Source organism: Hordeum vulgare, chromosome 3H (assembly GCF_904849725.1).
Source record: "Hordeum vulgare subsp. vulgare chromosome 3H, MorexV3_pseudomolecules_assembly, whole genome shotgun sequence".
In the NCBI taxonomy this organism is placed as follows: Eukaryota; Viridiplantae; Streptophyta; class Magnoliopsida; order Poales; family Poaceae; genus Hordeum; species Hordeum vulgare.
This window is the reverse complement of record NC_058520.1, coordinates 390,790,364-390,862,452: the sequence shown is the minus strand read 5'-3', so window position 1 is coordinate 390,862,452 and position 72,089 is coordinate 390,790,364. Positions and strand designations below refer to the sequence as shown.

The 72,089-nt window shown below is 44.4% G+C and overlaps 1 protein-coding gene across 1 annotated transcript; it reads left to right on the top strand.

Annotated features, from left to right (window-relative positions):
* The first annotated feature begins 32,142 nt into the window (after positions 1-32,142).
* On the top strand, positions 32,143-50,296 carry LOC123443954 (dual-specificity RNA methyltransferase RlmN). The gene is made up of 8 exons (XM_045120529.1): positions 32,143-32,383; positions 32,480-32,582; positions 48,108-48,205; positions 48,283-48,413; positions 48,512-48,620; positions 49,113-49,304; positions 49,390-49,526; positions 49,885-50,296. Exons 1-8 carry the CDS (start codon positions 32,210-32,212, stop codon positions 50,159-50,161), a joined length of 1,221 nt encoding a protein of 406 aa, XP_044976464.1. The 5' UTR covers positions 32,143-32,209; the 3' UTR covers positions 50,162-50,296.
* The last annotated feature ends 21,793 nt before the right edge of the window (positions 50,297-72,089 follow it).

The following is a 72,089-nucleotide window of genomic DNA, read 5'->3' as shown; positions in this document are numbered from 1 at the left end:
TGATTTACGTCGCGGTGGAAAGTAAAATAGGAAGCAGCCCCAAGAGTGGTAAAGTTGGTGATATCACGACCTAACGTGGCAGGGGGCTCTAAAGAGATGCGGCAAGCTTCACCTTCAAGCTGGGCAGGAGGCGGTTGTGGCATGTAGGAGGCCCGGCAAGATCCGAGCTTGGACCTTCGAGCGACGGGTTGAGGAAGTTCCTCGGCGGCAATCTCCTCCTCGAAGTCGGGGTCAGCATCATCAGACGGTGATGGAGACGGCAACTGCCGGGGTGGAGGACGTCGGGCAGCCCGTTTGAAGGGACGGTGTGACTCATCCGATTCCGACCCCGTGTTCATAGGGATGCGAGAGGATGAGGCGGCCACGGTCTTCCGAGCGGTGTGCTTGGTCTTGCCCATGGAGCCCTACGCGGATGAAGAATCCCCAAATGAGGAACGAACAAGGAAAGACAAGGGATAAATCAAATCCACGCGAGAAAGGACGAAGGAGCAACCTGAGAGGGATCCCGTAAAGGGTACAGACGGAGGAGAAGGGGATCCGCGGAGGAGATCGGTCGATCTCGAGGAGGGCGGCGTTGGGGAGGAGCTCCTCGAGCTGCTCCCGGGGCTGGCGGCGGCGGCTGGGGGAAGTGGGGCGCAGGGGATTAGGGTAAAAGACCCAGCCCCGCGCCCATCTTTATATAGGGTCCCCGAGGCGTCGGACGTCCGAGAGGTGTCGGACGGCCGGTGGATGATCTCGCGCCGGACGTCCGAGAGGCGTCGGACGTCTGGAAGGTTTTCTGGCGCCGGACGTCCGGAGTGAGCCGGATGTCCGAGATAGAGAGGGGGGCAGTTCTGGTAATTTTGTTGTGATGATGATGACTTTCATGGTATATATATATATAACAAACTATGAGCACTGGTTTTTCTAGAAGCATTACATGCATGAAATGATCTGTGCGTACGTTGTAAGCTTAAAAACACATAGAATTACGACGCACTCCCCCTAAATAGATACGCACATCAAGACACAACCATAATGTGAGTGTATGTGTGCAAGATTTCAAGATATGTTTGTTGGAATTATGCCCTAGAGGCAATAATAAATATAGTTATTATTATAATTCCTGTATCAAGATAATCGTTTATTATCCATGCTATAATTGTATTGAATGAAGACTCATTTACATGTGTGGATACATAGACAAAACACCGTCCCTAGCAAGCCTCTAGTTGGCTAGCCAGTTGATCAAAGATAGTCAGTGTCTTCTGATTATGAACAAGGTGTTGTTGCTTGATAACTGGATCACGTCATTAGGAGAATCACGTGATGGACTAGACCCAAAATAATAGACGTAGCATGTTGATCGTGTCATTTTGTTGCTACTGTTTTCTGCGTGTCAAGTATTTATTCCTATGACCATGAGATCATATAACTCACTGACACCGGAGGAATGCTTTGTGTGTATCAAACGTCGCAACGTAACTGGGTGACTATAAAGATGCTCTACAGGTATCTCCAAAGGTGTTAGTTGAGTTAGTATGGATCAATACTGGGATTTGTCACTCTGTGTGACGGAGAGGTATCTCGGGGCCCACTCGGTAATACAACATCACACACAAGCCTTGCAAGCAATGTAACTTAGTGTAAGTTGCGGGATCTTGTATTACGGAACGAGTAAAGAGACTTGCCGGTAAACGAGATTGAAATAGGTATACGGATACTGACGATAGAATCTCGGGCAAGTAACATACCGAAGGACAAAGGGAATGACATACGGGATTATATGAATCCTTGGCGCTGAGGTTCAAACGATAAGATCTTCGTAGAATATGTAGGATCCAATATGGGCATCCAGGTCCCGCTATTGGATATTGACCGAGGAGTCTCTCGGGTCATGTCTACATAGTTCTCGAACCCGTAGGGTCTGCACACTTAAGGTTTGACGTTGTTTTATGCGTATTTGAGTTATATGGTTGGTTACCGAATGTTGTTCGGAGTCCCGGATGAGATCACGGACGTCACGAGGGTTTCCGGAATGGTCCAGAAACGAAGATTGATATATAGGATGACCTCATTTGATTACCGGAAGGTTTTCGGAGTTACCGGGAATGTACCGGGAATGACGAATGGGTTCCGGGAGTTCACCGGGGGGGCAACCCACCCCGAGGAAGCCCATAGGCAATAAAGGTGGCGCACCAGCCCTTAGTGGGCTGGTGGGACAGCCCAAAAGGGCCCTATGCCCCATAGAGATAAAAATCAAAGAGAAAGAAAAAAAAAAGGGAGGTGGGAAGGAAGGGAAGGACTCCCACCCACCAAACCAAGTCCAACTCGGTTTGGGGGGGAGCCTTCCCCCCTTGGCTCGGCCGACCCCCTTGGGGCTCCAAGGCAAGGTCCCCTCCCTCCCACCTATATATACGGAGGTTTTAGGGCTGATTTGAGACGACTTTCCCACGGCAGCCCGACCACATACCTCCACGGTTTTTCCTCTAGATCGCATTTCTGCGGAGCTCGGGCGGAGCCCTGCTGAGACAAGGTCATCACCAACCTCCGGAGCGCCGTCACGCTGCCGGAGAACTCTTCTACCTCTCCATCTCTCTTGCTGGATCAAGAAGGCCGAGATCATCGTCGAGTTGTACGTGTGCTGAACACGGAGGTGCCGTCCGTTCGGTACTAGATCGTGGGACTGATCGCGGCATTGTTCGCGGGGCGGATCGAGGGACGTGAGGACGTTCCACTACATCAACCGCGTTCACTAACGCTTCTGCTGTACGATCTACAAGGGTACGTAGATCACTCATCCCCTCTCGTAGATGGACATCACCATGATAGGTCTTCGTGCGCGTAGGAAATTTTTTGTTTCCCATGCGACGTTCCCCAGCAGTGGCATCATGAGCTAGGTTCATGTGTAGATGTCTTCTCGAGTAGAACACAAAAGTTTTTGTGGGCGGTGATGTGCGTTTTGCTGCCCTCCTTAGTCTTTTCTTGATTCCGCGGTATTGTTGGATTGAAGCGGCTTGGACCGACATTACTCGTACGCTTACGAGAGACTGGTTTCATCGTTACGAGTAACTCCGTTGCTCAAAGATGACTCGCAAGTGTCAGTTTCTCCAACTTTAGTTGAATCGGATTTGACCTAGGAGGTCCTTGGATGAGGTTAAATAGCAACTCATATATCTCCGTTGTGGTGTTTGCGTAAGTAAGATGCGATCCTACTAGATACCCTTGGTCACCACGTAAAACTTGCAACAACAAAATTAGAGGACGTCTAACTTGTTTTTGCAGGGTATGCTTGTGATGTGATATGGCCAACGATGTGATGTGATATATTGGATGTATGAGATGATCATGTTGTAATAGAAATATCGACTTGCACGTCGATGGTACGGCAACCGGCAGGAGCCATAGGGTTGTCTTTATACTAACGTTTGTGCTTGCAGATGCGTTTACTATTTTGCTAGGATGTAGCTTTAGTAGTAATAGCATGAGTAGCACGACAACCCTGATGGCAACACGTTGATGGAGATCATGGCGTGGCGCCGGTGACAAGAAGAACGTGTCGGTGCTTTGGTGATGAAGATCAAGAAGCATGTGATGATGGCCATATCATGTCACTTATGAATTGCATGTGATGTTAATCCTTTTATGCACCTTATTTTGCTTAGAACGACGGTAGCATTATGAGGTGATCTCTCACTAAAATTTCAAGACGAAATTGTGTTCTCCCCGACTGTGCACCGTTGCTACAGTTCGTCGTTTTGAGACACCACGTGATGATCGGGTGTGATAGACTCAACGTTCACATACAACGGGTGCAAAACAGTTGCGCACGCGGAACACTCGGGTTAAGCTTGACGAGCCTAGCATGTGCAGACATGGCCTCGGAACACATGAGACCGAAAGGTCGATCATGAATCATATAGATGATATGATTAGCATAGGGATGCTTACCACTGAAACTATACTCAACTCACGTGATGATCGGACTTGAGCTAGTGTAAGTGGATCATGAACCACTCAAATGACTAGAGAGATGTTGTTTTTGAGTGGGAGTTTAGCGAATAATTTGATTAAGTTAAACTCTAATTATCTTGAACATAGTCTAAGTCCACTTTGAATATATTTGTGTTGTAGATCATGGCTCACGCGACAGTCATCCTGAATTTTAAATACGTTCCTAGAGAAAGCTAAGTTGAAAGATGATGGAAGCAACTTTGTAGACTGGGCTCGTAATCTTAAGCTAATCTTACAAGCTGGGAAGAAGGATTATGTCCTTAATGCTGCATTAGGAGATGAACCACCCGCTACGGCTGATAAGGATGTTAAGAATGCTTGGTCAGCACGTAAGGAGGACTACTCAATAGTTCAATGTGCAGTCTTGTATGGCTTAGAACCGAGACTTCAACGTCGATTTGAGCGTCATGGAGCATTTGAGATGTTCCGGGAGTTGAAGTTTATCTTTCAGAAGAACGCCCGGATCGAGAGGTATGAGACCTCCGATAAATTCTATGCTTGCAAGATGGAGGAAAACTCATCTGTCAGTGAACATGTGCTCAAAATGTCTGGGTACTCAAACCGTCTAGCTGAGCACGGGATTGAACTCCCGCAAGAAGCTATCACTGACAGAATCCTTCAATCACTGCCGCCAAGCTATAAAGGCTTTGTGTTGAACTACAACATGCAAGGGATGAACAAGTCTCCCGGCGAGTTGTTTGCGATGCTGAAAGTCGCAGAGTCTGAACTCCGTAAAGAGCATCAAGTGTTGATGGTGAATAAGACCACTAGTTTCAAGAGAAACGACAAAGGCAAGAAGGGCAATTCGAAGAAGAGCGGCAAGCCTGTTGCCAATCCGATGAAGAAACCCAAAGCTGGACCTAAGCCTGAAACGAAGTGTTACTATTGCAAGGGTATGGGTCACTGGAAGCGCAATTGCCCCAAGTATCTGGCAGATAAGAAGGCGGCCAAAGAAAAATCAGGTATATTTGATATACATGTTATTGATGTGTACTTAACCGGCTCTCGTAGTAGTGCCTGGGTATTCGATACCGGTTCTGTTGCTCATATTTGCAACTCGAAATAGGAACTGCGGAATAGACGAAGGCTGGCAAAAGATGAAGTGACGATGCGCGTAGGAAATGGTTCCAAGGTTGATGCAATCGCCGTCGGCACAGTGTCACTTCAGTTACCATCAGGATTAGTGATGAACTTAAATCATTGTTATTTAGTGCCTGCGTTGAGCATGAACCTTATATCTGGATCTTGTTTATTGCGAGACGGTTACTCTTTTAAGTCAGAGAATAATGGTTGTTCTATTTCTATGAGTAACATCTTTTATGGTCATGCACCGAATGTGAGAGGATTGTTCATATTGAATCTTGATAGCGATATGCATATACATAACATTGAGACCAAAAGGGTTAGAGTTAACAATGATAGCGCCATATTTTTGTGGCACTGCCGCTTAGGTCATATTGGTGTAAAGCGCATGAAGAAACTCCATGTTGATGGACTTTTGGAGTCACTTGACTTTGATTCACTTGACACGTGCGAACCATGCCTCATGAGCAAGATGACTAAGACTCCGTTCTCAGGAACAATGGGGCGTGCAAGTGACTTTTTGAAATCATACATACCGATGTGTGTGGTCCGATGAGTGTGGAGGCACGCGGCGGATATCGTTATTTTCTCACCTTCACTGACGATTTAAGTAGATATGGTTATGTCTACTTAGTGAAGCACAAGTCTGAAACATTTGAAAAGTTCAAGCAATTTTAGAGTGAAGTGGAAAATCATCGTAACAAGAAGATCAAGTTCCTACGGTCTGATTGTGGGGGTGAATATCTGAGTTTCGAGTTTGGTACTCACTTAAGACAATGTGGAATTGTTTCACAGTTAACACCGCCTCGAACACCACAGCGTAATGGTGTGTCCGAACGTCGTAATCGTACTTTATTAGAGATGGTGAAATCTATGATGTCTCTTACCGATTTGCCGTTATCATTTTGGGGTTATGCATTAGAAACAACTGCATTCACTTTAAATAGGGCACCATCAAAATCCGTTGAGACGACACCATATGAACTGTGATATGGCAAAAGGCCAAAGTTGTCGTTTCTTAAGGTTTGGGGATGTGATGCTTATGTCAAAAAGCTTCAGCCTGAAAAGCTGGAACCCAAAGCGGAAAAGTGCGTCTTCATAGGTTACCCAAAAGAGAGAGTTGGGTACACCTTCTATCTCAAATCCGAGGGCAAAGTGTTTGTTGCTAAAAACGGAGCTTTTCTCGAGAAGGAGTTTCTCTCGAGAGAATTGAGTGGGAGGAAGATAGAACTTGACGAGGTTGTCGAACCTCTCATCCCTCTGGATGGTGGCGCAGGGCAAGGGGAAACCTCTGTCATCGCGACGCCGGTTGAGGAGGAAGTTAATGATGATGATCATGAAACTCCAGTTCAAGTTTCTGTCGAACCACGCAGGTCGACGAGACCACGTGCTGCTCCAAAGTGGTACGGTAATCCCGTCTTATCAATCAAGTTGTTAGACAACAATGAACCTGCGAATTATGAAGAAGCAATGGTGGGCCCAGATTCTAACAAATGGCTGGAAGCCATGAAGTCCGAGATAGGATCCATGTATGAGAACAAATTGTGGACTTTGGAGGTACTACCTGAGGGCCGCAAGGCCATTTAGAACAAATGGATCTTTAAGAGGAAGACGGACGCTGACGGTAATGTGACCGTTTATAAAGCTTGACTTGTGGCAAATGGTTTTTCACAAGTTTAAGGAGTTGACTACGATGAGACTTTCTCACCCGTAGCGATGCTTAAGTCCGTCAGAATCATGTTAGCAATAGCTGCATTTTTCGATTATGAAATCTGGCAGATGGATGTCAAAACGGCGTTCCTTAACGGTTTCCTTAAGGAAGAATTGTATATGATACAACCCAAAGGTTTTGTCGATCCTAAGAATGCTTACAAGGTGTGCAAGCTCCAGCGGTCCATTTATGGACTGGTGCAAGCATCTCGGAGTTGGAACAAACACTTTGATGAGGTGATCAAAGCATTTGGGTTTATACAAGTGGTTGGAGAATCTTGTATTTGCAAGAAAGTGAGTGGGAGCTCTGTGGCGTTTCTAATATTATATGTGGATGACATATTGCTGATTGGAAACAACATAGAGTTTTTAGAGAGCATAAAAGGTTACTTGAATAAAAGTTTCTCTATGAAGGACCTAGGAGAAGCTGCTTACATTCTAGGCATTAAGATCTATAGGGATAGATCAAAACGCCTGATAGGACTTTCACAAAGCACATACCTTGATAAAGTTTTGAAGAGATTCAAAATGGAACAGTACAAGAAAGGGTTCTTGCCAGTTTTACAAGGTACAAGATTGAGTAAGACTCAGTGCCCAGCAACTGATGAAGATAGAGAGCATATGCGCTCCGTCCCCTATGCTTCAGCCGTAGGTTCTATCATGTATGCAATGGTGTGCACTAGACCGGATGTTAGCTTGGCCATAAGTATGGCAGGTAGGTTCCAGAGTAATCCAGGAGTGGATCACTGGATAGCGGTCAAGAATATCCTGAAGTACCTGAAAAGGACTAAGGAGATGTTTCTCGTGTATGGAGGTGACGAAGAGCTCGCCATAAAAGGTTACGTCGATGCAAGCTTTGACACAGATCCGGACGACTCTAAGTCGCAAACCGGATACGTATTTATTCTTAATGGGGGTGCGGTAAGCTGGTGCAGTTCCAAGCAAAGCGTAGTAGCAGATTCTACATGTGAAGCGGAGTACATGGCTGCCTCGGAGGCGGCTAAGGAGGGTGTCTGGATGAAGCAATTCATGACGGATCTTGGAGTGGTGCCAAGCGCACTGAATCCAATAACCTTGTTCTGTGACAACACGGGTGCCATTGCCTTAGCAAAGGAACCGCGGTTTCACAAGAAGACCAGACACATCAAACGACGCTTCAACCTCATCCGCGACTACGTCGAGGGAGAGGACGTAAATATATGCAAAGTGCACACGGATCTGAATGTAGCAGACCCGCTGACTAAACCTCTTCCATGGCCAAAGCATGATCAACACCAGAACTGTATGGGTGTTAGATTTATTACAATGTAATTCACATGATGATGTGAGGGCTAGATTATTGACTCTAGTGCAAGTGGGAGACTATTGGAATTATGCCCTAGAGGCAATAATAAATATAGTTATTATTATAATTCCTGTATCAAGATAATCGTTTATTATCCATGCTATAAGTGTATTGAATGAAGACTCATTTACATGTGTGGATACATAGACAAAACACCGTCCCTAGCAAGCCTCTAGTTGGCTAGCCAGTTGATCACAGATAGTCAGTGTCTTCTGATTATGAACAAGGTGTTGTTGCTTGATAACTGGATCACGTCATTAGGAGAATCACGTGATGGACTAGACCCAAAATAATAGACGTAGCATGTTGATCGTGTCATTTTGTTGCTACTGTTTTCTGCGTGTCAAGTATTTATTCCTATGACCATGAGATCATATAACTCACTGACACCGGAGGAATGCTTTGTGTGTATCAAACGTCGCAACGTAACTGGGTGACTATAAAGATGCTCTACAGGTATCTCCGAAGGTGTTAGTTGAGTTAGTATGGATCAATACTGGGATTTGTCACTCCGTGTGACGGAGAGGTATCTCGGGGCCCACTCGGTAATACAACATCACACACAAGCCTTGCAAGCAATGTAACTTAGTGTAAGTTGCGGGATCTTGTATTACGGAACAAGTAAAGAGACTTGCCGGTAAACGAGATTGAAATAGGTATACGGATACTGACGATCGAATCTCGGGCAAGTAACATACCGAAGGACAAAGGGAATGACATACGGGATTATATGAATCCTTGGCACTAAGGTTCAAACGATAAGATCTTCGTAGAATATGTAGGATCCAATATGGGCATCTAGGTCCCGCTATTGGATATTGACCGAGGAGTCTCTCGGGTCATGTCTACATAGTTCTCGAACCCGCAGGGTCTGCACACTTAAGGTTCGACGTTGTTTTATGCGTATTTGAGTTATATGGTTGGTTACCGAATGTTGTTCGGAGTCCCGTATGAGATCACGGACGTCACGAGGGTTTCCGGAATGGTCCGGAAACGAAGATTGATATATAGGATGACCTCATTTGATTACCGGAAGGTTTTCGGAGTTACCGGGAATGTACCGGGAATGACGAATGGGTTCCGGGAGTTCACCGGGGGGGCAACCCACCCCGGGGAAGCCCATAGGCCATAAGGGTGGCGCACCAGCCCTTAGTGGGCTGGTGGGACAGCCCAAAAGGGCCCTATGCGCCATAGAGATAAAAATCAATGAGAAAGAAGAAAAAAGGGGAGGTGGGAAGGAAGGGAAGGACTCCCACCCACCAAACCAAGTCCAACTCGGTTTGGGGGGAGCCTTCCCCCCTTGGCTCGGCCGACCCCCTTGGGGCTCCTTGAGCCCCAAGGCAAGGTCCCTCCCTCCCACCTATATATACGGAGGTTTTAGGGCTGATTTGGGACGACTTTCCCACGGCAGCCCGACCACATACCTCCACGGTTTTTCCTCTAGATCGCGTTTCTGCAGAGCTCGGGCGGAGCCCTGCTGAGACAAGGTCTTCACCAACCTCCGGAGCGCCGTCACGCTGCCGGAGAACTCTTCTACCTCTCCATCTCTCTTGCTGGATCAAGAAGGCCGAGATCATCGTCGAGCTGTACGTGTGCTGAACGCGGAGGTGTCGTCCGTTCGGTACTAGATCGTGGGACTGATCGCGGGATTGTTCGCGGGGCGGATCGAGGGACGTGAGGACGTTCCACTACATCAACCGCGTTCACTAACGCTTCTGCTGTACGATCTACAAGGGTACGTAGATCACTCATCCCCTCTCGTAGATGGACATCACCATGATAGGTCTTCCTGCGCGTAGGAAATTTTTTGTTTCCCATGCGACGTTCCCCAACAATGTTGTCAAGCTCCAAGATACCAAGTTCATGCCTAAGTTGACACAACCTAGCTACGCTAAGTGGCTTGGTGAAAATGTCGGCTAACTGCATGTCGGTACCCACATGGGTAATATCAATGTCACCCTTTTGCACATGGTCTCTCAAGAAATGATACCTAATATCAATATGTTTTGTGCGAGGGTGATCAATGGGGTTTACGGAGATCTTTATGGCACTTTCATTATCACAGAGAAGAGGAACGTGTCGATACATGATACCATAATCCTTCAGTGTTTGCCTCATCCATAGCAATTGAGTAGCACAGCTTGCGGCTGCAATATATTCGGCCTCGGCCGTGGAGAGAGAAACACAGTTCTGCTTCTTCGAGGACCAACTTACCAACGAGCGTCCAAGAAACTGACATGCACCGGAAGTGGATTTCCGTCCCGCTTTATCACCGGCCCAATCCGCATCAGAATACCCAATAAGATCAAACTTTGCATCCTTAGGGTACCATAAGCCTAACTTTGGGGTGTGAACAAGGTATCTAAGAATGTGCTTAACCGCCATGTGATGGCTTTCCATAGGGGAAGCTTGAAATCTAGCACATATTCCTACACTTAACATGATGTCCGGTCTAGATGCGCAAAGGTAAAGCAGCAAACCAATCATGGAGCGATAAGTAGATGGGTCAAAAGGAATACCGTTTGAGTCTTCATTTAGAACTACATCGGTGGCCATGGGTGTCTTCATTGGTTTAGCATTTGTCATATCAAATTTCTCAAGAATGTCCTTGAGATACTTAGTTTGAGACAAGAAAATCCCTTCTTGAAATTGTTGTATTTGAAAACCAAGAAAGAACTTCAAGTCCGTGTTGAGTGACATCTCAAAGGTCTTGGTCATGGAGGCCGCAAATTTCTTGCACAAATGGATGTTAGGAGAACCAAAAATGATGTCATCTACATAGATTTGGCATAAGATCAAATCACCATTTTCCCTCTTAGTAAAAAGAGTGGGATCGATCACCCCCACCACAAAGCCATCATCGAGTAGTAACTTCTTAAGATGATCGTACCAAGCACGGGGTGCTTGTTTAAGACCATAAAGTGCCTTGTGAAGTTTATATACATGGTCTTTGTGATGAGGGTCAACAAACCCAGGTGGTTGTGATACATATACTTCTTCTTGTAGAGGACCATTAAGAAAAGCACTTTTCACATCCATTTGATGCAAGGTAAAACCATTGAAAGCAGCATAGGCCAATAAAATGCGAATGGACTCAAGACGAGCAACAGGGGCGAAAGTTTCACCAAAGTCCAAACCTTCAACTTGGGAGTACCCCTGTGCTACTAACCTTGCCTTGTTGCATAGAACAATCATGTTCTCATCTTCCTTGTTCTTGAAGATCCATTTAGTTCCAATAACATTATGTTCTTCAGTTGGTCGTTCTACCAATGACCATACTTCATTGCGTGTGAAACTGTTTAGCTCTTCTTGCATAGCAAGTAGCCAGTCGTTGTCACATAGTGCATCCTGAACCCTGTGTGGCATGGTACTAGAGATAAACGAAAAGTGAGCACAAAAGTTTGTTAATTGTTTACGAGTCACTCTACCTTCCGATACGCCTGTGAGGATTTGATCAATATCAACACGACCGGCCACACGTGGCATGATGGAGGTCAAGGTTTCACGAGGTTCTACTTCGTTTCCATCATCAATGTCCTCAACATATTGGATCATTTATGTGCGGAGGAAGATATTCCTCTTCGCGTTGCACCTGTTGAGGTTCATCATCAAGCATGTCCATACTTGGGTCTATCTCTTGAGGATCAACTTGTTCTTGAGTGTCATCTCCTACTTGATCCTCAACAACTGGCATGATGGGTGTGCTAGTATCTTGTGGAGGTACGGGCAGTGAACCGTCTTGAGGATGCGAGATGTTCTCATCATCTTCATCATCATCATGGGGCCTTTGTTCCATAGGCAAAAGTGCACCTACACCCATGTTTAAGATATCTTGTGGGGAGTCTTCTTCACCTGCATCATTTAGATCAACTTGCTCCCCATGGGAGCGGTTAAATTCATCAAACGTCACGTCATAGGTTTCTATAACACATCCAGTGGATTTGTTGTAGACTCTGTAGGCGTGAGAGTTTGATCCATAGCCAACAAAAATCCCCTCAGTTGTTTTGGATTGAAATTTTCCTAACCGTTCCCGTTTGTTGAGGATGAAGCATTTGCATCCAAACACACGAAAGTACTTAACATTGGGCTTGTTCCCAGTTAGGAGCTCATACGGAGTTTTCTCCAATATTGATCGGAGGAAGAGCCGGTTTGGTGCATGACATGCTGTGTTGACGGCCTCAGCCCAAAAGCTATGTGGTGACTTGTATTCATCTAACATGGACCTTGCCATTTCCACAAGTGTCCGGTTCTTCCTTTCTGCCACACCATTTTGTTGGGGAGTGTAGGGTGCGGAGTACTGATGTTCAATCCCCTCATCACTCAGAAATTCTTCTAGGGTGTAGTTCTTGAACTCAGAGCCATTATCACTTCTTACTGCCTTAATGTGCTTGTCAAACTTCCGCTGGGCTTGTTTGGCAAAATCAATGAAAGTGGCCTTTGTCTCGTCCTTGGACTTGAGAAAGAACACCCATGTATATCTTGAGTAATCATCAACAATGACTAGGCCATACTTTTTCCCTCCAAGACTTGCCCATGAAGGAGGCCCGAATAGATCCACATGAAGGAGCTCTAACGGCCTCGAAGTGGATACAACATTCTTGGGTGGATGTCTTGATTGATGTTGATTCCCAGCTATGCATGCACTACACACACGATCTTTCTTAAAAGATACATTTGTTAGTCCAAAGATGTGATTACCGTTTAAGAGATTTTGAAGATTTTTCATGCCAACATGGGCGAGCCGGCGATGCCACAGCCATCCCATGTCGGCCTTGGCCATTAGACAAGTTGTATGGAAAGTGCTCTCTTTCGAGAAATCAACCGTGTAAAGGTTGCCATCCAACTCTCCAACAAAAGCCACTTCAAGAGTGTCTCTCTTAAAGACTTTCACATCCGTTAGTCCAAATAGTGTGTCATAATCGACGGAAGCCAATTGGCAAACTGAAAGTAAATGATATTGAGGAGATTGAACAAGCATGACATTTGCAATAGACATGTCATTAGTGATTGCCACCTTGCCCAACCCAATTACCTGCCCTTTCGACCCTCCACCAAATACAATGCTCATGTATGGTCGAATGGCTTGCATGAAGTCATAGAGCAAGTTACTATCTCCGGTCATATGATTGGTGCATCCACTGTCGATCACCCATTTTGCTCCATCGGAGAAAATAGCCTGTAAAGAATTAAGACTTGGTTTGAGGTACCCATTTTGTCATGGGGCCTTTCACATTAGTTACAAGAGTCTTAGGGACCCAAATAGCATAGAATCGAAATGCATTACGGGACCAGCGAATTTAGCATAGACCTCTCCTTCCTTTGATTTGCGTAGTACATAGGATGGTGGCATGAATTCGGTTGTCTTGTTGTGAGCAGACGGACCCCTAGTGGCCGATCCACTCACAACCTTACCTTTCTCCGTGTGTCCCTCTGGTACAAATATTTCCTTAAGAGGAGTGGTACACTTCAGAGGAGATGCACTTTTCTTGGCAGTACTTGGGTTGAACCCAAGCCCTTCCTTTGCGACACCTCCATTGTGTCGACTTAAGATCTCATTGAGAGTCTTTTGTCCTTGTGCACATGTCATGAGACCTCTGTCTAGCTGTGCCCTTAATGAACAGTTTTCCTCACGGATAGATGTCAGTTCACTACTAGGGTTAGTAGTGCAGGTATCAACATTGATAATAGGTGAGGAGTAGGCCTTAGCTAGAGTGTCAAGATAAGTGACCTTAAGTGCCTCAAAGCTCTTTGTAAGAGCAGTGAGTTTTTCCTCCTTGTCTTTGAGAGACAAGGATAGATGCTCACGGTCCTTAGAAAGAGAAGCATGAGAGTTCACAAGTCGGTCTTTATCATTTAGTAATTCTCTGCACACATTTTCAGCCTTTTTCAAGGAGGCAAGATCATTAGCATGTTTATCAAGGTTTTCACCTACTTTTGAACATAATGCATCATTTTGTGCTTCCTCATAAAGGACTTTCTGCTCAAGGAGTTCATTTCTCTCCTTCTCCTCAGTGACGAGGGTTTCGAGTTCCTTGATGGTATTGGTGTGCTTACTCACCATTTCCATAAGTATACGAAACATAGTGAGCTTCTTTCCTTTGAGAGAGCCCATAAATTTGTTCATTTTAGCAAACATGGGATGATCTAAATCGTTATCCTCATAATGATCTTCGCATCAAGATACTCATCAGAAGGGGTAGAAGCTAGACTGAAGGAGTTTAGCCGTGGGGTTACCTTAACCTTATCATGGGAGCTTTGGTCTTCCCCATCTCCCATGGCAGTCTTTGCCATCAGACACTTGTGAGCGTTGCCCTTGTAGTCCTTCATATAGTTGTAGTGAACAACATCACCACTTTTGTTGACTAGCCTCAAAGTACTCTGTGGATCTTGAGCTACTCCGGCAACTCCACCAACATCTTCTGGATCTGATTCTTCTTGAGCAACCATTGCTCTTCCATCTGTCCTTTTGGACTTGGAGTTCATGGGGTTCGGTAACTTCTTCTTTACGAAGGTCTTTGGAAACCTTGGTTTGTCTTCTCTCTTCTCATAAGGGCAGTCGTTGGAGAAGTGGTTGGTTTCCTCACAGTTGTAGCATTTTCTTACCTTCTTCTTTGGAAATCTTCCCTTGAACTTCCCTGCACTGAACTTCTTCACAAAGAGGGCAATGTCCTCAAAAGATCGGCTTTCATTAGAGTCAACATCATCACCATCTTGACAGTCATCATCACCTTCTTCTTCTTCACTTTCTTCTTCGTCATACTCATGCTTGGCTTTCAAAGCAAGGTTGATCTTTGATGTTGAAGTGCCATGCATGGCTAGGTGCTTTATTGCATTTGCCTTTGACTCTTCAAATAGTTGGAAAGTGGATATGATGTCATCCGGAGTCATTTCTTTGAAGGCATGATGCTGTCTCATGTCCCATACCATTTGATGGTGATATGGAGCAAGAGCGTGAAGTCACTTGTCCACAAGAAATCTCTTGGTCAAATTGAAACCATCTTGCGTCTTGTGACAGTCACATGACTCAATGTCTGCGGCGCGAGTCATGAGCCGTTCTAGTAGTTGCTTGGGAGATTCACCCTTTTCCATACAGAAATTCTGTAATTGCCCCTTGGCAATTTCATATTGAGCAAGCCGAAGAGTGGAGGTACCGGTCTTGGTCCTTATGATGCTATCCCACAATTCCTTGGCACTTGTGATGTGAATGTAAGGTCTTCGTTGCTTGTCATTCATCCCCTTTCTTATGCACATGATTGCAGTGTCATTGAGATGCTTGTCATAAGTTTCTCTAGGCGTGAGGCATCTTGGATCAACAGGATTGTACCCATGCTCGAGGATGTCCAGCATCTCATCATTGGCGTACCTAAGATGATCCTGCATACCAACTCTCCACAAAGCAAAATCGGAGTTATCATCAAGCAAGGGAGGTTTTCCTCCAGGATTGTACTTAGGTTTCTCAATTTGAGACTTAGCATAAAGCCATGGAACACTGGTTTGGTTCCTCTCTGGAGGAGGTTGGCCAAATGAAGTACCGTGCACGTGGGGCCCTGAGGCCCACGGGGACGTGGTTGTCCCCGTGGTTAGTGCTGCTAGTCTCATTTGGATCATGGACTCAAGAGAAGCATCATGCTCCTCTTTTTGCTTGGCAAGGGCCCGTTCCAGGTCCTCAGAGGTGAAAGACTTGACTTTCGCTGAAGTCCCGTCCCTCTGCACTGGAGCTACTGTAGCTGGATCCATGTCCATCTCGCTCTAGGGCGGTTAAGCCACACAAATAGAGCACGAGGCTCTGATACCAATTGAAAAGGATCGAGATGGACCTAGAGGGGGGTGAATAGGTACAAATCCAAATTTTAACAATTACTTAGCAATTTTAGGCTAAAGTGCGGAATATAAGTGTAAGCCTAATAATTGCTATGACAAAGAGTAAGCTTATTAGGAGTGAAGCAAGGCAAGCGGTAAACAATAAGCAAATACAAGTATGTAATAAGGATTAACACAAGTAGAGAGTTAGGGTTAGAAATAACCGAAACTCCGAGAGTGACAAGGATGTATCCCGATGTTCACTTCCTTGGAGGGAAGCTACGTCACCGTTAGAGGGGCGGATGTTACCACGAAGGCACACCAACGCCACGAAGGCTCACCCTATTCTCCCTTTGAGATAACTCCACGAAGGCGTTTCTCAACCACTAGTGGTAAGCCTTGAGGTGGCTTCCAAACCTTCACAAACTTTCCGGGGGATATCACAATGGTTTGATTCCTCTCCGAAGACTCCTACCGCCTAGGAGTCTCCAACCTCCAAGAGTAACAAGATCACGGGGATTGCTCAAAACTTGCTCAAATCACAAATCACTTTGGTGGGAAGGAGGAGAGGGAGACAATCTTTCTTTTGATTGGAACAACACTCTAAAGGACTCACAAATGCTCTTGGGATCTAGGATTTTGTGTAGACAAGAGTGAGTGAGAGGAAAGGTGTTCTTGGATGTATCTTGGCTGTGTTGAACACCCTTTCACGAGGTGGGAGAAGAGTATATATAGTGTGGAGTGAAATCCAGCCGTTGGAGGTGCAATAAGTCACACAGGGTCCAGACGTCCGAAACTTGTCGGACGTCCGGGCGTGCGCGAGGAGCCGGACGTCCGGAGGGAGTCGGACGTCCGAGGCATGTAGGCACGACTGGGGCTCAACTGAATTTATCAGCGGTCAAACGTCTGACAGGGGTCGGACGTCCGAGGCCTGTAGGTGAGCCTGAACCTATTCGAATACATCAGCAGCCGGACGTCCGGAAGTGGCCCGGAAGTCCGTATTATACAACACAATTTGTTCTGGTGGTGGCTTCCGGATTTCCGACGGGGGTCGGACATCCGGAGCTCGGACGTCCGGAGGATGCCGGATGTCCGAGATATAGTGCACACAAACTACTGGTGTTGGCCTCCGGATTTCCGGAGCTTGGCCGGATGTCCGGCCCTCGGACGTCCGGAGGGAGCCGGATTTCCGAGTTATAGTGTGTACAAACTACTGGTGTTGGCCTCCGGATTTCCGGAGCTTGGCCGGATGTCCGGCCCTCAGACGTCCGGAGGGAGCCGGATTTCCGAGTTATAGTGTGTACAAACTACTGGTGTCTGGCTGCGGATTTCCGAAGCCAACCGGACGTCCGGCCCTCGGACGTCCGGAGGGAGCCGGATGTCCGAGGAGATTGGACATATGTTGAATTGTAGAGAGTGGATGTTATGTGATGTTTGATATGATTGTAGAGATGTGGTATGAGCAAGTTGCTCGCAAAGCCTGTGATCCCCTCTTAATAGTGCGGGATCCCTATACTCAATATCAGTAAACTCAAAAGACTATTCTACAGCATCTCTTCTTAATCCCGAGTCTTCTCGAAATATAACTCACCAATCTTTTCAGGTAGCCTTTGGCACAGAAATCTTAATCTACTAAAGTACTTGCCGTCCTGAGATACACTCAACAAATAGGATTAGTTTCCTATGTATGTGTTTTCATTAACACCAAAAGACAATCAGGGCCATAGCATGCACTTTCACAAGTGACAATAAATTTCAGCACAGTATATAAATGTTTCCTTACCAATTTCCACTTACCAAAGGCGCTTCACTCCCCGGCAACGGCGCCTGAAAAGAGTCTTGATGACCCACAAGTATAGGGGATCAATCGTAGTCCTTTCGATAAGTAAGAGTGTCGAACCCAACGAGGAGCGAAAGGCTCTGATAAACGGTTTTCAGCAAGGTAATAACTGCAAGCACTGAAAGTAGCGGTAACAAGTGATGGTGTAGTGAGGTGAAACGTAGCAAGTGAAAAGTAACAAGTAACAAGTAGTAGAAACAGTGCAGCAAGGTGGCCCAATCCCTTTTGTAGCAAGGGACAAGCCTGAACAAAGTCTTATAGGAGGAAAAACGCTCCCGAGGACACACGGGAATTTCTGTCATGCTAGTTTCATCATGTTCATGTGATTCGCGTTCGTTACTCTGATAGTTTGATATGTGGGTGGACCGACGCTTGGGTACTGCCCTTACTTGGACAAGCATCCCACTTATGATTAACCCCTCTCACAAGCATCCACAACTACGAAAGAAGAATTAAGACAACGTCTAACCATAGCATTAAACTAGTGGATCCAAATCAGCCCCTTACGAAGCAACGCATAGACTGGGGTTTAAGCTTCTGTCACTCCAGCAACCCATCATCTACTTACTACTCCCCAATGCCTTCCTCTAGGCCCAAGTATGGTGAAGTGTTATGTAGTCAACGTTCACATAACACCACTAGAGGAAAAGACAACATACATCATATCAAAATACCGAACGAATACCAAATTCACATGACTATTATTAGCATGACTTATCCCATGTCCCCATGAACAAAAGTAACTACTCACAAAGCATAAGCATAATCATGATCAGAGACGTAATGAATAGCATCAAGGATCTGAACATAAACTCTTCCACCAAGTAATCCAACTAGCATCAACTACAAAGAGTAATGAACACTACTAGCAACCTTACAAGTACCAATCGGAGTTGCGAGACGGAGATTGGTTACAAGAGATGAACTAGGGATTGGAGAGGAGATGGTGCTAATGAAGATGTTGATGAAGATGCCTCCCCTCCGACGAGAGGAGTGTTGGTGATGACGATGGCGACGATTTCCCCCTCCGGGAGGGAAGTTTCCCTAGCAGGATCGTCCTGCCGGAGCTCTAGATTGGATCTGCTCAAGTTCCGCCTCGTGGCGGCGGCGAAACCACGAAAAAGCTCCCTATTGATTTTTTTCTGGAACGAAACCCTTCATATAGCAAAAGAGGGGGGCCAGTGGGCCGTCAGGGAGCCCACAAGGCCTGTAGCTGCCACCAGGGGATGGCGGCTACCAGGCTTGTGGGGCCCTGGTAGCTCCCCTTTGGTACTTCTTTTGCCCATTATTTTTTATATATTCCCAAAAATTTCCACATAAATTTTCACGGCATTTGGAGCTGTGCAGAATAGAGGACTCAGATTTGCTCCTTTTCCAGTCCAGAATTCCAGCTGCCTGAATTCTCCCTCTTCAAATAAACCTTGCAAAATAAGAGAGAAAAGGCATAAAGATGGTACCACAAAGTAATATAACAGCCCATAAAGCGATAAATATCAACATGAAAGCATGATGCAAAATGGACGTATCAATAGCCAAGTAGTAGCAACATCAATCTAGAACATAATGGATACTAGGGATCAATCCCCGTCAAAAACTAACTCGATTACATGATAGATCTCATCCAACTCATCACCGTCCAGCAAGCCTACGATGAGATTACTCACGAACGATGAAGAGCATCATGGAATTTTCAATGGAGGAAGGTTGATGATGACGATGGGGACGATTTCCCCTCTCCGGAGCCCAAAACGGACTCCAGATCTGCCCTCCAGATGAAGAACAGGAGGTGGCGGCACCTCCGTATCGTAAAACGCGATGAAACCTTCTCTCTGATTTTTTTTTCCGGGCAAGATGGAAGATATAGATCTGAGTTTGGGGGCGGTGGTGCCACGTGGGCCCCACAAGCCCTCACGGCGCGGCCTAGGTGGGTGGCCGCGGCCTGTGGGCTTGTGGCCCACTAGCACGCCCCCTCCGGTGGATCTTTGCGCAGGTATTTTTCTTTTATTCCAGAAAAATTCTCCGTAAATTTTCAGGACATTCCGAGAACTTTTATTTCTGCACAAAAACAACACCATGGCAATTCTGCTGAAAACAACGTTAGTTCGGGTTAGTTCCATTCAAATCATGCAAATTAGAGTCCAAAACAAGGGCAAAAGAGTTCGGAAAAGTAGATATGACGGAGACGTATCAACTCCCCCAAGCTTAAAGCCTTGCTTGTCCACAAGCAATTCAGTTGACAAACTAAAAGAGACAAAAGAAAAACTTTGACGAACTCTGTTTGATCTTGTTGTTGCAACTATGTCTAACTCATATCCAGAGTTTCAGCAAGATCACAAGCAAACCACATAAGCAAATGACATCTAGGTCTCACGGTAAACTCATATCAATGGCATAATCAACTAGCGAGCAAATAATAATAAGCCGCAAATGTCAACACTTCAATCAAAACAACATGAAGCAATACGAATAGATGGTATCTCGCTAGCTCTTTCTGAGACCGCAAAACATAAATGCAGAGCACCTTCAAAGACCAAGGGCTGACTAAACATTGTAATTCATGGCAAAGAAGATCCAGTCACAGTCATACTCAACACAGTTAAAAGCAAAGCATAAAAATGACAGAGGTGCTCTCTAATTGGTGCTTTTGTAAGAGGAGGATGACTCAACAGGAACATAAATAGACAGGCCCTTCGCAGAGGGAAGCATTGATTTGCAGAGGTGCCAGAGCTCAAGCTTTGAAAACAGAGATAATAATTTTGGGTGGCATGCTTTCATTGTCAACGCAATGACTAAGAGTTCTCAACATCTTCCATGCTACACATTCTATAGGCAGTTCCCAAACAGAAAAGTAAAGTTTTGACACCCCCACCACCAATCAATCACACTCCACGGCTAGCCAAATCCTCGGGTACCGTCCATACCAACATCAATCCTGTGGGAGTTTTGTTTGTAATTATCTTTTCGATTTGAGCATGGAACTGGGAATTCCAATTACCGGCCCCTTTCTCGTGAATGATAGTGAATAAACACATATCAAGGATAACACGCCTAGCATGGAAGATACCAATAGCCCCCTGTCACCACATGAGCGGTTCGGGCATGCAAAACAGATTATTTCTTGAAGATTTAGAGAGTGGCACATGCAAATTTACTTGGAACGGCAGGTAGATACCGCACATAGGTAGGTATGGTGGACTCATATGGGACAACTTTGGGTTTATGGAAGTGGATGCACAAGTAGTATTCCCGCTTAGTACAAGTGAAGGCTAGCAAAAGACTGGGAAGCGACCAACTAGAGAGCGACAACAGTCATCAAAATGCACTAAGATTAACTAACATTGAGTGCAAGCATGAGTAGGACATAAATCACCATGAACATGAACATCATAGAGGCTATGTTGATTTTGTTTCAACTACATGCGTGAACATGCGCCAAGTCAAGCCACTTGAAACATTCAAAGGAGGATACCATCCTATCATACTACATCATAGTCATCTCAACATTCATGTGGGCAACCAAGACAAACCATTATAAGCTCCTAGCTAAGTAAGCATGACATAAGCAACTATGATCTCTAAGTTGTCATTGCAAACATGTTTCTCTCACAACAAAGCTGAACTAGGAACAGTGAGCTAGTCATATTTACAAAAACAAAATAGATCGAGTTCATACCAACTTTTCCAGGCTCAGTCGCTTCATCATATATCGTCATTATTGCCTTTCACTTGCACGACCGAATGACATGAACAATAATAAGCGTGCTCGTGCATTGGACTAAAGCTGGAATCTGTAGGCAAACACAAAGGAGAAGACAAAGTAATATGCCTCTTTGAAAGCTAAACAGGTATGCATGCAAGAGCCACTAAACATTGTAACCATGGTCTTCTACCTTGACCCAAAGAAAAAAAGAAAACTATCTACACGGGAAAGCTCCCATCAAGCAAAAGAAGAAAAGAAAATCTTTTTGGTTTTTCTCAAACTAGACAGACACACGAAAAGAAAACGAGAAAAAGAAAATAAACTAGCATGGATGATACAGTGGCAAAGTGTGAACACCGGCTAACAAAGTGAAAGCATAAGCAAGAATGTAAAGTCGGTGAAAACACGTACTCCCCAAAGCTTAGGCTTTTGGACTAAGTTGGTCTACTCCCAAGGAGGGAAATAACCAGCTCCGGGGTACTCCGGAGTGGACTGAGGATGACACTGATGTGTGAGCTCCTCTTGCTCCCACTGATAAACTGGCGTGTGGTACTCAACTGGCGGCTCGGGCACGGGCACCTGTGGTTGGGCTAGGCCCCAATATGCGTAGATGTCCGAGGGCATAATAATGTACCTGCCTGCATGAAGATTGAACAAAGAAGGAGCAGGCAAAGTAATAGTCTCATGAGTACCCTGGCTAAACACCAGGTTATAAATCATCCTTCTATTTGTATCTCTATCAAGAAAGTCATGGTGAACCATGCTATCGTAATCTAGACATCTCTCGTGAAGAAGAATCTCTTCTTCCTCCTCCAATCTAATAAGTATCTCAAAGTGTCTAGCAAGACGAGTAGCATAGGTACCTCCATAGACAACACCCGTAGAACGGTTCAGGTTCAACCGTTGAGCTACTATAGCACCCAAGCTATAAGTTTTATTGTTATAAAGGGCTTCGCGCAAGACCGCAAGATCTGGGGAACTAAGTGACCCAGCTTTCCCACGGCCAATCAAACATTTTCCCACAAATAGTGAGAAGTACCGAAGCACGGGAAAATGTATGCTAGCAGCTCTAGCGCAAGACACTCCTCTCTCCTCTCCTACAACAATTGTATTGATGAAAGCTTCCAAGTCCCGTGGACGAGGTTCATGAATATCCCCAACATAAGGTAATTTGCAAACATTGCAAAAATCCTGGAGTGACATGCGCTGGGGGATATCATAAAGTTTAAACTCAACCATAGGAGGATTCTTCCTCGGATAGAAGTTAAAGCTTTGTATGAAGATATTAGTGATGAGGAGGTATTGCAGACACTTATCTTCGACGAAGGCGGTAAGGCCTGCGTTATCCACCAAGTGATAAAAGTCCTCATAAATTCCAGCGGCGCGTAAGAACATGTTGCTTGGCCACTCGCACGCTCGAACTTCTATGACTCGAGGGACCAAATACTTGAGGTTCTTCTCACTCCCATCATCCTTGGGGTCACGGCTTGACGAGCCTCTTAAGAACCTCCTCATCTTTTCCTTTTCTTATCTCTGAAAATTTCTGAATTTTTTAGTGATTCTAAGGAAAAGTGAACAAGGCTCAACTAAACCCGTAGCAACTACTCCCACAAGTTCCTAGAGGCCATATTACGCATCAAAACTACTTGGGACCAGCTAAAATGAGCATGCAAAGCTTAAGAACATGGTCACCAAGGCAGCAAAAAACGCGGAGTATAAGGCACTAGAGCAAAAACTAATTGGACCAATGGAGGAGTCACTTACCAAGGAGTAATTTCCCCAAAACAGTTCGGAGAACGGTGATTTGAGCAAAGAGATCGAAAATCCCAGCAAGAGGAGCAAGAACACGGGTTTGAGCTGCGAAACGATTTTTTTCTGGAGGTAGGAGAACCAGATGAGAGCAAGAATGAGTGGAGGGGGTGCTTGTGGGCCCCACAAGCCCGTGTGGCGCGGCCAGGGGGTGCCCGCGCCATCAGGGCTTGTGGCCCACTGGTGCAGCCACCAGACAAACTCTTCGTCTCAGAATTTTTCAAAAATTCCAGAAAAATCATACTTGATTTTCAGGACGTTCGGAGAACTTTTATTTTCGGGGTACTTTTCTACCGGACGCTAAAACAGAAAACAGGGAAAAATAAACTAAATCTATCATTTTCTTCTAAGCAACCTAAAGTGAAAGCTTGGAACAGAGGTTTGTGACTCCTTGATTCATCCATCTCATGGTCATCGAAAGAAATCCATCAATGGGGTTGATCAAATCCCCTCGACAAAACTTTTCGAATCGCAAAAGAGAACGGAGAATTTTCGAATAGTCAGTAGGTCACCTCAATGGGGATGTGTATTTCCCCCAACAAGCAAATCATACTTCATCTTGACACGAGGAATAGGGCATTCAAAGCTCCCAATAAGAATCGATGAAGTTTTTTTGATAGACTTCATGCAATGTACTCGATATTGTTTCTTCGGAAAGTGCACCGTATGCTCATTACCGTTGACATGGAAAGTGACATTGCCTTTGTTGCAATCTATAACAGCCCCTACAGTGTTCAAAAAGGGTCTTCAGAGGATGACAGCCATGGCATCGTCTTGAGGAATATCCAAGATAACAAAGTCTGTTAAGATAGTGGTGTTAGCAACCACAACAGGCACGTCCTCGCAAATGCCGATATGGAAAGCAGTTGATTTGTCGGCCATTTGCAGAGAGATTTTAGTGGGTGTCAACTTATCCAGTTCAAGACTATGATAAAGAGAGAGAGTCATAACACTAACACCAGCTCCAAGGTCGCATAACGCAGTTCTGACGTAGTTACCTTTAATGGAGCAAGGTATAGTGGGCACACCGGGATCACCTAGTTTCTTAGGAGTTCCACCCTTGAAGGTATAGTTAGAAAGCATGGCGGAGATCTCAAGATCAGGTATCCTCCTCTTATTAGTCACAATATCCTTCATGTACTAAGCATACGGAGACATTTTGAGCATATCCATCAAACGCATTTGCAGAAAGACAGGTCTGATCATCTCAACGAATCGCTCAAAATCCTCATCATCCTTTTTCTTGGATGGTTTGGGAGGAAAGGGCATGGGTTTCTGAACACATGGTCCCCTTTCTTTACCATGCTTCCTAGCAGCAAAGTCATTCTTATCGTATCTCTTAGTCTTAGGTTGTGGGTTATCAAGATCAACAGGTCCAATCTCCACATCTTTATCATTGCTAGGTTGAGCATCAACATGAACATCACTATTGATATTATCATTAGGCTCATGTTCATCACCAGATTGTGTTTCAGCATCAGAGACAGACATCGTTTGGACTCTCAGGTGTAGCAGCAACAGGGTTGCTAGCGTGCAGGTTCCTATCATCTTTCTTCTTCTTTCTAGGATGACAAGGTGCATCAGTGCTAACTCCTTGAGAATCTTGTTCAATTCTCTTCGGATGACCCTCAGGATACAAAGGTTCCTGGGTCATTCTACCGCCTCTAGTGACGTTTCTGTCCACACAAGCACTTAAATGACTAAGCATACGAGCATTCTGTTCCAATTGTCTGCTAACATAATCATTGAAACTCTGTTGTTTGGCAACGAAGTTATCAAATTCATCCATGCATAAGCTAGCAGGTTTATCAAAAGGAATATCACTCTCATCAAACCTACGCAGAGAATTTACTTCTACTACCTGTATCGGGTAATCGAGACCATGGATCTCTTCGATAGGTGGTAGATTTTTTACATCTTCAGATTTAATGCCTTTCTCTCGCATAGATTTCTTAGCTTCTTGCATATCTTCGGGACTGAGGAATATAATACCTCTTTTCTTCAGAGTTGGCTTAGGAGGTGGTTCGGGAATAGCCCAAGCATTCTCATTGCACAAGATGTTATTCAACAGAATCTCAGCTTGTTCTACAGTTCATTCCCTAAAAACACTACCGACACAACTATCTAGGTGGTCTTTGGAAACATCGGTAAGTCCATTATAGAAGATATCAAGTATTTCATTCTTCTAAAGAGGGTGATCAGGCAAAGCATTCAGTAGCTGGATGAGCCTCCCCCAAGCTTGTGGGAGACTCTCTTTTTCAGCTTGAGCAAAGTTGTATATTTCCCGCAAGGCAGCTTGCTTCTTATGGGCAGGGAAATATTTTTCAGAGAAGCAGTAGTCCATATCCCGGGGGCTACGCACACAACCAGGAGCAAGAGAAGTGAACCAGGTTTTAGCATAATCCATTAGCGAGAAAGGAAACAACTTGAGCATGTAGTAGTGGCGGATCTTTTCCTCACTAGTGAATAGGGTGGCTATATCGTGTAGTTTGGTAAGATGGGCTACAACCGTTTCAGACTCATAACCGTGAAAAGGATCAGATTCGACCAGAGTGATTAACTCAGGGTCGATAGAGAATTCATAATCCTTATCGGTCACAAAGATAGGCGAAGTGGCAAACTTCGGGTCGTATTTCATCCTAGCGTTCAGAGATTTTTCTTTCCACTTGCGCAGTAATTTCTCAACATCATAGCTATCCTTACATGCAAGAAAATCCTCAGCTATCTCTCCCTCCATAACATAGCGCGTATCAGGCATATCAAGCAATTCAGGCATAGGAGAGCTAGTTCTAGCAGGCAAAATAGCAGGTTCTACTTCAATAGTATCAGCAGTTTCAGAAGTATCATCACATCTAGCAGCAACTCTAGCAATATGTGCATCAAGGGCACCTAGTGGCAAAGCAGTATCAAGCATAGCATCATCAGGCATAGTATCAAGCATAGCATCATCAGGCATAGTATCAAGCATAACATCATCATAAGCATCATGGGCAGCAGAAGTAGCATCATCAAGCACAGGCGACATATGAAGATTTCTAGCAGGAGGCGAAGTCACAAACTTACTCAAAACTGAAGGTGAATCAAGTGCAGAGCTAGATGGCAGTTCCTTACCTCTCCTCGTAGTGGAAGGCAAGATTTTAGTTCTTGGATCTTTCGGATTCCTCATAGTGATCAGCAGACGTCAATCCCAAGTGACTCAGAGAACATAGATGTGCTTCCCTCGCAACAGCGCCAGAAAAAGGTCTTGATAACCCACAAGTGTAGGGGATCGCAACAGTTTTCGAGGGTAGAGTATTCGACCCAAATTTATTGATTCTCTCACAAGAGGAAGCTAAAGAATATTCTCAAGTATTAGCAGCTGAGATTATCAGATTCAACCACATCTGAAAGATTAGTGTGTGCAAGCAAAGTATCAGTAGCAAAGTAGTATGATAGCAACGGTCAGAAACGATCTGTTGACGGCAGACTATTCCTAACTGTTGTATCAATGGCGCCAGTAAGTTGCACGTGGGCGGAGAACTATTCTTCCCCGACAACAGTGTCGGAAAATATCTTGCAACAAGTAACAACGAAGTAGCAAGGAACAGCAGTAGCAGCAGTAGTAGCAAAGTGGCACAATCCCTTTTGTAGCAAGGGACAAGCCTAGACAAAGTAATGTAGCAAGGACCAGTATTGAAAGACTCATAGGCAGTGGATCGGTGATGGATGAGTATGACAGATGTGATTCATCATGTAACAGCTATAACACGGAGGGATATGTAACTAGCTCCCGTTCGTCAATCTAATGTAGGCATGTATTCCGTATGTAGTCATACGTGCTTAGGGAAAAGAACTTGCATGACATCTATTGTCCATCCCTCCCGTGGCGGCGGGGTCCTAATGGAAACTACGGGATATTAAGGTCCTCCTTTTAATAAAGATTTGGACCAACGCATTAACACGCGGTGAATACATGAACTCCTCATACTATGGTCATCTCCGCGAGTGGTTCCGGCTATTGTCACTCCGGGGTTGCCGGTCATAACACATAGTAGGTGACTACAACTTGCAAGATAGGATCTAAAACACACATATATTGGCGACAACATAATAGGTTTAGATCTGAAATCATGGCACTCGGGCCCTAGTGACAAGCATTAAGCATAGCCAAGTAGTAGCAACATCAATCTAGAACATAGTGTATACTAGGGATCAATCCCCGTCAAAAACTAACTCGATTACATGATAGATCTCATCCAACTCATCACCGTCCAGCAAGCCTATGATGAGATTACTCATGAACGATGAAAAGCATCATGGAATTGACGATGGAGGAAGGTTGATGATGACGATGGCGACGATTTCCCCTCTCCGGAGCCCAAAACGGACTCCAGATCTGCCCTCCAGATGAAGAATAGGAGGTGGCGGCGCCTCCGTATCGTAAAACGCGATGAAACCTTCTCTCTAATTTTTTTCCGGGCGAGACGGAAGATATAGAGCTGAGTTTGGGGGCGGTGGTGCCACGTGGGCCCCACAAGCCCTCACGGAGCGGCCTAGGGGGGGGTGGTCGCGGCATGTGGGCTTGTGGCCCACTGGCACGCCCCCTCCGGTGGATCTTTGCGCATGTATTTTTCTTTTATTCCAGAAAAAATCTCCGTAAATTTTTAGGATATTTCGAGAACTTCTATTTCTGCACAAAAACAACACCATGGCAATTCTGCTGAAAATAGCGTTAGTCTGGGTTAGTTCCATTCAAATCATGCAAATTAGAGTCCAAAACAAGGGCAAAAGAGTTCGGAAAAGTAGATACGACGGAGACGTATCAGTTACCGGCAAGTATCTTTACTCGTTCCGTGATACAAAATCCCGTGGCTAACTCTTTAGTCACATTCTTGCAAGGCGTGTTTGTGATGTTGTATTACCGAGTGGGCCCCGAGACACCTCTCCATCATACGGAGTGACAAATCCCAGTGTTGATCCATGCTAACTAAATGGACACCTTCAGATATACCTGTAGAGCACCTTTATAGTCACCCATTTACGATGCAACGTTTGGTACACAGAAGGCATTCCTCCGGTGTTAGTGAGCTACATGATCTCATGGTCATAGGAATACATACTTGACATGCAGAAAACAGTAGCAATAAAATAACACGATCACATGCTACGTTCATAATTTGGGTCTTGTCCATCACATCATTCTCCTAATGATGTGATCCCGTCATCAAGTGACAACACATGTCTATGGCTAGGAAACCTTAATCATCTCTGATCAACGAGCCAGTCAACTAGAGTCTTACTAGCGACAATGTTTTGTCTATGTATCCACACATGTATTTGTGTTCCCAGTCAATACAATCTAGCATGGATAATAAAGATTATATTGAAACAAGAAATTATAATAATAACTATTTTATTATTGCCTCTAGGGCATATTTCCAACACAAAGCACCCAAGAGGCACAAGCTCTAGGGCGCCCAAACACCCAAGAGTAATAAGCTTCTCAAACTTCACTTCCATGTATCACCGTAGAGAACTCAAACCAATGCAACTAATGAAATGGCAAGAACACGTGAAGTGGTCAAGTCCCTCACACTCAAGTCCCTCCACATCAACAAAAGCTATGTAGGAATATGAGAGCAAGAACAAGGAGCTCACATAGAACTCCAATATCTAGATCCAAGGGGTTCCCCTCACATAGAGGAGAAGGCAATTGGTGGAAACATAGACCTATATCTCCTCTTTCTTTTTCCTCGAGAACTAGCAAGAATCGTTGGAGGGATCGAAGAAGGTCAACAATGGGGGGCAAACACAAGATCAAAGGATAAGGTTCAATGGGGAAGAAGAACCCCTTTTATAGGAAGGGGAAAATCCAACCGTTACCCCCTGAGCCCGCACATAAACGATACTACTGCTCATGAGAGCAATACTACTGCTTGGGTGGCAGAACCAGTCACATAGTGCAATGGCACGAGGCCAAGAGGAGCTAGTGCCGCCGGAGCGGTACTACCGCTCTCCCTAGCGTACTACCACTCGAGTTGTAGTGCAGCATCCCATGAATGCAAAGAGGGAGGAGGGACGGAGACAATTCTGCTTAAGCGGTACTACTGCTACCCACAATGGTACTACTGTTGATAGGAGGTAGTACCGCTTCCTACTATCGCTCTTAGTTCGCTAAGGGTTCCATGCCGAGAAGAAAGGGATGTAGTGGTGCAGTAATAATAGACGGTACTACCGCTCGGGAGCGGTACTACCATGTCGTACTACCGGCTAGAAACCGCTTAGTCCCACACGAAAAATGTCAAGACATCGAAGCTAGTGGTACAACGCACGACACTAGTCAAGGGCACTACCACGCGTAAGTGGTACTACCGCTGCCCAGAACTGTACTACCGCATATAAGAGGTAATACCACCGCCTTGTGCGGTACTACCGCTTGGTTCCTTCTGGACCTGAACAAAAGCAACAGATGAATGCAGGAACACCAAAACTTCCATAACTTCCGCAAATGAGCTCCGAATTGAGAAAACTAAAACTTGTTGGATTCAGGACGACAAAAGCTGTCCAACAACGATATAGAGATGTGAAACCTCCATGAATGAAGAACCGACAAAAACTCCAACATCAAAATCATCATAGAAGATGCATATGGATTCCGTTTTCGATGAACTCAAACTTGTCATAAAGATGATCATAAGCTCTAAAACTCACAAAGAGAAACACCAAAAGATGCAAGGATGCAAATGGTTTGGGATCTCAACGAACGATACGATCAAACTACTTACTCGAGATCCCCCTTGATAGTACGACAGTCGATCCTATAGCCCACTCTCCCAACTACCACCATGAGACCGGTAAACTAGAAAACCTATCAAGGGCAAACCTATACCTTTCACATAGTCCACTTGGGCTAGATGATGACGATCTTGACTTCCTGAAGATGGACCAACTTTCTTGATTGTGTTGGCTCGATATAGACTAGTTGATTGCTCCCCATACCCCACTATGGGTGAGCCACTCTTCGATACATCTTCACAAGTTCATTGTCACCACAATGAACGACAAGCTTCAAGCATAATCTCTTCGTGATGCTCCACTTGAACTTGCACACCGCAATCTTGATGACGATGGCCACTTGATGTCATCCTCCATGGGTTGTATGAGATCTTCCTCTTGACGCACGCCCATGGAAACATACCTAACCCCACATAGAACTCTCACGCAAATCATGGTTTAGTACACAAAAGCGTAATGGACGATGCTTACCATACCATGGATCACTTGATCCCTCTCGGTATATCTTGTACGCTTTGTGTGTTGATCAACTTGATTCACTCTTTGACTTAGTCTTGATCAACCTGATATATTATCTTCTCTCCTCGTAAAGGTGATGTCTTGAAGGTAAACATGAATGCTCACACAATCTTCTTCTTCACGAGATGCTTGCAATAAGCTCAACCATCAACTCTCACGTGACCAATCTTTGGATAAAATCTTGAATGCCACTTCGGTCACCATATAAACACCTTAAAACCAACAGATGGACTTCAAAAAGTGCTTATGGACAAATCCTTCGAATATAACTCAAGGCAACCATTAGTCCATAAGGATTGTCATCAATTACCGAAACCACACATGAAGAAATATGCTCTTACAATATGCATCAACATCTATATTCAGGCTCTGTAATATATGTCACTCTGGTCGTCCTATGCATAGTTATCTACTCCCTTTGTTCCAAAATATAAGCCTTTTTAGATATTTCAATACCAACTACATACGAAGCAAAAGGAGTGAATCTACACTCTAAAATGCATCTATATACATATGTGTGTAGTTCTATTGAAATCTTTAGAAGGTCTTATATTTTGAAATGGAGGGAGTAGCATACTACTAACCATAAAGTGTGATCCACATATATGCACATGTGTTGGGCAACAAATGTCACCTACATATGATGGCATGCAACTTAAATCGACCATAATAGATCACCAATCACCATAGGGCCAAAAACCCCTACTTAGACATAATAACAATGCAACAAACCTTTGGATAAAATTCGTAAAATTAAATACCATGTTAATAGGATATTACAAAGGGTTATGAAAGTATGGACCACTGTATAAAGAGAAAGAAAGTTGATGGAGATGATGATGAAGCCAGTGAAGGATTTATTCCTAAATTTTGCTAGCATATTTGCAACACCTCAAACGCACACCCTAAAAAAATGATGTGACGAGGACTACATCGTACGCGGTGAAACTTCCCTGCCGCCAACGGTCACCACCCTCACTCTAATTCTCGCTGCCACACGTCGTCGTCATGACTTCATTGGCCGCCCTAGCCCCACCGCTTGAGACGTTCGTCATGATCGCCACCGTATCTCAAGACGACGACGCCCGATTTCGCCAATTTCGGTCATTGCCGCCTTGTTGTTGCCCTAGATGATCACCACATCACCATCATCAACTCTCGACATGATTAGTGGTCGTCACGAATCCCACGACCAGCGGTTAACCACTACTCCTTGTCAAAGCTCTTATCGCTCAGTCAGTGTGATGTCGTCAGATTTGACCGCATCCCCGGATTTCCCTCCAGCCCTCCCACGCCCCATCGCCTTTCCTCATCCTCTCGCGACCACCGCTGGCCAAAAAGAGTTTGACGCCTATCGACTGTCAGATCCGTCTTGGTGCCTCCCTATCGTGCGTCTTGGTGCCTCCCTATCGTCAAATATCATGCTTTATTTTTTCAACATTCTAATGCACTAGTTATAAGGCATCAGGGAAAGTAAAAAAAAATCTCATGGTAAGAACCTTTTCTATTCCCACTTGAAATTATTTGTAGGGCACCATTTTTTTTATCATCTCAATGGATATGATCTGTAGTGATTTCGAGCGTTCGTTTGCGGGAAAAGGGAAAATCCCTCCGCGGAACCATAGCAACAATTCCTATGGCGGCGGTGCCTCTTCTCCGGTGGGGCGCCTCCTCCATCCACGCCAACTCCTTCCCTCCCCCGCGGCGACGCCTCTTCTCCGCTCTCCGACACCCCCCTGCTGCCGCCCGCTACGAGCCAGGACCGAGAGTCAGAGTCATGCTTAAGGGGATGGACTACCCAGAGCTCGAGGTAAGAGCCCCCTCCAATCTTCAAGTTTCGTAGATTCGTCTGCTAGGTATTGGCCTACCCTTGTCTTCCAGCTGATTTTGCCGCGGCTTTTCTCAGAAATGGGTGCAGTCGCAAGGATTCCGACCGGGACAGGCCATGATGCTGTGGAAATGCCTCTACGGGAACAACGTCTGGGCGCATTGCCACGACGAGCTGGCTGGTAGGTTTGCGTTTTTTCTTCTTCCCGTGAATTATCGTCAGTACCTGAGAAATGCGGGGTGTGGTGCGAAATCTGAAGCTCAGTCCGACAAACTGATGCCACAATTTTCTCCAAGAATAATGTCTTGCTCAAAACTTGAAATCCATAGCTGCCGATGTATTTTGTACTTGAAACGTGCCTCCTTCAGTTCTTCTAGCATTTCTTGATACAAAATCTTCAACTGGATTTTTGTACTATGAAATTTCGTTGGAAACATAATTTCCAACTGCTATCATAGCTAATGCTGTTATTTTCCTTGTGGGGATATCTGTCATATGCACTTTCTTGTGCTATTTACAATGCATAAAAAACAACAGTATGAACATCCGTAAGCATATCCTGACTGTATTAATCTCGTGCTAACTAAATTGACTGCAGAAACTACTTCATGCCGGTTGGCTGTTTTCATAAAATGTTCAAAATCACCAAGTTTGTTATCAATGGAAGATTTAGGATCATGACTAGTTTTTGAATTGCTGTGTCTATCACTTAACCGGTATTTAATAGTATTTCTATTGCTTCATCTACGCTACATAATTACTGTTAGAGTTAATCTTGTCATTTACCAAAGAGATGCATGCATGGAAGAGCAAGAAGTCAATTTGAGTTTGGTAAAATGTGTTAGGATAATCCTTATGCCCGTAGCAGCTTTTATAGTATAGTCTGGTCTTAGGTGACTTGTAGTGAAGGAAGATTAGATAAGCTGAGCTGTAATAGATAGCTGTAATTTCCATATCTAACTAGGCACGAGCTGTAGGGCGGATCCAGGAATTCAACATTGGGTGTTCAAATTTTTTTTTTCACCCTAGCAGAGAAGTCAATTTGAGTTTGGTAAAATGTGTTCGGATAATCCTTATGCCCGTAGCAGCTTTTATAGTATATAGTCTGTTGGCTTTTGATCTCGTATATCAAATCACCCAGCAGCTAGCAGCTAGCTATGCACGTGCAAGAAAGCAGGCACACAAGCTGGTGGATGGATCCTCTCGAGCTAGCTTGAGGCTGTGCTTTGATCGATGCGGCTGTACAAGCGTAAATACGTATAGGCGAGACACGGCGCGAGAGTTGATAGCTAGAGGGGCGTGTCGCTCCTCGCTTTTCTTTTTCTCTTTTCGTTGTAAGATTACACGGTGAATATACATGTATATATATACTACTAGAGCTAGCTGTCTTAACTAAAACCTACACGAATAGGAACTCTAGTAGTACACGTACACGACACAATATCGGATACGTATACCGGCCATAATCCTGTCGTGCTTACCTAACATTCAACCCCTAAGCATGACGTGGTCGTCACTACCGACCTGGGTCCCAAGTGCGACTACTACTTCTCATCGGCATTGCTTTTGCCGTGTTTTGTAGCATCTCAGGGACAGCCTTCGCAGCCGTCAGCTCAACAAATGCTTGACGCCAACTCTTCTCGTTGGTCATGTCCTCAACCTTCACCTGTTCTTTGGTGCTTCGTAGACTGTCCTTCAGGTCTTCAAGGGCATATCTTTTGAATCCGAGCGTGACAAAACTTCGGTCTAACTTTAAATTCCAAACTCTTGGCGAAACCTTTCCTTCTTCGCCTTTCTTCTCATAGCCGAGGGGTTATTCCACGTACACTTCTTCTGTGAAATCGCCGTTGAGGAAAGCGGATTTAACATCCATATGATGAACCTTCCAATCCTCTTGTGCCGCCAAAGCTAGGAGCACTCTCACCGTCTCGAGTCGAGCAACCGGTGCAAACACCTCATCGTAGTCAACTCCTTGACGTTGTACGTAGCCCTTTGCAACGAGTCTTGCCTTGTACTTCACAATGGCACCCTCCGTGTCCTTTAACTTGTAAACCCACTTCAAACCTATCGTCTTTTGGTTTGGAGGTCGGGTTACCAAAGTCCACGTGCCATTGCTCTCAACCGCCTTCATCTCCTCATCCATGGCGTGCGTCCAGCTAGGACTTTTGCTCGCCTCTACGAAGTTTGCCGGCTCCTCAACTCCGAACAGACATAGTCCGGAGTACTCGAGCGTAACTGGCTTTGTGTACTTGTAGACTTTCTTGAGGGTCTTGTAGCGACGAGGCCCTGAGGAATCCGTTGTGGCTTGCGAAGGAGGCGACACAAATTGTGTCGGTGTTGATGCACTTGAGGAAGATGGCTGAGACCCGGGCGTGTCATCGACATCCGTGTCGTCGGCGTAGTCGTCATGACCGTCACCATCATCTTGATTGTCGTCGTCACTATGCGCCTTGGTGTCGATGTTGTCGTCGAGATCTCTTCCCGTGCCGCGAGCGTCGTTGTCGCTATCTCCTTGCGACCTATGTGCGTTGTCGTCGGTGTCGGCTCCATGATGATCACTACCATTGTGGTCACCTTGGTTGGGCGTCTTGCCAACCACCTGGACATCCTCCCCTGCATCATCATCAGCTGGAAATTCAACCGTGAATATGTTACCGTTTGGAGCATCGTCGGCTGCGGCGCTCCAATTCCACGCTTGGTTTTCTTCAAACACGACGTCGTGTGAAATCCGTAGACGCTTGGTTTGTGGATCGTAGGAGCGGTATGCTTTGGTGCCGGAACTCCTCTCGTATCCGATGAACACCATCTTGGTGCTATGATCGGCAAGCTTTGAGAGATGCGGCTCCGCTGTCTTCACATGTGCCACACACCCGAACGTCCGTAGATGAGACACATTCGGCTTACGTCCGTAAATTGCTTCATACGGAGTCTTGCCGACCACCGCCTTCGTTGGAGCCCGGTTGAGAAGATAGACCGCCGTCGAGACAGCTTCTCCCCAAAAAGTCCCCGGCAGGTTCTTGCTCTTGCGTAAACTCCTTGCCATGTCAACGACGGTTCGATTGCGCCTTTCAACGACCCCGTTCTGCTGCGGCGTGTAAGGTGCCGTGAGGAACCTTTTTATGCCAATCTTCTCGCAGTAATCGTTGAATTCGTTCGACGTAAACTCTCCGCCGCGATCTGTCCGTAGAGCGCGAACCTTCAACTGGTGTTCCATCTCGGTTGCAGCCTTCAGCTTCTTGAACGCTTCAAACGCCTCATCTTTAGATCGTAGGAGAACGACCCACATATATCTCGAGTAGTCGTCTACCACGAGGAAGAAATACTTCTTTCCCGCGTGAGTTGCTGGGGTGATAGGGCCACATAGATCATCATGGAGCAGCTCGAGTGCATCACTTGCACGGTAGGTAGACTGAGCAGGGAACGGCCTGCGGTGCTGTTTTCCAACCAAGCACCCGTCACATACTCATTCAACATGGTCGATAAATGGCATCCCGGATACCATCTCCATCTTTGACATCTTCTTCAAGGCGTAGAAGTTAATGTGTCCAAATCTAGCATGCCATAACCACGAATCATCATCACTCTTGGCAAGCCAACACTCCGGTTGAGATTGATCAAGGTTGAGTATATAGAGCCTATTCCGTGTGCGAGTAACACGAGCTAGCACGTTTCGGAGGTTGTCGAAGATCGTCATCACTCCGTTCTCGATACCCACCTTGCATCCATTCTCGTCAAGCTTCCCAATAGAGATGATGTTGTTGCGAAGCCGTGGGATGTAGTACACTCCGGTGAGTATGCGATGTTCGCCTGTGAGACCCTCGAAGAGGACAGATCCTTGCCCGCAAATCTCCACAGCTGAACCATCACCGAACTTGACCGAGCCTTGAACATCATATTCCAGCTCGAGAAATTTCTCCTTGCATCCCGTCATGTGGTTACTGGCACCCGTGTCGAGATACCACGACACATTGTGATCCCCGGATAACTTAGGTGTCACATTCTTCTCATGAAGTAGCACCTTCCGGGTTGGTTTCACAACACCGTTTCAGCAAGATCACAAACTTCGGCCATCAGAAGACCTGGACCTTCGTCTTCCTGCTTTGCCAAATTTGCCTTGATCTCCCGCTTGTTAGGCTTCGGACAATCCTTTGCAAAGTGACCCATCTCGTTGCAGTTATAGCACTTAACCTCGGATAAATCCAAGTTCCGTGGCTTCCGCCCTTTAGATTGGTCTGCCTTACCACGACCTTGTGGCTTGCCTTTTCCTTTGCCTTTTTCGGTTTGTCCGTCGCGCTTCACGTTGCTTGAGCCTTCGCCACCATCACGCCTTCCTTTGCTACTTGGGGCCTCCCAATCTGCGCGCGAGTACATGAGTTGGCCGCTACCTCCTCCTTTGCCTTTCCGACACCCACGAGCATTCTCTTCCCATGTCCGCAAGCGTCCGATTGCCTCCGTTATGGTCATGTCGTCGATGTCGTAAAGCTGCTCGAGCGTGCCGATGATGTACGTGAATTTATCAGTCACCGAACTGAAAAATTTCTCCACAATCTCGGTCTCATCGAGCTTTGCACCAAGCGCGCGGATCTCTCCCACCAAAGTAGTAAGACGCATGGCATAGTCGTTCACCGATTCAGTTTCCTCCATCTGCAACTTGTGAAATTGGCGCTTCAGCACTTGTGCCCGAGCCTTGGTGACGCGATCTTCTCCGATCCTCATCTCCTTGAGTGCGTTCCACGCCTCTCTTGCCGTCTCGAACTCCGCCAATGTCATTAGCACGGAATCCGGCACGGACTGGGCTATGGCGGCCATGGCACCTTCGTCGGACTCGTCATGGACGTCGTCGTCCGTTATTGCCTGCCACACTCGAAGAGTTCGGAGAATAATCTTCATCTTCACCGCCCACACGCCGTAGTTGGCGTCGGTGAGCATCGGGTACTGGATGGGGATGTTGCGATGCGCCTGGACGTTGGCGCCGCTCGTTCCTCCACCACTGGTTGCTGACTTGACGCCCTTCTTCACCTTGTCGCCGTTCTTGTTCGCCTTGGCACCGCCCTTGCCGGACTTGACCGACTCAGCGTCGCTGTCCGTCATCGTAGATCGTCGAGGCTCTAGATACCAATTGTTGGCTTTTGATCTCGTATATCAAATCACCCAGCAGCTAGCTATGCACGTGCAAGAAAGCAGGCACACAAGCTGGTGGATGGATCCTCTCGAGCTAGCTTGAGGCTGTGCTTTGATCGATGCGGCTGTACAAGCGTAAATACGTATAGGCGAGACACGGCGCGAGAGTTGATAGCTAGAGGGGCGTGTCGCTCCTCGCTTTTCTTTTTCTCTTTTCGTTGTAAGATTACACGGTGAATATACATGTATATATACTACTAGAGCTAGCTGTCTTAACTAAACCTACACGAATAGGAACTCTAGTAGTACACGTACACGACACAATATCGGATACGTATACCGGCCATAATCATGTCGTGCTTACCTAACATAGTCTGGTCTTAGGTGACTTGTAGTGAAGGAAGATTAGATAAGCTGAGCTGTAATAGATAGCTGTAATTTCCATATCTAACTAGGCACGAGCTGTCGGGCAGATCCAGGAATTCAACATTGGGTGTTCAATTTTTTTTTCACCCTAGCAGAGAAGTCAATTGGTTCAGAGAAATACAAATACAATTTGTTCACAATATCAACAATATCTCAAAAGATTAAGGAAACTACAAAACAACCATATGCTCTGTCATGGCTTGAAAGCGAGATATGGCAACATCATCCTTCACTTGAAAAAATAATTCGCTCTCAATAAATGTAACCAAGCAGAGCTGATTCCCCATTTTGTTCCATAGATTGTTTTTCTCAAAGTTCACTGAAGAGAATACTCTCTCAACACTAGCCATTCCTACTGGTAGGATTAGAACCAATGTGAGAAGCTTGTAAACAAGGTTATAAGTGACACTCTTGTTTGTCTCAACAAGCATAACAGAAAGGTCGACTATATTTTTGACCTTTCTAAACCTCTTATTTGTTATTTTTCTGCTAATGAAATGAATCAGATCCTCACTCCTTAGTGAAGCGATAGCTATTTCTCTCCGAATCAAATACCAGCTAAACATTCAGTTCGGGATTTCACAATGAATCGAATCAACAAAAGCAATTTCAGAGTTGGAACTTGGAAGGGGATTCACCTTCGGCTTAGACATTGAGGTTGTTGGTCCTGTTGAAGCTAATTGCTGCACTGGTACGCTCCCATTCCCGACGTCAATGACAGCAGCGGCCGCCGTCCCGACGCTCATCCCCACCCTCTGTGCTGCAGCATTCCATTCCCGTTGCTCCTCCCCATCGCCAGCAGCGGGCACGGTACTGCGCGAGCGTGACTTGCCCGCGTCCTCCGCGGAAACCATGAGGAGCTCCGGCGGCAGTCCCTCGCCTGGCTGTGGCTTGCCATCAGCAGTTTGGCACAGAGTCATGCCGCCGCCTCATCTGTGGGAAGAACCGAAGAAGGAACCGTCTGGCTGCTGGGTGAGTCTTGTTAGGTTGATCTCTTTACCTAACTACAAAACCGAAGAAGGAACCTTGACTCACGCCCTGATCGGGGGCGTCCAGCCCAAGTAAGGCTGGTGGGCCCCTGTCGCGCAGTGCTATATGTAGAGGAGGTGGGGACCATGGCACGGGTTACGAGGTTCGCCGCCGCCACTGGTTCCCCACTCCTAACCCTAATCCGATCCAGAGGGTAGCACTGAAGCGATGGGAAGTCCATCACCGCCGCCACTGGATCTCTCTCCTTCTCCACCGTCGTCACCACCTCACGATGGACGACCGGAGGGAGCTCATCGAGTTCATCACAAGGTAACATCTCCACATCACACCGAACACATCTAGCCTTGTCGATCCACGGGATCTATCATTGGTATCAGAGCCACGAGGCTTTTGATGTGTTTTCGGTTGAAAAGTAAAGTTTTCCCCTCCTCGATATGAACCCTAGAAGAGGGCAAAGAACAAGATGAAAAGCAAAAGACAAGTAAAAGGCCACCGGATTCCTATCCGGCAAAGAAGCGCCGCCGCAAGGCCGCGCCTGTTCCTCTCGATCCCCACACGCATCGGCAAGCCGAGGTGTGGGGAAGAAGAACCTACCTCCTCGGAGGCAAAGAATGGATCTAATTAGATCCAAAAGAAAAACGAAGAAAGGAATCGGATTGGATCCGAAAAAGAAAAAACAACAAAAAGGAGGTGAAAGACACGCAAAGAAAAACCACCCCTCCGGGGGCAAAGTAAATGCGCCGCGGCCACGCCGTTCGACGGCGGAGCGCTTCCCCTAAGGGAAACGCGCCACCGGCGAAGGGGAGGCAACGGCGCAAAGGCCACAGTGAGACGAAGCAAAGTAAACGCTCGCAAAGGGGCAAAGGGGCGCCGCGGCCAACCGATTCGACGGCGGCGCGCTCACCGGAAGGGAGTGCGCGACCGGCGAAAGGAGAGGCAACGGCGCCGTCGTTCATTGGGTCTCTCTCTATCTCGGTACAAGTAAAGAAAAGCAAAGAAGAAAGGAACCGCCGCCGACCACTCGACGGTGGGGCACCCACCGCGAGGTGTGTGCGCAACCGGCGAAAGGCGGGTCATGGCTCCCGGAGAGACGCCGGAAAGGAGCGTGCTGTGACCGTCGGCATGGCCGACATGCGCCAGATCTGAACCCACCTCGGCGGGGCAGGGTGGCCGCCGCGCGAGGGAACCCACCTCGAAACTCGCGGGAGGAGCAGGGGTGCTGGCGCGCGCGGCGTGGGGCCTTCGGCCACCACGCCGGCGGCCACCTTAGGGCCTTTCTCGACGGGGCGCCACGGCCACCGCGCGAGGAAAGGAGCCCCTGCTCTGGCGGCCTGAGGGGCGCGCGAGGATGGGAGCCTCGGCTCCAACGGCGCCGAGAGAAAAGAAGAGAGAGCGGCACGAGAAGGAAGGGCGGAGCGCACGGTGCGGTGGCCCTAGGTTGCCCTCGCCGGCGGCCAGCCCTAGAGCTCACCGGCGGGAGAGCCGGCAGCTGCTGCCTCGCGAGAGTAGAGCAAGCGAGGTGGGCGACGCGCCCTAGCAGGGACAGAGAGCGGCGGGCTGGGGGGAGTATGCTGGTTAGGGTTTTTCCCCGGTGGCTGTTGCTGGTTTTGATTCACCGCAAACGCAGGCCTACCGTCAGATCGCATCCAACGGCTCCTGATCTCCCTTGAGAGAAACCCTAGCCCAGCCGGGCTCTTGGGCCGAAAGCTAGAAAAGGGCCGGCCCAGGGCCGAGGCGAGGCGTAGGGAGGCGCCAGGCCACAGGCCACAGGCCGAGGCCACCAGGGGCCGCTGGGTGCGCCGCGCCTCGCTGAGAAGGGGTCGGCCAGCCCACTCGGGCCGATGGGGCCACACAGGCTGGCGGTAGTCAGGCCACGGGCACGGGCCGGCCTTCTCTTTTTCTTAAGAGATTTTAAGTTTTCTGTCTATTTTGGACAGATCCAAAAAAAAAAAAGGTTTTCTATGCATAATTTTCCTATGAAAATATGTTAGAAAAGAGGAAATAAAATGTTCAAAGTTTCTGTAAAAGCAATGTTGATTTTTCTGACAAGAAAAATAAAAGGTTCTGAAAATAAAAGAAATATTTTCAGAAAAAGAAAAGTTCATGAATTTTTTAAAAAGGATTATAAAGTTCATGAATTTTTTAATTATGATAGAATATTTTTCTGTAATAGTAACATGTTTTTTCTGCAAAGAAAAATAAAAGGTTCTGAAAATAAAAGAAATATTTTCAGAAAGAGAAAAGTTCATGGATTTTATAAAAGGAAAATAAAGTTCATGAATTTTTATTTTCAACAGAATAATTTTCTGTAAAGGTGTATGAATTTTCATACTCACGTATTTCCGCTGCAAAGTAAAAAGGGTTTAGTCCTCCAATTAAATTGGAACCAATGGGAAAATTTAATTGGAAGAACTGTTATTAGCAAAGTCTTTCCCTTGTGGGTGAAATGAGATTCAAACAGTTTCCGCTATGACAATAGAATGAAGTTTGTTTTAAAGTTAAATATGGTATTGTTATTTTCTGACCAACGTTGATGATAACAATGCTATATTTGTATGAGTCATCTTATGTTAAAAGCTTAAATCTCTGATAAATTTTGTATCAAAGTGATCAATTTTCGGAACACAGATAAAGAAAGGCATATGGTTAATGATGATGATTATTATTTCTTAGCAAAGTTGTTCAATAAGAATACTATCATCACATGTTTATAAGTTATATGCATTATTTCCATTTCTGCCCAACGGTGATATGGAATTAATATAGTAGGATGATGTTTTATTCTAATTGTGCCCAACGGTGATTTAGAATATTCCAGAAAGTTTTAAAAGGTTTAATGTGCATGATTTTAATCAGACCAACATAGGGTTATTTTTTATGCTCATTACCGTTGTTTATTGGCTAAGTTTCTCAGACTAAAAGTTATTCAAGCTTTCACTCATGAAAGCGAATGTTTGGGTACTAGTGACCCGAAAGATGGAAAAGAAAGGTCATAACTTGAGGGAATAAATTCTCTCTAAGGAATGGCTTCAAAAGAAAAGAAATCTTGGATATTAATTCAAGAAAAGAAAAGAGATAGATCATTGAGAGTCTTGGTTGACGAATGTCTTTCATGTACTCTCTATGATGGAGTCTCCTTTTTTCAGTCAACATGATTGAAATGAAACAAGAAACATGCATGTTTAATTTGACCAACGTCGGATCAAACATGTGTGTCAAAGATAATTCAGATTTATTTCTGAATTTGATGCAGTCAAAAGAGCCAATTATGGCATTTATGATGTCCCTTAAAGGGAATTACCCGCATGGCGGGAAAAGTCTGGGAAGAATACCTGCGTAACCGGGTAAAGTTGACATTGCATTATGCCAACAATCCGTGTATGGCTGGAGAAATTTTGGCAAAGGTCTTATCCTGTATGACAGGAGAAAGTTATGATGACTCATGTGCGGTTAATGTGTCCCACTATGGGAGAAAAGTATGGAGTAGCTATTAAGCTTTCCTAGTATCGACCGTACACTTTATGTGTAACGGTCATTATGCTATCACTAAATCCAGGAAGGATAAAAGTAACAGACGAACCTAAAGACAAGAATGATATGCAAGTGTGACTTGCAAAAGAGACAATGATAAAGAACTCTGTTGAGTTTTCGAAATGAAATGAGGAAAAAGTACTCCCATACTAGTTAACTTATAACTTCATTTTACATGAAGTGATAAGATGAATGAACCAGATAATCGAAGTTTCCTCATTTCACAAGAGCTATGAATGGGTTTTGAAATTGTGGCAGAAAAGTTCTTGCCACATTTCGAGGGGGAGATAGAGACATGAAATACATACATTGTAGTGTATTTCATGACTCCTCTGTACTTTAGATGATGTGATGCACATTATGCATCTAAAGTGATCCATTAATGAAGAATATGATTGTCAAGGGGAGTACGACAGTCATCTGAATACCGTCATTATGATACCCCTAAAGAAAAGAAACAGTTGTATTTTCGGATCTTTATAGTTCCGAATGCAGACTAAAGAATACAACGGTGGTGCTTAAAGTGCCATAAAGAAGAAAGTTTAAAGATACGCCATTTCTTCAGTGAAGATGGAGTAATATGGGGGAGCATGTTGTATGACCTATACAACACCTGTTGTTAGCTCTACAAAGGATCTTGTGATACAGGTCCCTGTAAAACCTGTTGCCTTTTGGAAATGGGTGACTATAGAATGAATTTGCCTCTTGGCAATGACAGAGCTACGACAACCCCATATGAAATAAGTACCAGTACCTGAGATTTTGATGGTCTCTAGGAATGTGAAAGTCAGATACTTGTGACTGCTATAAAGTCCATGTTAGTGAAATTCCATCATTTGAATTTCACTAACATAGACTTTATGAAGGGTCTACAAGGCAAATATGACTCCAAAGGAAATATGTAAATGTATAAAACATGACTTAAATCGAAAGATTTTGTGCAAAGAAAATGAGAGGACAATTGCATTCTTGCAAAGTTATAGAATGGGAAATTCGTTTCCCAATTCCCATGCATGTGGATGATGTCCTACTTGCTAGTGGTGATGTCAATCTACTGCAGGAGGAGAAAAGAAGTTCTTGTCCTCAAAGTTCAAAAGAATAAAAGGGGGTATTAGGAATGTCGCATGGACATGCTAAGAAAGATCTCTAAAGCATGCATACGAGAAAACCTACGCCTGTTCTTATAGTCAAGGGTAATGGAAGTGGAAACTATGGTGTTCCAAAAGTTAATAAGAAAAGATTGTAAACGGATATGGTACCATATGCTTCAGTTGTTGGAAGCTCAAGATATTACCCCGACACAGTTCACGTATATATCTGGGTTGTTTTGGCGATGTCCAGTCCATAGATAAATCAATGGAATGGATTCTAAGATATCGGCCTCATGCTGAAAGAAATAAGTGCTCTCAAAACATTGTGAGTACAAAGGAGGACTTGTGAAATGTATAGCGAAATCCACAATTGTCGCTAACTTTCATACTCGGAGTTTTGTGTGGAAAATCTCCAAATGAGTGAAACCATTGTCATCAATGTGATGCAATGATATGTTATGGCTTGATATGAGGCTGAGGGATAGGCGAAATGGTTAATAATGGTTGACAACAACGATAACCATTTTAAATTCTTTCGCTCCTGTCACAACGAGTCAAGTGTTGATGCCAAACACACCGACAAAGAGTTACGTGTTGTGAAGGAGAAAGTCCGGAATTATGGAAAAATGCTTGAAGCATAAAAGCAACAAACAAGTGTTTGCAGATCTGCTCATCAAAGACTTACCGCCCAGTGTGTTCGGAGAACACACAGTCGACATGGGTTTTATGGTATAGTCTAATATTTCCGGACAACAAAGGGCCCAAGGTTAAAGAATCTGTCTCAAAATAGAGAGGTACATTGTGGTTGTATGATTCCATCGGCAATTGAGCCGTGACGATGAAACATGCCCTATGTATTGATCTGTTACGAAACGGGTAAAGTTAAAAGTATATGATGAGATCAAGGGGGAGAATGTTAGGTTGATCTCTTTACCCAATGGGCCCAACGGCCCATTGGACCTTGACTCACGCCCTGATCGGGGGCGTCCAGCCCAAGTAAGGCTGGTGGGCCCCTGTCGCGCAGTGCTATATGTAGAGGAGGTGGGGACCATGGCACGGGTTACGAGGTTCGCCGCCGCCACTGGTTCCCCACTCCTAACCCTAATCCGATCCAGAGGGTAGCACTGAAGCGATGGGAAGTCCATCACCGTCGTCACCACCTCACGATGGACGACCGGAGGGAGCTCATTGAGTTCATCACAAGGTAACATCTCCACATCACACCGAACACATCTAGCCTTGTCGATCCACGGGATCTATCAAGTTTCTCCTGTGTTTCTGCGTGGCTGCATGGACACTGGACAGAAGTGTCTGCCTGCTGCCGACGTAATGGGCTGCTGCTGAAATGGGCCTATTGGGCCTGTAGGATAGAATTTCTGTCATATATGCCTATATATAGGAATTATTTGGGAGTACATCTGTACACCCATGCCCCATGGTGGCTCCTGCCTAGGTCGGTTATTGTAGCACTGACCTAAAACCTCTATAAGGTACCATATGTAGAATCATGTAAGCTTGTCACTACTGATATAAACCTACAGAGTTTCATACTAGTTCCTTGTCTGCATGTGTTTGAGAAAAACAGCAAGAGAGTCCTGGGTGAGAACCTGGTAGTTCTAACAGTTACTACTAACTAAGACTTAGAAAAAATACCCTACAGATGAAAGAAAGGGGAACTTTTTTTTTGGGGGGGTGGGGAGTGGGATGGGGATTCCATTAGTACTGGCTACCCTGCACACCCCATCGATATGAGCCTGGATATATGTTGTTTTGGACTTTTCGTAGTTGCTTTGTACAGCAGTGATTTAATAATTGAGAAAGCATGGGTAGCAGAACTGTAGAAATGTGTGAGATCCAGGTATATTCTAGCTACCCATACCGACTTTCCAACCATATTTAGGTTTGTTTTAGGTTATGTACATTAATACTTTAATATGGATACAATCTATTAAGAAAGGCATGATAGAATATGTTCATTTATGAAAAATGATGTATTCTATTTTTTGGGTGAAAAATGATGAGCAGTTGGTTAGTATCTCCAAAAGAAATTCTTGGTTTTTGGGCCATTTGTGGGTATCAGCTGTACTGTGCAAACTTATTTATCCTTCGCAGTTTCGTGTTTGAAAAGGAACATTTTGGTAGTGGAGCAATCCAGCGGTCAGTTCCAGGATTCATGTGTATTTAATACAGAAATATAATGCGAAGAAGAAGAAAATGAAAAAAAAAGACGAAGGGGTGGATTCTGGCCAGGCCTAGCATTGTTTATGTGTCCAATGAGACCAGTCCGACTAATGCATGCAAGTGCAAGAATCCTACAAGAGCGCTAGGCCAATACTCCATGCGTCCTGGTTCTTCTTGGTAGAAACACAATCTCAAATTAGTACCGCTTCACTTATGAAAGCATGAAGCAATCGTGTTGATTTCTTTATAAGGCGACCAGAGTGGGCAGGAGTACACAAAGGCATGTTCTGCCAGCCGGTATCGGCATGTGCCGGCACAACAAAGTTGAATGGCATTCAGTGATTCATCCAGACTGGCCGAAATTTTGGCCGGTACGAAATGCAACCCGTTTAGTGCCATCTTGGTCATGGAAACGGAATGGTCCAGTAATTCTGGCCACAGAGCGGAACGGAATTAAGAAAGTTCGGTACTGTGCGAATGCGTTCATTTCATCCACCTTCCCGGCCTCAAAGATAGCAACCCATCATTTTCTTCGATGAGAGGAGCACCGCTCAGTATACATAGTTCCAATCCCCCGCAGATTCTACACCGGGGTTAAGACTGTTAGAGCTGCACAGGAAACACACACACAAGATAGAAGAAGAGACAGACGCTTTGGCTCGATGCACAAACTGTGCCTTTCTGTATTTCTTCTCCATACAACATAACTGATTTACAAGTGCCTTTTAAAGGGAAACTTGCACACGCACGGCCAAGCCACACAACGGCTTGATCCATTCCCCACTCCCCACTAGCTAGTACACGCAGGCACATATTCTGGACTAACACAACGCCCTTAGAACTAGTCTTTTGGCTTGCCAATGTACAGATGCTTACGCTCTATTAGCTACATGTACCTGCTAGTTATCAGGCCACCAATACACATGCCTTTTGAGTTTTGACTAAGTAATCTAGTAACACATGCATACATGCATAATCTCCTGGCTCGTCGGTCTGCTCACTCGTGCACTCGCCTCTGTGCTATTGTTCCGGTGGCTACGGCATGTCATCGAGCATGTAAACATTAGCACCTAGCTCACTAGTAATGCAAGTCTATGGCAACAATGCCATACAACACACGATAAACACGAGACAACAGAATTATAAAACTACCGCCTCTCGCAGGAAGGGAAGACGTGCAGTTTACATACATAGCAACTGCCAAAAAACAGATAACATGAACACCAAAAGAACTACTCAACCTATCTGAGACCAGGAACATTACTACCAATTATCTCTACTCAGAGGACGCATCTGCGAATCAACTCCCCATCTAAGTCTTCGATGGCACACCTCAGTGGCCATCACGGCTAGCAGTCTTGCCAAGCCCAGAATGAAATGTAATGAGCAACAATACAGACTATACCAACTGCTATCATAATGATATTTTCTTTTAGAACTTGCATCACTATGAGCCTTCCAAATAGTCCAAATCACAGCAGCTATCTCCATAGCAACTAGAATTCTAGAATCAGCAGTGAAAGATTTACACCAGCTAGGTAATTCATAAATAAAAAACACAGTACACTGCATTCCTGTTGTGAACCTTGATTCACAATGGGATAACTACCGTGCTAAAGATAGCCAGACGCTATGGCTGCGAGGGATTGGGTAGACATATGTTTAGAGGAGATTGTTTGTTATTGCTTACCTCAAACATGGATACATGTCATCCTTATATAAGGGATGCTCAGGCCCTTGACCTCTCCTAATAGGCTAATACGACTGACTTAGATATTTTCTTATACAATTGGACTCTTTCCTAATGGACTCTTTGGGCACTTTCTCTCATGGACCCCTCCCATGCTGGTACTCTTGCCTTGATACTGTGGACCCATGTGCACAATAATTCCATGCTACACACATATATATACAATAAAAAAACTATGGCCAACGACAGCTGCAAACCAACCATGCATCCATCTTGAAGATGTCACTGTCATTTTCAGGAAAGAAAAGGAAGAAAAATAAGATAGCAGATGCCAGAGTGTATTTCACTATCAACTAGTTTTTTCTCCTCAGTAGGAAAACCCACTAACTGTACAAGTAGATGTAGCTCTAACTTTGAATGTGATAATTCTGTTTGCCCCATATCTCACTACCTCGACACGATTTATATTACATTTTTGGGGTTTGTTCTAGTACTTGAAATTATGCTTGTCAAATTGGCCATTTACTCATGTTTCTTTTCTTTGGTACTCCCTCCGATCCAAATTAATTGACGCAGCTTTAGTACAACCTTTTACCAGTACAATATTTTTTCCCTATGTTCCGTTGTTAGTATCTGGTTGAGTGAATTCAGTTACACTGCCTCTAATCGTGTTCAGGCTTGAACAAGGACTTGAGGAAAATGATAAGTGATCATGCTGATCTCAAGGCATTAACTGTTAAAGACATTATTACTGCATCGGATGGAACCCGAAAGGTAGCTCTTTCACCGTCACTGATGTCTTCTGTAATGTTCTCAGAATATGATTGATTTTGGAACACAGGATGTTACAGATACTGTTCTCTCTTGAAGATGCCTCTGTGATTGAAACAGTTGTCATTCCTAGTGCCAGGGGGCGGACAACGGTCTGTGTTTCAAGTCAAGTGGGCTGTGCCATGAATTGTCAGTTTTGCTTCACTGGGAGGTCTGTCGACATTCTTTGCATAGCGTTTGTAGTAGCTATTTCATATTTTTGTAGTACCTATTTCATATTCTTTCTTCTATTTCTTTTGGGCGCTGAAGAATGGGCTTGAGAAAGCATTTGTCTACAGCTGAGATAGTTGAGCAGGCTGTGTTTGCTCGTAAGCTATTTTCAGATGAATTTGGTTCTATTACAAATGTTGTATTTATGGTAAGCATTCTTTTCATGGTAACTAATAACACTAACTCTAGTATGGTGTTTAACTAAGCATATGACTGTAGTTCATAGTTTTATCTTGAATATGTATCTTGCTTTTGCATGCCATTCTTCTTGAATTACTATAAAACTACCCTTTGTGTTTTATTTTTTTGAACTCCAACCGGCATGTTAGATATATTCCCCCTACTTGGCATTGTTCCTGGTAGCATTACCCTGCTTTGGCCTGCATTTGTATCCTGATATCAGTATTCATTACTGTTGAAATTGTAGGCCTAACGTTATGGCTTCCTTTATCATAGTTTTGGTCTTTTCTGAGTTCCACATTTATAAGTTTAGACTCTAGTGATAATGATAGCAACGTCATGGAAGCCTTGGTATGCATTATTCACTAGTATTTGTATAGTATTAATGCTGTTGCATTTTTTTTAATAAGATGCTATCACTTTTCCTCAATAATCTTCCATTAATATCTAATTTTTCCAGGGCATGGGCGAGCCGTTGCACAATGTAGATAACGTAATAAAAGCATCATCTATAATGGTTGATGAGCAGGGCCTTCAGTTTAGTCCTCGCAAGGTTACTGTATCCACAAGTGGTCTCGTTCCAGAGATAAAACGCTTCCTCAATGAATCCAATTGTGATCTGGCCGTGAGTCTTAATGCAACAACTGATGAGGTGAAACTGAAAATTTGTTATTCTATTGTGGTGAAATGGTTTGACACTATTTTGCTATGCTGTATACACTAACTTCCTGTTCCAGGTTAGGAATTGGATAATGCCCATTAACAGAAAGTACAATCTTAGTACGCTTCTTGGCACTTTGAGGGAGGAACTTTGTTTGAGACCTAAGTCCATAGTGCTATTTGAATACGTCATGCTTGCTGGAGTGAATGACAGGTCAGGAATCTTGGGTTAAACAATTGTTTCTCATTGTTTTCATCTCAACGATTCTTCTTAGAAGAGCTTACATCTGGTGATATTTTTACTTGGGACATGGATATAGCAACATTTGCAAACGGGTGTTCTTTTTTCCAGTACTACTCAATTTTTAACTGCTTCATGCATATGGGCCAAATGAGGAGTCGAATGGTGATCTATACAGTATATAATATAGTCGACATTGTTGTTTTAGCAAGTTTCTTGTACACAAATTAAAGCTTCCAGTCTGTAAGTAAAATTTTTTTGAAGACCTTGCAGCAAAATGATTTACCCCTTGAATCCTGAACTCATTTTTTTGGGTTTACTATGCTTGCAGTGTGGATGATGCGAAGAGGCTTACAGAGCTGGTTCGTGGTATTCCCTGCAAGATCAACCTCATCTCTTTCAATCCCCATAGCGGGTCCCAGTTCAAGCCGACGCCCGATGAGAAAATTATCGAGTTCCGTAACATGTTAATCCAATCTGGCCTTACCGTTATGGTGCGGCTAAGCAGAGGCGATGACCAGATGGCTGCCTGCGGGCAGCTAGGAGAGCCTGGTGACTATCAGCTACCGCTGCTCCGTGTTCCTGAGAAATTTCAGGTCGCCTTCTGAAGCCAAATACGTAGTAATCGGTACAGTAGTAAAACAGGTGCCTGGGAACAATCTGATAAAGACAAGGCAGTAATATGCGTGTAATGAGGATGAAACCACGCTGATTCTTTCAGGTCAATCATCTTCCTGAGGCTATGTTCGGTTAAACCTCTCTCATAGAGGATTGGAGGGGATTGAGGTGGATTTTGACTTACAGGGGATTTAATCCTCCCCAATCCCCTCCAATCCCTTTCAAACCCCTTGCAACCGAACAAGGCCTGAGCGAGCCTTACGACCGTTCGAGCATTTTCTGAATTTTGATGGCAAGTGCTGAACGGTTGATCTGTGCTGATTGTAACCCATGTTCTGATTAATACAGTATATATCATCTCTCTTTTTGTTGCAGAAATAAGAACATTTGGTCAGCAAAGAAGTTGCATGTTTCTTCGTTTGATGCAGGGAGGGCTAGGTATCAAATAAAGCCGAGACGAACCTCTGGATCGGCATGCTCCAAGCAACTTTGAGTGGACGCATGACATGTGGGCATCTGGCATAGCTTCCGACGCGGTCCGAGTCGCCAAAGTCGGTTCTGTTGCAGAGGTACTAGTTCCAAAAGACTGGAATCTACTCTAGCTATTGCTTTGCTGGTCATCTTGGATTTAGATGATGCAGGAATGACAGAAAGACAAGAAAAGGGCCTACGTGCATGCTTTGCCTTGCTTGAGATACCTTAACCATTAAGGTGTGCATGCCATTGCCATACCACCACCTGACCTGACCTGAGCACCCTACTTAGAAAAGAAAAGGGCAAAGCGATCTAACACAAGCCCCACCAATCAATGCGCCTTCTTTCCAAAAGCAGTTGCATTACAAGACCGCACCCATGGGGATTTGGGCGCCTTTAGCACTAATCTGCAGCCCAAATGGAGTACTCCACAGCCTACACGGATACACCTGCTTCTTTGCTTTAGTTGCAGAAGATTGCTTGGATTTTGATTCGCAAAAAAAAAAAGATTGCTTGGATTTTGACATCCCAGAAAACAAAAGACAAAGGGACTCTCTCTACGGCTGTTGTTTTCTAAAAGGCTTTTGTTTGGTTTAATATTTTCGAGAGGCCCGAGCCAGATTTTGATGACAGTCTATGATGTAACCAACAGAACTAGTAGCGACGTAGCAACTAGACTTGCTGAGGACTGAGGAGCCTTGATGACTGAGCTGTGGCATTCTGTCGTCAAATCCACGCTTTGGATCAGTTCTTTTCTTCTACCTTCAGCATACCGTGTGCCCTGGCCTTTTCATGGGGCCCGTCTGAAACAACCGCAATTAAGTGCAGATTCACACGGCAGCACCTGCTTCGTTAATGTATTCCTTCTTACAACAGTCGCTGCTCTGGCATATATAAAACGAAAAAGGAATTCCTAACAATATATTCAGTGATGTAGTTTTAAACATCATATTTTCAGTGATGTAGAACAAAATACATTGAAATGAGGTCTGTGTCAATTTTTTTTATGGTTTTTTAACACATGATACTATTCATGCCAAAAGTTTATGAATTTGTTATTTTTGCACAGATTGAATCTTAAGGTATTTCATTCTGATTTTTTGCACACATATACATTTCATCTTTGTGTATTTGCATATTTGTTTTTAGTTTTTTTTGAAACAGAAATTTTGAATTTTGAATTTTTTAAAAACAAAGGGTGCCATGGAGCCCTAGCTCCAATAGGCATTTTCGCTGCTCCGGCATATGTAAAACGAAAAAGGAATTCCTAACATTTTTTTTCAGTGCTGTAGTTTTCAACATCATATTGGTGTCTCTATACATACATATAAATGTAGTAGTTCTCAAGATCCATAACGTATATGTCAGGCAATAACAGCAATCGACTGACAACTATTCTCTCGCTCCCGACGTGTCTCCATAGCCGTCACGCGTCCACGACATGATGAAAAGATTGGATCTTGGTCGTGCTTAATTTTCTAGACAACCTCCCGACCCACCTTACTGGTTATTCATATCCTATCAAAGAAGCGGCAAACCAGGGAACAATCATACTGAGACATTATTGACCTCTAATTTGTATCTGTCAGAGATAGTTCCAAGCTGCCTACCGATGAACATGACATGGCATGACAATTGTTTACGATAACAACACACAATAATTTACTATCATGCCAGCCAAGCTAAGTGTGTTGAATAAGCACGCGCCTTGTCGCTACCTAGCTAGATCCAAATTCCAATTACCACTAAACTTGCGTTTCATTTTGTCTCAATATGTCACCTTGCATAACTTCAAAAAGTAGAGGCTCTGTCGAATTAGATAGGCAGGACTAAAAAAAACATTTGCTTAATGGGTGAGGCATGGTTAAGTGGTGAGGTTGCAGCAGCGGCTAAGCATATATTTGGTGGCTAAACTTACGAGTACAAGAATAAGAGGGGGAAGATCTACGCATAACGGACGTGAACTACTGATGATCAAGTGAATGATCCTGAACATCTACCTACGTCAGACATAACCCCACCGTGTCCTCGATCGGAGAAGGAACTCACGAAAGAGACAGTCACGGTTACACACACAGTTGACAAGTTTTAATTAAGTTAACTTCAAGTTATCTAGAACCAGTGTTAAACAAAGCTTCCACGTTGCCACATAACCGCGGACACGGCTTTCCGAAAAATTTAACCCTGCAGGGGTGCTCCAACTAGTCCATCACAAATTACCACAAGCCGCATAGAAATCCTCAATCAAGAAGCTCGCGACCTCGTCGGATTCCCTAGTGGAAAACCTCAACTCTGAGATTACCCAAAGCATCACCGGAATCCCGATGCACAAGATATCTCGTCAAAGGTAAAACTAATCCAGCAAGGCCGCCCGACGTGTCGACGATCCCGATAGGAGTCGCGTACCTCGTTCTCAGGACACGACGGATAAGCGACGCGTACAAGTGCCAAACCTCGAGTTTCCTCGCGGTGGCCCCGCACAGTGCTCTGTTTTGGACCAACACTCATGAGGAGCACTGGTCCGGGGGTTGATTAAATTATCCTCGGGGTCCGGAAAGTCCCTATGCAAGTTTATTAAGTGATTAGGCAAATGTAGTACCAATGTTGGGCCTTGCCAGACCAGCTTTAATCTAAAACAAATTATCAAGGAGGTCCCCATAACAACCCCGATCGTGTTAGGAGCGCTCATTTATGGAACATAACACCGGTAGCCGAAAACTAAGGGGGCAAAGGTGGAACAAAACACCAGGCTAGAAAGGCCGAGCCTTCCACCTTTTACCAAGTATATAGGTGCATTAAATTAAATAGCATTTAAATATGGTGATATAACAAGGAACCCATGTTATCACATGGAAGCAATGCACCTGCAACTAGCAACGCTAACACAAGGTTAAGCAAGCAGTAACATAGCCAATCAGTGGTTTGTTAGGTTGAACAGGTTGAAGGTTAATATGGCATTGTTGAGAGGCTGATATTTAACAAGTGGTAGGCAACGAGACATAATCGATAGCATCGAGATAACTAGCATGGCAATGATAATAATGGTATCTAGGGAAATGATCATCTTGCCTGAGATCCCGCTTGGAAGAAGAATGCCTCCGTGAAGCAGACGAACCGACGTAGTCGAACGGGTCCTCACAATCCGGCACGCTGCGGAACTCTAACGAGACGAAGCAAAACGGAAAATTCAAATCAACACACGAAATTCACCACACGATGCACAACACATATGATGCATGAGCTACTGAATACATGCAAGACACGACATGGCAAATCACACAACCAAACACTACACATTAAGTGAAGTTCAATATGCAACGAGTTGCATATTGACGAAACTCCACGTTAATTATTTAGTTCTGTCCCGAGTAGATACACAGAAATATTAAATGTGATTAAACATGGCAAGAGGTGAAGCGCAAATAATCTACCTATCTAGGCATTTTAAATGAGGTCGGAAATGACATATAGCACCTCCAAGATGAACTCACATGTTAATTTACGATTCTGTCCAGATCTGAACTAATGCATTTAATTGGTTGTTAAACAGCAAAACAAATAGGTTCAGTGATTCTACGCGTCATGACAATCAATCTACACATAGAGATCATCTCCAACGTAGCTACGGATCAAAAGATACAAGCACCGCAAGATATGATGGCATGAATGCAATATGTGTGCAACGATGGCTACGAGCACTTCAACACATACAGACAACAAGAGAAAATGAAACTACACGAGATTCTAAGCAAGTTTCATATAGGGCACGTTCAAAAGGGAGCTACGGTTCAAAAGATACGAGCAAATCAAGAAATCACTACAATCTGCCAAAATCAGCCACATAACACTTTCTACGCCCCACAACTTCGGCTACACAACTCCGATATGCTCAAGCAAGGCATGACACGGAAGAGGGCAAGAAGCACTACTACGAACAGCTAACAACAACTAGCATGTCATCATGGATCACTAGGAAAAGAAGACACAACATGGCATCGCACACACTATTTCAGACTTAGTGAAAATAGCACTTCATGAAAGTGCAGTTTTCGATCTGAAGCAATATTGACAGCAGCAAATCCTATAGCTACAGGACTCCAAATGGCATGAAAATTTACAGAATGCTAGAGAAACACAAGGGGTACAACTAACTCCATTGGACTAACCTCAAAAGAGCCACAGATCAAAAGCTAGGAGCACAACAAAACAACAACAAAATAATAACAGATTCCAGACTTAGAAATATTTCAGCACCTCCAAATCAGCACTATTCTAGCAACTTGAGAGCAAGCAAAACACACCTAAACATGCCTTTCTATTGCAACTAAAAATACCAGGGTCTAAACAAAACATCTAAGAAGAACTTCCTAGTTGACAACTAATTCAAACGAGGCACGGAATAAATCCTACGAATTAAACAAAATGGCAACTTAGCAAAATATCTCGCGAACTAACTTACTCAAAAGCTAAAACTAATTGCACAGAAAAATCCATGGGATTTTTCTACCCCGGAAACATATAAAATATGTGGGGTTGCAACACAAAATATAGCCACACATAAATGCGAGATAAATAACCTATACACGGGAAAATAAACTACCGGCAATCCCTACACGCAAAAATAACAATGACCGCTCTAAAATACATGGATAAATAGTCCCTAAAACATAGGCATTTTATCTAAGGCACTCGAGCAATCCGGACCGCAAGAAAAATAAATACGGGACGAAACAAAATAGGACAACACGTTAAACTAGGCGTTCGACACGTAAAACTACGTCAAATAATTATGCAAGTTGTGAAATCATGTTTTACTCGCAAAACTACACGATTTCCATATTTAAAACGTTCCGATCACGGTTTAGAAACTACACGCGTTTTAAAATCTAGCAATTTTTCTGGAATTTATATCAATTCCGAAAACATCACCTAAGTAACTAATGGGCCTAACAGCATGCGCAACATATCTAAAATGCGCTGGGGGCGGGGAATAGAGTACATGGGCTCACCTTGGGGGGCCTCTTGGGCCAGCCGGAAACTGCAGCAGACTAGGCCTCGTGGGGGAGGCAGACTGAGGCGGTGGTGGGCCTCGTGGAGGCGCGCGGCCCACAGCCGGAGGCGGCCCAGGCGCGCATCGGGCGAGCGAGGCGTGCGGCGGCTCGGTCGTCGTCCTCCTCGTGCAGGTGCCATGGCGGCAGCGTAGGGGACTCCACGCACAGGGAGGCCTAGGGCGACGAGGCCATGGGGAAGTTGCGGGGCTGGACGGATCCGTGCACGGGAGGAGCATTCCCGGCGGCGGCGCGAGCTTTGGGCGGAGGACGGCGCGGATCGGGCTGGTCGGCGGTGGGCTGCGACTAGCGGCGGGAAGAGCTGCGGCTGGCGACAGGAAGGGCTGCGGCTCGCCGGCGGGAGGAGGCGGATCCGGGTGGCGGCGGCGAGGCGCAGGTGGAGGACGGCGGGCAGCAGGGGCGCACCGGCCGGCGACGGGGAAAGGCGCGTGGGCTGCTCGGCAGGGGAGGCGGCTGCCATGGGAGGGATCTCGGGCAGGAGGAGGGAGGCGCCCTGGGCCGTTGGATCCGAGATCCGATGGTCCAGATGGGGTGCGCTAGGCTGGATCAGATCTGGGGCTGAGGAGGTGGGTGGAGGCTGGCTAGGGCGCGGATTACGAGGCGGGTCTAGGGTTTGCACGAAAAACGAGGGAGAGAGAGAGGTTGTCCAAAAATGCACCGGGGGGGTCTATATATAGACAAACGGGGGGGGGGGGGGTAGGTTACCCGAAATCGCGTTCCGGATCCAACCGTGCGGTCGGATTCGGACGATTCCGCACGCGGGAATGGGTACGTGGCCGTGTAGGGTGGTTTACCGGAGACGAGAGGGAGAACGGGCGGCGCGGCAACGATTTTAAATCACCGACAAACGTCCGACGGTAGACCGAATACGGTGCCGCTACGGTCGACCGTTCGGGTACCAGACGGACTCCGACCGCGACGAAACTTGACAGGCGGCCTACCTATATTAAAATAATACCGCACGACAAATTCCAGCTCAATCGGAGAAAGTTATATACACGCTTTAAAAACAGAGTTACGACGGTGCCGCGGGCGCGTGCGTGTGCGGTCAGGCTCGGAACGAACAACGACGTTAACCGGCAACTAACAACGGATGCAACTTTTGAAAACTGGCGGCAACGGAAACGCCGATGCAATGCTGATGATGCGCATGATGCGATGATGATGCGACAAAAAAAGATAGACACACGACGAAAACGGAAAGAAGGGGAATCTTGTGGAACTCCGGCATCGGGCTGTCACACCATCAATGTTTGTTTGATTCAACCATAGAAAAGACACAACCATTTTATAGTGGTATTGGGTGTGTGTGTATGTGTGTGTGGTGTGTGTGAGGGGGGTGGGGGGGCTTCCGATCTCTGTCATGGCAATAGAAGGGACATAAGAAATAGTAAAAAATACATCCAGGTCCTTAGACCATCTAGCAAAGACAACACGCATTGCGTGATCCAAAGCGAAGATCGTCATCGTCCCTCCCTCATCAAAGTGGAATTTGTTTGTAGTAGATAGTCGAGAAATCATCATGCTAAGGCCCCACATGACAAATTCACTAGAACATCAACTGTCACCGATGAAGAGAAGCGCAGATTAAAAGGATCTAAACTGTAGACACTCGAACGAAGACTGGATCCATGGAAACCCCCCCCCTCTCTCTCTCTCCCTCTCTCTCCCTCTCTCTCTCTCCCTCTCTCCCTCCCTCTCTCCCTCCCTCCCCCCTCCCTCCCTCCCCCTCCCTCTCCCTATCCCTCTCTCTCCCTCCCTCCCTCCCTCCCTCCCTCTCTCTCTCTCTCTCTCTCTCTCTCTCTCTCTCTCCCCCTCTCTCTCTGAAAGACTGAATATCTGCAGCAAAGTATTTAGTAGCAAAGTAGTATGGAAGTAACGGTAACGGTGGCAAACGTGGCAATAGCAGTTTAGTAGTGATTGTAACAATATCAACAGAAAAGTAACTTAGCAAAGATCAATATGTGGGAAGCTCGTAGGCAATGGATCAGTGATGGATAATAATGTCGGATGGCATTCATCATGCAACAATCATAACATAGGATGATACAGAACTAGCTCCAATTCATCAATGTAATGTAGGCATGTATTCCATATATAGTCATACATGATTATGGAAAAGAACTTGCATAACATCTTTTGTCCTACCCTCCAGTGGCAGCGGGGTCGTAATGAAAACTAAGGGATATTAAGGCCTCCTTTTAATAGAGAACTGGACCAAAACATTAACACTTAGTGAATACATGAACTCCTCAAACTACGGTAATCACCAGAAAGAATCCCAATTATTGTCACCGTGGGGGATGCGGATCATAACTCGTAATAGGTGTCTACAACTTGCAAGATAGGATCAAGAATACATATATATTCATGAAAACATAATAGGTTCAGATCTGAAATCATGGCACTCGGGCCCTAGTGACAAGAATTAAGCATAACAAAGTCATAACAACATCAATCTCAGAACATAGTGGATATTAGGGATCAAACCCTAACAAAACTAATTCGAGTACATGGTAGATCTCATCCAACCCATCACCGTACAACAAGCCTACGATGGAATTACTCACGATACGTCTCCAACCTATCTATAATTTCTGATTGTTCCATGCTATTATATTATCAATTTTGGATGTTTTATATGCATTTATATGCTGTTTTATATTATTTTTGGGACTAACCTATAAATCTAGAGCCTAGTGACAGTTTCTGTTTTTTCTACGTTTTTGAGTATTGCAGATAAAGAATATTAAACGGAGTCCAAATGGAATAAAATCTCCGGAATGATTTTTTTGGACTAGAAGAAATGTAGCAGACTTGGAGTAGGGGGCAGGGCATCTGTCGGGAGGCCACAAGCCTACAGGGCGCGCCCTATGGGGTGGCCATGCCCCTGGCTTGTGGGTCTCCTGCAGGTCTCCTAACCCTATTCTTTGGCCTATAAATTCCCAAATATTCGCCAAAAAAGCCACAAAAATACTTTTACGCCGCCGGGAGCCTCTGTTCGAGATCCGATGAATTGTGAGTTTATGTTTAGATTATCTATGAATATTATTTGAGTCTCTTCTGAATTCTTATATGCATGATTTCATATCTTTGCAAGTCTCTTCAAATTATTGGTTTGGTTTGGCCAACTAGATTGGTAATTCTTGCAATGGGATAAGTGCTTAGTTTTGGGTTCAATCTTGCGGTGTCCTCACCCAGTGACATAGTAGGGGTAGCAAGGCACGTATTGTATTGTTGCCATCGAGGATAAAAAGATGGGGTTTTCATCATATTGCTTGAGTTTATCCCTCTACATCATGTCATCTTAATTAATGCGTTACTCCGTTCTTCATGAACTTAATACTCTAGATGCAAGCAGGAGTCGGTCGATGTGTGGAGTAATAATAGTAGATGCAGAATCGTTTCGGTCTACTTGACACAGAGGTGATGCCTATATGCATGCATAATCATTGCCTTGGGTATCTTTCATAATTATTTGCTTTTCTATCAATTGCTCGAAAGTAATTTGTTCACCCATCGTATTATTTTCCTTTATGAGAGAAGCCTCTAGTGAAACCTATGGCCCGTGGTCTATTTTCCATATTATATTTTCAGATCTATAAACCAAGAATGCCAAAAATACTTTGCTGTAATTTATTTACTTTTGTTTCCACAATCTTTTATATCTATCTCTATCAGATCTCATCCTTACAAATAACTCTGAAGGGATTGACAACCCCTTTATAGCGTTGGGTGCAAGTGTTTGATTGTTTGTGCAGGTACTACTATTGGGGCCTTGCTTGTTCCTCCTACTGTATTGATACCTTGGTTCTTAACAAACTGAGGGAAATACTTATCTACTTTGCTACATCACCCTTTCCTCTTCAAGGGAAAACCAACACAAGCTCAAGAGGTAGCAAGAAGGATTTCTAGCACCGTTGTCGGGGAGGATACATAACAAGATCACACCTACCAAGTACCCATCACAAACTCATCTCTTGCATTTACTTTATTTGCCATTTGCCTCTCATTTTCCTCTCCCCCACTTCTAAAACGATTTTCAGAAAATACCAAAAAGATTTGCCTTTTAATTCGCCCTTTTTCCGTTCGTTTTTTGTTTGCTTGCTTTGTCACGATGGCTCAAGAGAATACCAAGTTATGTGACTTTTACACTACTAATAATAATTAATTTATTAGTACTCTGATTGCTCCCGCCACTAGTGCGGAATCTTGTGAAATTAATGCCGCTTTGCTCAATCTTGTTATGAAAGAACAAATTTCTGGCCTTCCTAGTGAAGATGTCGCATCCCATCTAAATACTTTCGTTGAGTTGTGTGATCTGCGAAAGAAGAAAGATATGGATAATGAAATTGTTAAATTGAAGCTATGTCCTTTCTCACTACGAGATCGTGCCAAAACTTGGTTTTCATCTTTACCAAAAAATTGTACTCCCTCCATTTTATATACAAGGCCACTATCAAAATTACAATTTACATATATAAAAGGCCACTAACACTAATCGATGGAATATTAATGATGTTTGCCTTGTAGTACTAGCAAAGGAGGACATTAAGTATTCCTTGCATGCATGCAGGAGTGAGATCATTGACTTGATGTGTATGAGAGAGAAAAATACACATTAATTTACATGGCAAACAAAGAAGACAAGATGTCTTGCAACAAATTGACTTAAAAGGCCTTAACTTTTGCCCTGGTACCTGTAATATGGGTTTGTGGCCTTGTATACAAAAATGAGGGAGTATCGGTTCATGGAATAAGTGTAAAGATGCTTTTATTTCCAAGTACTTTTCGACTGCTAAGATGATCTCCCTTAGGAACGATATAATGAATTTTAAGAAACTTGATCATGAGCATGTTGCAAAATCTTGGGAGAGGAGGAACTAATGATTAGGAATTGCTCGCGCATGGTTTGAGTTTATGGATGATTATACAATTGTTTTATGCGGGATTGAATTTTCCTTCTAGAAATCTTTTAGATTCCTCCGTAGGTGGTACCTTTATGGAAATCACATTAGGAGAAGCTACTAAACTCCTAGATAATATTATGGCAAATTACTCTCAATGGCATACCGAAAGATCTCCTACTAGTAAAAAAGTGCAAGCTATGGAAGAAATAAACACCTTGAGTGGAAACATGGATGAATTAATGAAATTGTTTTCTAGTAAGAGTGCTCCTATTGGTCCGAATGATATGCCTTTGTTCTCTTTGGTTGGAAATAATAATGAATCTATGGATGTGAATTTTGTTGGTAGGAACAATTTTGGCAATAACGCGTATAGAGGTAATTTCAATCCTAGGCCGTTTCCTAGTAATTCCTCTAACAATTATGGTAATTCCTACAACAATTCCTAGGGAAATTATAATAAGATGCCCTCTGATCTTGAGAATAATATTAAATAATTCATTAGCTCTCAAAAAGGTTTCAATGCTATGATTGAAGAAAAATTGCTCAAGATTGATGATTTGGCTAGGAACGTTGATAGAATTTCTCTTGAGATTGATTCTTTGAAAATTATATATATTCCACCCAAGCATGATATTAATGAGTCTTTAAAAGCTATGAGAATTTATATTGATGAGTGTAAAGAAAGAACCGCTAGAATACGTGCTAAGCGTGAATGGCTTGAAAAGGTGTTTTCTCGTGATAACAATGATGAAGGTCTTAAAGTGATTGATGTAACACCTATTGAATATTTATTTTCTAGTATAAATCTTGAAAAAGAGGGGGCTGGAGATGAGTAAACTTTAATTAAAAGGCGTCCCAATGATTCGGAGTATATAGATGTTAATGATAAGATTGATAAAAGTGGGATGGAAGAGGTCAAAACTTTAAATAGCAATGAGCCCACTCTTTTGGATTTCAAGGACTTTAATTATGATAGTTGCTCTTTGATTGATTGTGTTTCCTTGTTGGAATCCATGTTGAATTCTCCGCATTCTTATAGTCAAAATAAAGATTTTTATTAAACATATTGTGGATGCCATGATGAAATCTTTTGAAGAAAAACTTGAGTTGGAAGTTTATATACCTAGAAAGATTTATGATGAGTGGGAATCTACTATTAAGATTAAAATTAAAGATTATGAGTGCCATGCTTCGTGTAATTTGGGTGCTAGTGTTTCCACGATTCCAAAAAATTTATGTGATGTGCTAGGATTCCGTGAATTTGATGATTGCTCTTTAAATTTGCATCTAGCGGATTCTACAATTAAGAAACCCACGGGAATGATTAATGATGTTCTTATTGTTGCAAATAGGAATTATGTGCCCGTAGATTTCATTGTTCTTGATATAGATTGCAATCCTACATGTCCTATTATTCTTGTAGACCTTTCCTTAGAATGATCGGTGCAATTATTGATATGAAATAAGGTAATATTAGATTCCAATTTCCATTAAGGAAAGGCATGAAGCACTTTCCTAGAAAGAAAATAAGATTACCTTACTAATCTATTATGAGAGCTACCTATGGATTGCATACCAAAGATGACAATACCTAGATCTATTGCATTATGCCTAGCTAGGGGCGTTAAACAATATTGCTTGTTGGAAGGCAACCCAATTTTATTTTTATGTTTTTGTTTTTGCTTCTGTTTTTAAGTGCTGAACACATTATTACCTCTATAATAATTGTATTTTCTTGTTTTAATTAGTGTTTGAGCCAAGTAATACCTTTGGGGTGGTCTATGGTGTTTGCAAGTTGATTTTGCTGAAAAACAGAAACTTTTGCTCTCAGTACATGAATTTTATAAATTCACTGGAACGTGATTTTGATCTGATTGTTTTATACAAGATTGGTTTAGAAATTTCCCAGATTGTCTTACATTTTTAAATTTTTTGGAGTTACAGAAGTATTCAAAGTAAACAGATTTCGACACACTGTTTTGTTTTTGAGTTTTTTGTGTGTTGTTTGCTTATTTTGATGAACCTATGGGTTGTATCGGGGGGTATGAACCATAGAGAAGTTGGAATATAGTAAACATTACATCAGTATAAATAAATAATGAGTCCACAACAGTACCTAAAGTGGTGATTTATTTTTCTTATACTAATGGATCTCATGAGTTTTCTGTTGAGTTTTGTGTTGTGAAGTTTTCAAGTTTTGGGTAAAGATTTTATGGACTATGGAATAAGGAGTGGCACGAGCCTAAGCTTGGGGATTCCCAAGGCACCCCAAGCCATATTAAAGGATACCAAAGAGCCTAAGCTTGGGTATGTTGGGGAACGTTGCATGGGAAACAAAAAAATTCCTACGCACACGAAGACCTATCATGATGATGTCCATCTAAGAGAGGAGATTTGGATCTACGTACCCTTGTAGATCACACAGCAGGAAGCGTTAAGAAACACGGTTGATGTAGTGGAACGTCCTCACGTCCCTCGATCCGCCCCGTGAACCATCCCACGAACCGTCCCGCGATCCGTCCCATGATCCGCTCCGATCTAGTGCCGAACGGACGGCACCTCCGCGTTCAGCACACGTACAGCTCGACAATGATCTCGACCTTCTTGATCCAGCAAGAAAGATGGAGAAGTAGACGAGTTCTCTGGTAGCGTGACAGCGCTCCGGTGTTGGTGAGGATCTACTCCTGCAGGGCTCCGCCCGAGCTCCACAGAAATATGATCTAGAGGTAAAACTATGGTGTCTAGATCTGAGTTGCACGTGGAAAAAGTTGTCTCAAATCAGCCCTAAATCACCACTATATATAGGAGGGAGGGGGAGGAGGCTTGACTTGAGGGCCAAGCCCTCAAGGGTGCGCCAGCCTAGGGAGAGGAGGAGTCCTACTCCAATCCTGGTCCAACTAGGATTGGAAAGTGGAGTCCTTCTCTTCCTTCCCACCTCTTTTTTTTCTTTCTCTTTGGTTTTCTTTCCTTGGCGCATAGGCCCTCTTGGCATGTCCCACCAGCCCACCAAGGGCTGGTGCGCCACCCCTAAGGCCAATGGTCTTCCCCTGGGTGGGTTGCCCCCCTCCCGGCGAACTTCCGGAACCCATCCGTCACTCCCGGTAATGCTCGAAAACCTTCCGGTAACCAAATGAAGCCATCCTATATATCAATCTTTGTTTCCGGACCATTCCGGAAACCCTCGTGACGTCCGTGATCTCATCCGGGACTCCAAACAACATTCGGTAACCACACATATAACTCAACTATACTAAAACATCATCGAACCTTAAGTGTGCAGACCCCGCGGGTTCGAGAACCATGTAAACATGCCCCGAGGTACTCCTCGGTCAATATCCAATAGCGGGACCTGGATGCCCATATTGGATCCTACATATTCTCCGAAGATCTTATCGGTTGAACCTCAGTGTCAGGGATTCATATAATCCCATATGTCATTCCCTTTGTCCTTCGGTATGTTACTTGCCCGAGATTCGATCGTCGGTATCCGCATACCTATTTCAATCTCGTTACCGGCAAGTCTCTTTACTCGTTCCATAATACAAGACCCCGTGACTTACACTTAGTCACATTGCTTGCAAGGCTTGTGTGTGATGTTGTATTACCGAGTGGGCCCCGAGATACCTCTCCGTCACACGGAGTGACAAATCCGAGTCTTGATCCATACTAACTCAACGGACACCTTCGGTACCTGTAAAGCACATTTATAGTCACCTAGTTACGTTGTGACGTTTGATGCACATAAGGTATTCCTCCGGTGCCAGTGAGTTATATGATCTCATGGTCACAGGAACAAATACTTGACACGCAGAAAGCTATAGCAATAAAACGACACGATCAATATGCTACGTTCATAGTTTGGGTCTAGTCCATCACATGATTCTCCTAATGATGTGATCCAGTTATCAAGCAACAACACTTTGCACATAGTTAGAAAACCTTGACTATCCTTGATCAACTGGCTATCCAACTAGAGGCTTGCTAGGGAAATTGTTTTGTCTATGTATCCACACATGTATCTATGTTTTCATTCAATACAATTATAGAATGGATAATAAATGATTATCTTTAAACAGGAAATATAATAATAACTATTTATCATTGCCTCTAGGGAATATCTCCAATAGTCTCCCACTTGCACTAGAGTCAATAATCTAGTCCTCACATCGCCATGCGATTTACATTGTAATAAATCGAACACCCATACAGTTCTGGTGTTGATCATATTTTGCCCGTGGAATAGGTTTAGTCAGCGGGTCTGCTACATTCAGATCCGTGTGCACTTTGCAAATATTCACGTCCTCTCCTTCGACGTAGTCGCGGATGAGGTTGAAGCGTCGTTTGAGGTGTCTGGTTTTCTTGTGAAACCTTGGTTCCTTTGCTAAGGCAATGGCACCAGTGTTGTCACATAACAGAGTTAATGGATCTAGTGCGCTCGGCACAACTCCAAGATCTGTCATGAACTGCTTCATCCAGACACCTTCCTTTGCTGCCTTTGAGGCAACCATGTACTCCGCTTCACATGTAGAATATGCTACGATGCTCTGCTTGGAACTGCACCAGCTTACTGCACCCCCATTAAGAATAAATACGTATCCGGTTTGCGACTTAGAGTCATCCGGATCGGTGTCAAAACTTGCGTCGACGTAACCCTTTACGAGGAGCTCTTTGACACCTCCATAAACGAGAAACATTTCCTTAGTCCTTTTTAGGTACTTCAGAATATTCTTGACCGTCGTCCAGTGATCCACTCCTGGATTATTCTGAAACCTGCCTGCCATACTTATGGCCAAGCTGACGTCTGGTCTAGTGCACATCATTGCATACATGATAGAACCTACGGCTGAAGTGTAGGGGACGGAACTCATTTGTTCTCTATCTTCCGTAGTTGCTGGGCACAGAGTCTTACTCAATTTATACCTTGTAATACTGGCAAGAACCCTTTCTTGGACTGATCCATTTTGAACTTCTTCAAAACTTTATCAAGGTATGCGCTTTGTGAAAGTCCTACCACGCGCTTTGATCTATCCCTATAGATCTTAATGCCTAGAATGTACGCAGCTTCTCCTATGTCCTTCATAGAGAAACTTTTATTCAAGTAATCCTTTATGCTCTCTAAAAGTCCACGTTGTTTCCAATCAACAATATGCCATCCACATATAATATTAGAAACGCCACAGAGCTCCCACTTACTTTCTTGTAAATACAAGATTCTCCAACCACTTGTATAAACCCAAATGCTTTGATCACCTCATCAAAGCGCTTATTCCAACTCCGAGATGCTTGCACCAGTCGATAAATGGATCGCTGGAGCTTGCACACTTTGTTAGCATTCTTCGGATCGACAAAACCTTCCGGTTGCATCATATACAACTCTTCCTTAAGAAAACTGTTAAGGAATGCCGTTTTGACATACATTTGCCATATTTCATAATCGTAAAAGGCAGCTATTGCTAACATGATTCGGACGGACTTAAGCATCGCTATCGGTGAGAAAGTCTCATCATAGTCAACTCCTTGAACTTGCGAAAAACCCTTTGCCACAAGTCGAGCTTTATAAACGGTCACATTACCGTCTGCGTTTGTCTTCTTGTTAAAGATCCATTTGTTCTGAATAGCCTTGCGGCCTTCAGGTAGTACTTCCAAAGTCCACACTTTGTTCTTGTACATGGATCCTATCTTGGACTTCATGGCCTCCAGCCATTTTTTGGAATCTGGGCCCACCATTGATTCTTCATAATTCGCAGGTTCATTGTTGTCCAACAACATAATTGATAAGACAGGATTATCGTACCACTCAGGAGCAGTACGTGATCTTGTCGACCTGCGAGGTCCAATAGGAACTTGATCCGAAGTTTCATTATCATCATCATCAACTTGCTCCTCAACTGGCGCCGCAGCAACAGGGGTTTCCCCTTGCCCTGCGCCACCATCTAGAGGAATTAGAGGTTCGACGACCTCATCAAGTTCTATCTTCCTCCCACTCAATTCTTTCGAGAGAAACTCCTTCTCAAGAAAAGCTCCATTTTTAGCAACAAACACTTTGCCCTCGGATTTGAGATAGAAGGTATACCCAACTGTCTCTTTTGGGTAACCTATGAAGACGCACTTTTCCGCTTTGGGTTCGAGCTTTCAGGCTGAAGCTTTTTGACATAAGCATCACATCCCCAAACTTTAAGAAATGACAATTTTGGTCTTTTGCCATACCACAGTTCGTATGGTGTCATCTCAACGGATTTTGATGGTGCCCTATTCAAAGTGAATGCAGCTGTCTCTAATGCATAACCCCAACACGATGACGACAAATCGGTAAGAGACATCATAGATTGCACCATCTCTAATAAAGTACGATTACGACGTTCGGACACACCATTACACTGTGGTGTTCCAGGCGGTGTCAACTGTGAAACAATTCCACATTGTCTTAAGTGAGCACCAAACTCGAAACTCAGATATTCACCCCCACGATCAGACCGTAGGAACTTGATCTTCTTGTTACGGTGATTTTCAACTTCACTCTAAAATTGCTTGAACTTTTCAAACGTTTTAGAATTGTGCTTCATCAGGTATACATAACCATATCTACTCAAATCGTCAGTGAAGGTGAGAAAATAACGATATCTGCCGCGCGCCTCCACACTCATCGGACCACATACATCGGTATGTATGATTTCCAACAAGTCACTTGCACGCTCCATTGTTCCGGAGAACGGAGTCTTAGTCATCTTTCCCATGAGGCATGGTTCACACATGTCAAGTGACTCCAAAAGTCCATCGGTATGGAGTTTCTTCATGCGCTTTACACTAATATGACCTAAGCGGAGTGCCATAAAAACATGGCGCTATCATTGTTAACTCTAACTCTTTTGGTCTCAATGTTATGTATATGTGTATCATCGCTATCAAGATTCAATATGAACAATCCTCTCACATTGGGTGCATGACCATAAAAGATATTACTCATAGAAATAGAACAACCTTTATTCTCTGACTTAAACGAGTATCCGTCTCGCAATAAACAAGATCCAGATATAATGTTCATGCTTAACACATGCACTAAATAACAATTATTTAAGTTCATAACTAATCCTGATGGTAACTGAAGTGAAACTGTGCCGACGGCAATTGCATCAACCTTAGAACCATTTCCTCTGCGCATCATCACTTCATCTTTCGCCAGCCTTCGCTTATTCCACAGTTCCTGTTTCGAGTTGCAAATATGAGCAACAGAACCGGTATCGAATACCCAGGCAGTACTATGAGAGCTGGTTAAGTACACATCAATAACATGTATATCAAATATACCTGATTTTTCCTTGGCCGCCTTCTTATCAGCTAGATACTTGGGGCAGTTGCGCTTCAAGTGACCCATACCCTTGCAATAATAACACTCCGTTTCAGGCTTAGGTCCAGCTTTGGGTTTCTTTGTCGGATTGGCAACAGGCTTGCCGCTCTTCTTGGAATTACCCTTCTTTCCTTTGTCCTTTCTCTTGAAACTAGTGCTCTTATTCACCATCAACACTTGATGCTTGATACGTCTCCAACGTATCTATAATTTTTGATGGTTCCATGCTATTATCTTGTCAACTTTGGATGTTTTGTATGCATGAATATGCTATTTTATATCTTTTTTGGGACTAACCTATTAACTCAGTGCCAAGTGCCAGTGTATGTTTTTTCCGTGTTTTTGACCTTTTTCACAGAAGAATATTAAATGGAGTCCAAACGGAATAAAACCTATGGGATGATTTTTTCCATAACAGAAGATACGCACGGGACTTAAGAACCAAGGCAAAGGACCTCGGGGGAGGTCACAAGCCCCCTAGCCGCGGCCTTGGGGGGCCTAGCAGGCTTGTGGGCCCCCCGTGGCTCCTTTGCCCTACCTCTTCCGCCTATAAATTCTCTAAAAATCCAAAACCACCAGAGAGAGTCACGAAAATACTTTTCCGCCGCCGCAAGATTCTGTCTCCGCAAGATCCCATCTGGGACCATTCTGGTGCCCTGCCGGAGGGGGATTCAGACACGGAGGGCTTCTTCATCAACACCATTACCTCTCCGATGATGCGTGAGTAGTTCACCACAGACCTTCGGGTCCATAGCTAGTAGCTAGATGGCTTCTTCTCTCTCTTGGATCTTCAATACAAAGTTCTCCATGATCTTCATGGAGATCTATCCGATGTAACCTTCTTTTGCGGTGTGTTTGTCGAGATCCGATGAATTGTGGATTTATGATCAGATTATCTATGAATATTATTTGAGTCTCCTCTGATATCTTATATGCATGATTTCGTATCCTTGTAATTCTCTTCGAGTTGTGGGTTTCGTTTGGCCAACTTGATCTATAATTCTTGCAATGGGAGAAGTGCTCGGTTTTGGGTTCATACCATGCGGTGTCCTCACCTAGTGACAGATGGGGTAGTGAGGCACGCATCATGTTGTTGCCATCAAGGGTAAAAATATGGGGTTTATATCATTTGGCATTAATCTATCCCTCTACATCATGTCATCTTGCTTAAGGCATTACTCTGTTTGTTATGAACTCAATACACTAGATGCATGCTGGATAGCGGTCGATGTGTGGAGTAATAGTAGTAGATGCATAAAGTATCGGTCTACTTTGTCTCGGACGTGATGCCTATATGTATGATCATTGCCTTAGATATCATCATGAATTTGCGCGATTCTATCAATTGCTCGACAGTAATTCGTTCACCCACCGTAATACTTGCTATCATGAGAGAAGCCTCTAGTGAACACTATGGCCTCCGGGTCTACTTCACATCATATTTTCAGATCTACACAATTACTTTGTTGCACTTTTCACCTTCAGATCTCACCTTGCAAATAATCGTGAAGGGATTGCCAACCCCTTTATAGCGTTGGGTGCAAGTTTGTTTGTTTTTGCGCAGGTACATTGGTGCCTCATCTTGATACTCCTACTGGATTGATACCTTGGTTCTCAAAATGAGGGAAATACTTACTGCTACTATGCTGCATCACCCTTTCCTCTTCAAGGGAAAAACCAACGCAAGCTCAAGAGGTAGCAAGGCTCTTTACCGAGTTCTGACTCTACGACTTTCAGCATCACGAATAACTCGCCGGGTGACTTGTTCATCCCTTGCATGTTATAGTTCAACACAAAGATCTTGTAGCTTGGTGGCAATGATTGAAGAATTCTGTCAGTGATAGCCTCTTGCGGGAGTTCAATCCCCAGCTCAGCTAGACGGTTTGAGTACCCAGACATTTTGAGCACAAGTTCACTGACAGACGAATTCTCCTCCATATTGCAAGCATAGAATTTATTGGAGGTCTCATACCTCTCAATCCGGGCGTTCTTTGGAAAGATAAACTTCATCTCCTGGAACATCTCAAATGCTCCATGACGCTCAAAGTGACGTTGAAGTCCCGGCTCTAAGCCATACAAGACTACACATTTAACTACTGAGTAGTCCTCCTTACGTGTTAACCAAGCGTTCTTAACATGTTGGTCAGCCGTAGCGGTTGGTTCATCTCCTAGCGCAGCATCAAGGACATAATCCTTCTTCCCAGCTTGCAGCAGCAACTTAAGATTACGAGCCCAGTCTACAAAGTTGCTTCCATCATCTTTCAACTTAGCTTTCTCTAGGAACGTATTAAAATTCAGGGTGACTGTCGCGTGAGCCATTGATCTACAACACAAATATTTTCAAAGTGGACTTAGACTATGTTCAAGATAATTAGAGTTTAACTAATCAAATTACTTGCTAAACTCCCACTCAAAAAGTACATCTCTCGAGTCATTTGAGTGGTACATAATCCAAATTCACTAACTCAAGTCCGATCATCACGTGAGTTGAGAATAGTTTCAGTGGTAAGCATTGATACGTCTCCAACGTATCTATAATTTTTGATGGTTTCATGCTATTATCTTGTCAAACTTTGGATGTTTTGCATGCCTTTTATATATTTTTTGGGACTAACTTATTAACTCAGTGCCAAGTGCCAGTTCCTGTTTTTTCCATGTTTTTGACCCCTTTCGAAGGAGGATTTTGAACGGAGTCCAAACGGAATGAAACTGCCAAAAAGATTTGTTCTGAAACAGAAAAAGATCGGGAAGTCGGAGAATCAGGGCAGGGGGCCTGCAGGGACCCCACAAGCCCTCATGGCGCGGCCAGGGGGGCGTCCCTCCCTGGCTTGTGGGCTCCCTGGGCCACCTATGCCCTAGGTTTTGCGCCTATATATTCCCTAAAATCCCAGAAAAAATCAGGAGATCATCGAAAGTACTTTTCCGCCACCGCAAGCTTCTGTCTCCGCAAGATCCCATCTGGGGCATGTTCTAGTGCCCTGCCGGAGGGGGGATTCGGATACGGGGGGCTTCTTCATCAACACCATGACCTCTCCGATGATGCGTGAGTAGTTCACCATAGACCTACGGGTCCATAGCTAGTAGCTAGATGGCTTCTTCTCTCTCTTGGATCTTCAATACAAAGTTCTCCATGATCTTCATGGAGATCTATCCGATGTAATCTTCTTTTGCGGTGTGTTTGTCGAGATCCGATGAATTATGGATTTATGATCAGATTATCGATGAATCTTATTTGAGTTTCTTCTGAACTCTTATATGCATGATTTATATCCTTGTAATTCTCTTCGAGTTGTGGGTTTTGTTTCGCCAACTTGATATATGATTCTTGCAATGGGAGAAGTGCTTGGTTTTGGGTTCATACCGTGCGGTGACCTCACCCAGTGACAGAAGGGGTAGCGAGGCACGCATCGTGTTGTTGCCATCAAGGGTAAAAAGATGGGGTTTTCATCATTGGTTTGAGATTATCCCTCTACATCATGTCATCTTGCTTAAGGCGTTACTCTGTTCGTCATGAACTAAATACACTAGATGCATGCTGGATAGCGGTCGATGTGTGGAGTAATAGTAGTAGATGCAGAAAATATCGGTCAACTTGTCTCGGACGTGATGCCTATATGTATGATCATTGCCTTAGATATCGTCATGACTTTGCGCGGTTCTATCAATTGCTCGACAGTAATTTGTTCACCCACCGTAATACTTGCTATTTTGAGAGAAGCCTCTAGTGAACACTATGGCCCCCGGTCTACTCCACACCATATTTTCAGCCTTACACTTTTACTTCGTTGCACTTTCCGCCTTCAGATCTCACTTTGCAATCAGTCTTGAAGGGATTGACAACCCCTTTAAAGCGTTGGGTGCAAGCTCTTTTGTGTTTGCGCAGGTACTCTGGACTTGACGAGATTCTCCTACTGGATTGATACCTTGGTTCTCAAACTGAGGGAAATACTTACTGCTCCTGTGCTGCATCACCCTTTCCTCTTCAAGGGAAAAACCAACGCAAGCCCAGTCTCTGTCAACGTGTCAATTTCTGGCGCTGTTGTCTGTTGCCGTAGCAGAAGAATTTCTGGCGCCGTTGCCGGGGAAGATCAAGTCAAGAACTCATCCAAGTAAGTGTCGC

Excerpts from the sequence above, each read along its gene's own strand:
- LOC123443954 (XM_045120529.1), top strand. The coding sequence starts at position 32,210 with ATGGCGGCGGTGCCTCTTCTCCGGTGGGGCGCCTCCTCCATCCACGCC. Across the intron at positions 48,621-49,112 it reads TTACAAATGTTGTATTTATG|GGCATGGGCGAGCCGTTGCA; the intron begins GTAAGCATTCTT and ends TAATTTTTCCAG. Across the intron at positions 49,305-49,389 it reads TTAATGCAACAACTGATGAG|GTTAGGAATTGGATAATGCC; the intron begins GTGAAACTGAAA and ends TTCCTGTTCCAG.